The sequence below is a fragment of the Spermophilus citellus genome, assembly GCF_964194105.1.
Source record: "Spermophilus citellus genome assembly, chromosome: 16".
Lineage (NCBI taxonomy): Eukaryota > Metazoa > Chordata > Mammalia > Rodentia > Sciuridae > Spermophilus > Spermophilus citellus.
The window spans coordinates 10,046,104-10,118,192 of record NC_138196.1 but is presented as its reverse complement, the minus strand read 5'-3'; the positions used below and the strand labels follow the sequence as shown (position 1 = coordinate 10,118,192).

Here is a 72,089-nt window from a genome sequence, read left to right as displayed (position 1 = left end):
TGCCATTGAGAAATCTTGAACTTGATTTGGAATAGAGCCTCCTAAGTCTTGCCTGCCAACCTGTGCCTCATGCAGCTGTTCAACAGCACAGAAAGAACTAACATGGCGAAAAGGAAGGAGGAATTTTACAGCTTATTGTCTGCTGGTCATTCTTGATTCAGTCACAACTTTCAAGCATCACACGTGATGTTGTTTTGACCTGTTAGGTTCATGCCTTCTTTATCCGTGAATGTAATTATTATTATTTTAATTTAACATAGGAGACAAGGAAGACAAGGCATTTTACTGCAATGATTCAGTAGACATGTTGGGGTAAGGCCACATTTGTAGGACCATAAACTAGCTTCCTAGTGCCATTTGAACCACTGCCAATTCACTTATTGCTGCCATGTTCCTTAAGAACAAAGCTTCTCCTCTCTCCTTTGCCTGTCATCTTGCCAAAAGCATTATATGGCCACGGCCAGTGACAAGATGGGATGGGATAGAAGTGTACATTAATTGTATTCTGAAGCCTATCATAAATTCACTGTAGTGAATCTGGATGGGGAGATTAAACAGCATTTAAGAACATTTTCAAAAAAATTACTTGAGCATAAAATAATGGTTTTCATGGGACAGAAATAAGATGACATAGGATGACTGTGATTTATATGTGTTTCATACAGTGTGACTGTTTCTCAAGGGGAGGAGTGAAGTCTTCATTCCATGTAACTCAGGGTAACTCATATAACTCAGAGTAACAGAAACTTGTTCAATACCCTGCTCACAGTGCACATTTACTGCATAATACCATTATGTGGTGAACCATGTTATGAGCCAAACTGATACTTAACCAAATTGGGGATGCCCAGGAAATGTAGCCAATATCAGGGTTTGAAGAAAGCAGTGGCAAGTAAATAACAAAGAAGAGATTGAGAATGGGGGAGGAAATTATAAATATAGGAGCCAAGAGTTAAATGAATTGAGTAAACATGTAATTTTTTTCCAAACTGAAATACTTTTGACAGATAAGGGAAGTACTATAACCATCATGCCAGGCCAGCAGACATAAACTAGAACTGTCATCTCAATTTAGGATGTGTGGGCACCCTAAGCAAATATTTTTTAGCAAAGACTGAATGCTGCAAAGAAAATGTATCTATTAAAGACATAAAATAATGGCAAGGTCAGGAAAAAAGAACTGTATTCATTTTTAAGGTTGGCCCAACAAAGTACCACAAACTGGATGACTTCAACAACAGAAATTTATTTTCTACCAATTCTGGAGCATAGAAGTCTAAAATCAAGATTTCGGTAGGGTTGTTTTGTTCTGAGAGCTCTGTCCTTGAATTGCAGGTGACCATCTTCAACCTTCACACGTTCTTCTCAATACCTGTCAGTATCCCAATCTCCTTTTCTCATAAGAATACCAGCCATACTGGATTAGGGCCTGTGTTAGTTAGATTTTCATTGCTGTGACAAAATACCTGACCAGAACAGCTTAGAGGAGAAAAGATATTTTGGCCCACAATTTCAGAGGATTCAGTCCTTGGTCAACTGGGTTCCACAGCAGAAACATCAGGGTGGAAGGGCATGGAAGAGGAAAGCTGCTCAGCTCATGGTAACCAGGAAAGGGGATGAGAAAGACAAAGAAAAAGGAGGAGGAGGAGGAGGAAGGAAGGGGTCAGAGAAAGATAAACCTTCCAGGGTACACTCCCAGTGACCTATTTCCTCTAAGTAGGTCCCACCTCTAGGTCCCATTTCCCAGTAGTCCATTCAGTCATCAGTGGATTAATCCACTGATGAGGTAAGAGCCCTCATGATCCAATTGCTTCTCAAAAGCTCTGTCTGAGCACATGGGGAACATCACAGATCTGCCCCATCCCAGGGCCCCCCTATGGAGCTTATTTCATTTTTATTCCCTGTTTAAAGACCCTGTCTCCAAAAGCAGTTCTATGCTGGGATATCAACATAGAAATTTTGAGGTGATGCAATTCAGTGCATAACACATACTGATTCCTAAACAAAGACCAATGACTTATAAAGGCAATTCAAGCATTCAAAACAAATGAACCAAAAAGATCAAGGACTCCAAGATTCCAATGTTCTCAAATTCACCCGGTAGCAGTCATTGGAGGCTGTGGTCACTTGGTAGTGTAGCAGGTGAGGCAAAGCTTTACAATTAGAAGTGGAAGTGATGTCTAAAATGTTTAGCTGAGATGCTACAGGCACTGACGAAGCAGTAGGATATCAGCTTCTGAGCTCAAGCAGGATGTGTGAGTTTTCCTGCTGTGTCCAGGGCTAACTTCAGTTAAGGATAACTGGGGAGGCTTACTGGTAGGGTTAATCTCAGGGAAGACACTGGAGGAAGGAGGGCAGCAGAGGTAGCCTGAGACTGAAGGAAACAGTTATTTACTAACTGTATAGAAGTTTTAACAAAGAGTTCAGCTACACCTGTGAATACCAGCTGTGTGTTAGCCACTGTGACTAGAAAGGAGAATTGAGTTTTAACCACTTCTGAGATATCTAGCAATCTGATATATTGTCTAATAATGTCACCTCAACAGGTTTTAGTTTTTTAATCTGTGTAAAAGCTGCCTGCCCATGATGCTTGGGCAGTTGAAGGTTTAAGGTACTGACACTCCTCTTAGTAGTGTGTGCCAAAGTTCTCTGGCACAAAAGACCCACCTACCAAGGTCAAGATGGTATCAATTTCCTTTGGTTTTCTTTGCTTTCCCCTTCCTCTTCCTGACACTCGGAAATTATTGGAGAGGATAATGGAGGTCTCTCCCCTAATTAGAACCACTACTTTTAGCTTGACACAATAAGGTTATCTTTTGAAATTGACCAGGTGATGCTTTGAGAATAAAAATCCAGAAAGTTTTCCATGGATGAGGAAGAATGATCAGTCTTATTGGAGAGACAAGATCCTCTTGCTTGGACAAATAAAATCTCTTAGTAAGCAAGAAATTGTGCAAATTGTATCTGGCTTCGACTGTGTTCACTTCCTAGAGTTTTCCCATCTTGTGAGCTGAGCGTGATTTTTCAAGTCTAAAAATGCAACAAGTGGCAGGCAAAGCAGAGGCCACAGTAATAAAGCCTGACTGACTGTCCCAACTCTCCAGCTTGGCCTCAGCTCACCTAGAAATTATCTTCATCACTTCTAGTCATATCACCCAGAAAATGATGGTAGCCTGCTCCCCATTTCTACCATGATCCAAAATAACAAGGAGAGGGCACTAGAAAAAATGAGAAGAAAGCATTCCAGAAATGCCACAGCTCTTGAGTAAAACAGTGGATATTTGCTATTTTTACAATGTTTAAAATCAAAGCACAGAGGGCCATGTATGGTGGCACACACCTATAATCCCAGCTACTTGGGAGGCTGAAGCAGAAGGATCACAAATTTGATGCCAGTCTCAGCTATTTAGCAAGATCCTCTCTCAAAAATTTTAGAGAAATATTTTAAATACATAAAGGGCTGAGAATGCTCAGTGGCAGAGCACCCCTGGGTTCAATCTCCAGTACAAAAAAGAAAAAAAAAATCAAAGAATAAGTCTCTTCTCTGGAGACAGGAGCCTGAGCAGGAAGATGAACTAATGACTTTCAAAAGTTCAATCCATAATCCCAGTGACTTGGGAGGCTGAGGCAGGAGGATCCCAAGTTCAAAGCCAGACTCAACAGCTTAATGAGGTCTTCAGCAACTTAATGAGATTCTGTATTTTTAAAAAAAATTCAAAAGCCAGTGGATATAGCTCAGTGGTAAAGTGCCCCCAGGCCCAACCCCTAGTACCAAAAGAAAAGTTTAATACAGTTTTGTAAGATGAAAATGAAAATCTTAACAACAATAAAAGCCTAAAATTATTTATGAAGCTTCATGGGCAAAGAATGGGTATCAGTCTTTTAAAAAAGCAAAAGCTCCCATTCTCTTTCCTGTGTTTATTGTAAAAATACTTGCAGAGAAATTTGGGGGAAGACCGGAACAGGAGATCATTTTATGTAGTAAATAACTCCAACTATAAGCCTGACATATATCTCACACCGTCCTGAAAGAGAGACTGGGAAACACACAAAGAAAAAAAAAAGATTATGTTGTATTGGAGCTAAATCTCAGAAGAAAATATTGCAAGGAAGATCTTCATATTTTGTCTCCAATATGGGGGATGGAAAGAGGGGAAGTTAATGACCACCAACAGTAGATAGGAAAAGGTAACCCAATATGGTGACTCCAAGAAGATAGATGGGATGTGAAATCCCACAGTGCTCAGATTCACTTTAGAGTTTACAGGTGATGATTCCCTTTGATTCATGACTGCAGACCTTAAGGGCCAAAGAACCTAGTTAGCTAGAGATGGGATGCAAACAGAAAGAAAGTCATCTCCAGCTGGGAAAACAAAAGATGTTTGGGATGATGTTGATGAAAGCTTTTTTAAAGTGAGAGGTACAGAGAGAGTGTAAGAGGAAGGCAGCTGGAGCTTTTCCAGGTCAGCTAATGATGCATGGAGCTGCTGACACAGCAGTTCATCCAGCCAGTGCAAGAGGGAGCTGCCATGGGGACCTGCCCTTTCTCTTAGGTTTGGACCCAAAGAATCCAGGGCAGGGAAGGCTTCGCCACTTAGTTTATAAGACTTTTTTTTTTTTTTCTTGAGCTCTAATTTAAATGCTTACCATTGGGACATACTTAACTAAAACTCAGCTTAATTTTTCCCTGTTTGGACTTCATCCCCCTTAGCAAATATTTCGTTTCTAAGATCGGAAATCAACAGAGGAGAAAATGTTAGTCTGGGTTATAAAATGAAATGAAACGCCTCCACTTTTTCATCTTCTTTTGCTAAAATACCTGGCATTTTGCTCACGAGACTGAGAAAAAAACAAACCCAACCTGGATATAAATACTTACGCTCTTGGTGATTATCTACCCATCCCAGAGACCAAAGAAATGGTAGGTTTTGGTAATTGTGTTTGCCAAGTTGAGAGTTTGTGCCTGTGTGTTCTCAATGGTAAGATCATGTGAATGATGAAATATTGCATTTTAATTTCTCTTTTCTTTGGGGTGTTTCTCCAATCAAGGCAAGATGACATGAACTGCAAAGTCAACATTTGTGGTGATCTTTGAGTTTATAAGTTCAAATTGCAGGTTCCACATCATCTTCTTCCATTATCATGAAGGGCTCTCTAGCCCCTCTTCCCCTAATTTCAGTAGGGGTAACTCACTACCTCTGGAATTAGCTCATTTAATCTTCAACTTTAGTATGAGATAGACTCTAAGTTTGATAAAGGTTCCTTCCTAGTGGCAGCAGTGAGGCTGATGTGTTGCTGTCCGAAGCCTGTGCTCACTTAAATCCATGCTACAGAAGCTGCTCTTCTATTTATAACTCATATGGACAGCTAAGCTCTTCCAGGGCTATCAGGTCTCCTGGAGTAATAACTGATACATTAGGGTTTTGTCTTATTTGGGTGTGAAAGCTCTACCTCTAGTTCAATGGATTCAGTTTAGACCTTTGAAAGCATTTCCTCATGTGAAGGATTTTATGCATTAGCTCAGTTACTGTGGGGATGTACAGAGGGCAGAAAATGTCCTCCTCTGGATATGTCAACATTTTACCTGCTCTGTGCCTCTGTGAGGGTGCTGCAAAGAAGTACATTAGTTGCTCTTTCTTCCATTTGATCTGGGGCTTCCCAAACAGCAGCAAGGTGGTCTTAGAGGTTAGTTCATATCAGAGGTCAGCAAACTACAGTCCCTGAGTTAAATCTCTTCTACTGCCTCTTTTTATAAGGCCCTGTGAACTAAATATGGTCCTAAATTTGTTAATTAAAAAAAATACAATAGAACAGTATTTTGTGACATGTGAAAATTACATAAAATTCAAATTTCAATATCCATAAATAAAGTTTTCTTGGAAAATAACCATATTCATGAATATGTGTGTCATCTATGGATGATTTCACATTATCAGAGAAGAGTTGAGTAGTTGTAAGAAAGACCATATGGCCTTCAAAACCAAAAATGTGTTCTATCTTGCTTTGAATGGAAAACTTTGCTGACCTCTGATGTGTCTTCCCCAAGGCTTCCAGATCATAATGACTTAAATTCTAGAACAGTCTCTTTGTTTGCCTTGACAAACTAATTGTCCTAAATTCATTGTTTACAAGGCTCTTTATCTAGTGCCCAAAACATTCTAGATTCTTAATGAGGATTGAGATACTAGATCATATACTAGATTTTTGTGTGTTTGTGTGTGTGTGTGTGTGTGTGTGTGTGTGTGTATGTATGTATGTGTGTATGTGTGGTACTGAACTTTACCACTGAGCCACATCCTTGGCCCTTTTTATTTTTTATTTTTAGGCAGAGTCACACTAAGTTGCTTACAGCCTCAATAAATTGCTGAGACTGGCCTAGAACTTGTTTGCAATCCTCCTGCCTCAGCCTCCCCAGTCACTGGTATTACAGGTATGTATTATTGCACCTGGCCTCTAGATTCTTAATGAATGAATATAACCAATAATTTCATTATAGGAATAAGACTATAGAAGCTGCAATGGTGAAATGCCAATGGTACTTCTTCTTAGACACAGCATAGCACAGAGAAGTTTTGGTTAATAAATATGAACAGTTTGCATGAAAATACATGCAACTATCTCTGCATGAGACCTTAAATTCAGCAGCATGTGCACTGGTTCTAGACTGGCTTGTAATTACAAAGCAAAGTCTTCTACTGCAAATAATAGGAGCAGCCTCTATACCTTTTAAGTGCTATCTTCTTGATTATAAGCAGCCACTGACTAAAGACATAAAATTAGATAGGGAGATTTCTGAACCCCTGGGGCAAGAATTTGGTTAAAAACAACTTGGGAAGTGGTTTAATTCCTTAACTATCACCCACCCCTACACATAACATTCAAAGAAACATTTTTGTCACAGCATGGAAGAAAAGAACCCTTCCATGTTTCTTATTGGTTGGTTCCTCTTTTCCAAACACAATTGCGCCACTTAAAGTCAAAATGGAAGAACTGTGGGTAGGGAATATATTTCAGTTTCCTTTGTTCATTATCCTATTTCAAAATATCTGGTTCTGATTTTAGAGCACTTAAGAGCTTCAAAATCCTTTAGAAGATTGCAGACATAAGTTGGATCCATACCTGCTCATTAGAAAGCCCCAGGAACTGCTAACATGCACCATATATCAGGGAGAGCCATTCCTACACAGAAGCCAGGCAGGTTGGGAATGAAAATGGCAAGGAGAAACCTAGAGAACTTCTAGACAAAAAATTCAAGATGTATCTCATCCCCCAAATAGAATACAGTCTATAGTGTGGACACATTTTCAAGCATTCAGAATGAGAAAAATTATGCATTCAGGTTAAACTAGAGTAATGTCATGCACTCAATCACTCATTCATCATATCTGTGGAGTCTTCTTGGATTTTTGTGTTAGACTGAATCAGTGTCTCTTTCTTATTCTCATAGTTCTTCATGTTTGAGTCGCCTGGCTTTCTTCCCACCTGAGGGATACAGGTATGCATGATTTGCTTCTTAGTGGCATACTTCAGCCTTCAGAGGGTGTCCAAACCCTCAGACCCTGAAGAGAAAGAGTTTTGTTGGGATGTGTAGGTCAAGAATACAAATTGGACCAACGTGTCTAGAAGGGAGTGTTTCGTGTTAAGACCAATGAATTTCCCTGAAGTGCCTGGCGCCCCTTGTGAGCTGCCTCCCCTTTTGGGTTCTCCCTTATCCTTTGCTTCATTAGAAACCCTCATAATACCAGACTTTAAATTATACTACAGAGCTATAGGAACAAAAACAACATGGTATTGGCATCAGAACAGACCTGAAGATCAATAAAACAGAATAGAAGACACAGAGACACAACCACATCAATACAGTTAGCTCATACTAGACAAAGGTGCCATAAACATACACTGGAGAAAAGATAGCCTCTTCAACAAATAGTGCTGAGAAAACTGGAAATATGTGTGTGATAGAATGAAATTGAACCCTGTATTAGTCAGGGTTCTCTAGAGGACTAGAATCAACAGGAAGTATAATTATAGAAAGGGGATTTATCAGGTCAGATTACAGAAGCTGGATATCTGCACAATGTCTGAAGCCTGTGCTCAGATATTGCACAATGGCCATCTGCAGCCTGGAGGGCTGGAAGAACAAATAGCTGCACATTCCAAGAGGCTGAAGCCCCAGAACAAGAAGGATCAACAGTGATGCCCTAGTCTGAGACCAAAGGCTTCTGGAGAATCACTGGCAGAGTCCACTTTGGAAGACTGGAGAAGAGAGAGTCTGATATCCTCAAAGGATTCTTGGAAGCAATCAAGAACCTGTTCAAGAAGAATTCAGCTTGCATTTGCTTGTTCTTCCAACTTTTATTCCACCCAAGCCATCATCCTATTGGACAGTGCTGCCCATGTTTAGGGAGGGTCTCCATTTCAGTTGGCCATCTTACATGCCAAACATTCCTAGACACACCCTCATCCACACACCCTCTTAATCAATAGCATCTTTTAATCCAATCAAATTGACAATTCAAATTAATCATTACAAATGCCTATATCTTGCCATGCACAAAACTCAACTCTAAGTGGACTAAAGACCTAGGCATTAGACCAGAGACCCTGCACTCACTAGAAGAAAAAGTAGGCCCCACTCTCCAACATGTCAGCTTGGGAACCAAATTCCTCAACAAGACTCCTAAAGTGCAAGGAGTAGAATCAATAATCAATAAATGGAATGGAATCAACCTGAAAAGCTTCTTCACAGAAAAGAAAACAAACAAGAAATTGTATGGAAATTCTACAGATTGGGAGAAAATGTCCACCACCAGTACCTCAGATCAGGCATTTATTTCCAGGATTTATAAAGAACTCAAAAAACTTAACACCAAAAAAGTAGATAACCCAATTGATAAATGAGCAAATGAACTGAATAGACACTTAACAGAAGAAGAAATACAAATTATCAAAAAATATTTTTAAAAAATGTTCAACATCTTTAGCATTTAGAGAAATGCAAATCAGAACTACTGTAAGATTTCATCTCACTCCAGTTAGAATACAAGTAACAATAAATGTTGGTGAGGATATAGGAAGAAAGGTACTGACATATATTGTTGGTGGGACTGCAAATTGGTGCAACCAATCTTGAAATCAGTATGGATATTCCTTAGAAAACTTGGAATGGAATCACTGCTTGACCCAGTTGTTCCACTCCTTGATCTGTACCGGAAGGACTTACTACAGTGATGCAGCCATATCCATGTTTATAGCAGCTCAACTCACAATAGCCATCCTATGGAAACAACCTAGGTGTCCTTCAATGGATTAATGGACAAAGAAACTGTGTTGTATATACACAATGAACTATTACTCAACAATAAAGAAGAATAAAATTATGGCATTTGCCAGTAAATGGATGGAACTAGAGAATGCCATGCTAAGTGAAATAAACCAATCCCAACAATCTAAAGGCCAAATATTCTCTCTGATTTGTGAATGGTAGCCCAAAACAAGGGAGGTCATAGAGGGGAATAACAGAAATCCACTGGACTAGACAAAGGGAAATGAGGGAAGGGAATAGGGAGAGAAATAGGAAAGACAATAGAGTTAATTGGACATAACTTTCTTAGCCTTGTATCTGTATACACAACCAGGCTAACTCCACATTCTTTCCAACCACAAGAGTGGGAAACTAAATAGAATAAATTATACTTTATGTATGTATATTCTGCCAAAATACATTCTACTGCCATGTATAACTAAAAATAGAAAATATAATATTTTAAAATAAATAAATAAATACATAAACAGGATGAATGTTGAAAATAATACTGTATAAAAAGGAATGGATGTCATTGTTAAAAAGAAATGGATGTCAAATAATGGTAAATAAAGTTGATCAAACTAAATAGAAAAAAGAAAAGAAACCCTTTATAAAAATCACTTCCCTTTTTTCTTTCTCTTCCTGCCCAAGTAGTGGTAATCCAGGCAAAATAAGTGCTTACAACTCAAATGTGATCCAAATTGGCTAATTAGGAAAGCTCCAATTAGTCATATTCGACAAGAATCATACTGAAATAGCAGCATTCAGAGATTCAGCCCCCAAACATAAGGGATTAAGAAAGCCTTCACTTATCAGCTGAATTTCCAAAGCCTCCTGCCAACCCTTAAAGATGGAGGTTTCTTCCTCCTTGGAAAGAAAACTAAGTTGACATAATGAGGTAGCATCTAGGGGAGGATCAGGAATGGAGACAAGGAGAAAAGTGAGCCAGAGGGAGAATGAAGCAGCTGCATATAGAAGAAAAACATGGTAGCAGAAAGGAGATTCTTACAAGTGTTTCTGTGCATCCCTTTGAATGTTCATTGGGATATTAAGATTGGAAATCCCTATTATATACTCTTCAATTTCATGTCTGAGACACCACAGTGTTCTGAGGCTGCACTACATGAGTCTCCATGTTGATTTGAGCTACATAGATCATGTTCACTTCTCTGTTCCTCTTGTGCATTTCTTTTTAATCCCATGGAAGGAGCAGCTAAGAACTTCCAGGTCTGTGAGTCTTGCCTCGCTTATCATGGTGTATATCTGGCAGATCAAGCAAACATTGGGCATGAGGGATGAGAATCTGACTGCATGTCCACTTAGGGATATTATGCTGCATCTACAGATGGACCATTGGGGCAAATTCCAAGGTGGAAGCAAGACTTCTGCACTGGGAAAGAGACTGATGGAAATAATTTGGAATCAGGATGAATATTCATTTATTCTGAGGCCAGAACAACTTATCTTTTCATGAACAAAGTCCCAGACACTTTGGGGAGACTTGAAAAGATGGAGTCACTATTAATGGGTATCCTTCACCTGTAAGTCCAACTGGTTAGATGATTAGGTGACATCTCACAAAAATCATGAAGACTCTGGTCTTGGCACTAATAAGAGCTCAGGGCTAGATTCAGGGAAAGGTTTCTTGCAGGCTCTTTGTTTGGTGAATGGCATGGTATTCACTTTTTCAGCTTCTCTTTCTTTTTGTCTTGCTGTAGATCCAAGGTAGAAGTAAGAGGCAGAATCTGCTTTTACAGAGATATTTTCAGGAAGAGAGGCCTGCCCTACCATGGGTATAATAAATCTTACAAAGGCAACATAGTTTGGTTAATAGGGCTTAGATGCCAGTACTACCAGGGTTCAAATCTTAACAAAACCATGAACTGACATGGGCAAAATCCTTTAACCTCTGTAGAATATGTTGTGTATCCTTCATGGGGAGTTTGGAAGAATGAAATTAAATAAGATTCCATAAAGAACCAATCAAATACAAATCAATAGATGAGTGAAGGAATGCTTAGTATAGGAAGGAGAAATGGAGAGGGAAAAGGGGGAATCATGAACTGAAATTGATTTCCATGCATATATTAGTTTGGCAGGATGAACCCAACTACTATGAATAACCATTAAACTCTAATAAAAAATAAAAATATAATTAAATTAAATTAGTACCTGTAAAGCAATTAAAATAATTTCTGGCACATAACAAATAGTCACTAAACATGTCTGCCAAGATTGCACATGCCTCAAGAAATCAAAAAAAAAAGAAAGATAAAATTTGAAAGTTAAAACTACTTAAATATACTGTTTTTCTGGAAAATATATTTTAATTTTACAAATAAACTATTTTGCAGAAAAATATAGTTTTAAACATACATGTTAAAAATTAATCTAAATTTGTTTTGTAAGAAAATGTATTCTGATGATGTAAATATACCAACTATATTCTGAAATCCACCAAGAAATCATACTGTCAAATAATATTCTAGTTATATTTATTACAACAGAAGGCATATGAGCAAGAGTGAGGAAGAATTGCTCACAATATTGTGTTCAAGAAAATTTCTGATACTCTACTGATCCCTTCTGTGAAAAAAGGGCTCCCACAACTCTGAGCATGGAACCCTGATGTTCTTGGTTTAAATCATAAAAGAACAGAGTATGCGACAGCACTGGGCTAACTCCAGGGCAGTAGTGTCCCCAAACCAGGCATCAATGTTGTGATAGCTGTCTAAAAATCATGTGGAGAAATTGTTATCATCAGGATCCTTGGTTCCTCTTCAGAATTCTACCAGGAATGAGGCCCATATTTTATTACCGTGGGTGATTTCATGGCCACTATGGAGAGTCATTGTCCTGGGACAAAAAGATCAATATGATTTTCTCTTTTCAGGAAGAGTGACACCAGCATGCACCAAGGCTCCCATTATACCAGGGCAAAGGATGGAGATCTTAGAGAGGAGCAAAGAGAACGAAAACTTTGACCTCCACTAGGATGGCCCATTTGGGGGTAATCTTTTTATTCTTCTGGAAGTGTTTGCTGTTGAATTTCTTAATGGGGTTCTTTCCTCCTTATATCATGGGGGTGTGTTTAGAAGACCTCTGAACCACACAATGGATGACTCAGTGGAAATGGTGGACAAGTTTTCCTCTGCCTGCTGTTGGGTAAAGGTATCAAAGAATTCCCCCCTCTCACATTTGATACACCTCTGTTCATTGAAGTTACAAAGGTTTGTAAGCCAAAAATACTAGCTAGTAATAATAAGTAGGAATTATTTTCAGAGTATCTCCCCACCACACCTCATCCTCCTCCTCCTTTCCCTTCCTCTTTTCTCTCTTCTAGAAGATAAGACATTAACTCCGGCAGATGTGGGTCAGGATCAGCAATCTGGGATTTCAGGTAAGTCTTTCCACTAGAGTCACTTTAGCCCAATGTCTTATCCTATTCTATTCCACAAGCCAGGATCATTTTTCTTTTCATTGGTCTTGCCATATGACAAATGCTACTAACCATTTGTCAAATCTATACCATATGCACAATACTATGTAAGCCTGCAAAATAAATTACGTGATCCTTGTTTTTGGACTTACATTAGGAAAGCATAACATCTTAAACATTAAGAAAGTTACTACTGCCCTAAAAAGCACTTTGAACTAGTCATCTAATGGAAGTACCCCAAGGACATAGAACGCAAATTCATGTTGCTGAAATTCAGAGAACAGCCTCAGTTTCTGACTTTTGTCTTACTTTGTTGATCAGCTATTCCTCCATAGAATAAGCTCCTCAGAAGTCTTCCAATAAACTGGTTTTATTCTTTAAAGTTGTCCAGAATTGATTTTCATTGCTTGTAGCAATGCTTTCTAATGGATACTAATGAATTGAGGGTTACACTCTCATGGGGGGATTAAGAAAGAGAGAAACATGAGAGGCTACTTCATTTATCAAAATGCAAGGTCATAAGGGACCTGACTAGAAGTACATGGGAAGAAAAGAGAGACCAGAGGACATTTTGGAAGAACAAAAATTTGTGACAGGTTTTATATAAAGATGAAAGAAAAGGACATGGACCATATATTGATGATCAGCATATATGATTGGCTACATATAACACAGGTGTATAATGGGGCTACACCTTTAGGTTTATGTAAGTAGACTCTATGGTGTTTACACGATGACAAAATCACCAAACAACATGTTTCTCAGAACATATCCACACATTAAGTGTTGCTTGACTGTATAGAGCTTTATTTTGTTTTAATTATTGTGACTTTGTTAATGAGGGTTGACACTTTCCCATGTGTTTAATGCTTATATCCTACCCAGGCAAATTGTCTATTTATATTTCTTTCCTGTTATCTATTACCCTTTATCATATCATAAAAAGTCTTCCTAACATATGATATTTTTTCTTTTCTTTTTCTTTCCTTCCTTCCTTCCTTCCTTCCTTCCTTCCTTCCTTCCTTCTTTCTTTCTTTCTTTCTTTCTTTCTACCAGGGATTGAACTCATGGGCACTTAACCACTGAGCCACATCCCCAGCCCTTTTTTGTATTTTATTTAGAGACAGGGTCTCACTGAGTTGCTTAGGGCATTGCAAAGTTGCTGAGGCTGGCTTTGAACTCAAGATCCTCCTGCCTCAGCCTCTTGAGGTCCTGGGATTATAGGTGTGCACCACCATGCCCAGCATAGTTTTCCATTTTTTATAAGTCAAATATGTTAAATTCTCTTATTCTTTTAGTCCAAAATGACTGGAAACAAAGTAAATGTATTTTGTACTATTTTCTTTGTAATTAACCAGGAGTTTGTTTTGCACTATTAGAGGAGTTGAACTTAATTTAATATCCAGTTATTCCAATGGCATTTACTAAGTATTCCTACATCTCCACATATTATAAAGTAAAACTAGTAAAGAATTAACAAAATATCATCTTTCTAAATCTAGCTTCTGACACTAATGAGCTGTGTGCCCTTGGACAATTTCCTTTGCTTTGATAGACATCAGTTTATTTATCTCCAAAATGATTGGATTAGACTAAGGTCCCTTCCAGAATTAATATCTGATGATACAATGAAAAGAATTCTGCCCTTAAGTCAGTATGAGATAGGTACTCCATGACTCTGCTCTGGAACACGGCATTCCAGCTAACTTGGAAACGTCCTTGGCCACACAGCCATGCTGAAAACCTGAGATCCAGCATATTTACTTCATTTAGGAAAGCTTAGCAGGATATGCCGGGCTGACATGAACCGTGCCTAATGGGCCATAAATAACTTTTGACCACTTGACCTTGGTCATGTTGAAATGACCCCCATCAGTTCCCCTCAACTGTGGGATCACGTGGATGCCCACGCACCACTTCATAAATGAAAAGGGTATTTTCCCTAATTGGGCAAAGGAAGCATGGTAATGTGGAGCAGCAGCAAGTCATGTATTTCATGAATGCACAGTTGATTGGATGCCATAGTAAATCACCCACAAACCGGCCCCGTTAGTTTCTGCTTTCCACCTTCAAGACCCTGTAGAGCCACAGCTTTGACTTACCTGCCTGAGCCTCAATATAGCCCCACTTTTTACTCTCCACACTCACCCTCATTCAGCTTCTTCTTCCAGGCTGGTAGGATTCTCTGTCAGGTCTTGCTCTTACTTTCTAGCATGGACGAAGCATGTTAAAGTTGATGGATATCAGCAAATGGAAATCCCAACACTGCTCTCAGCCTTTGCCTGCCCCACATCAGGGAGGCAGCACACCAGATAAATGCCCAGCCCGGGTCTTAGCAGGCTTGCCTGAAGAACTGCCCCAAGACATGTCTTGTTTCCTGTCCCAGGTCCAAATTTCCCTGAAATAGGATCTCACTTTATTTTTATTTGAATCTCTCAGCATACCTAAAATAATACAATACATTCTTTTTTTTTTTTAAAGAGAGAATGAGAGAGGAGAGAGTGAGAGAGGAGAGAGAGAATTTTTAATATTTATTTTTTAGTTCTCGGCAGACACAACATCTTTGTTGGTATGTGGTGCTGAGGATCGAACCCGGGCCGCACGCATGCCAGGCAAGCGCGCTACCACTTGAGCCACATCCCCAGCCCCACAATACATTCAATAACAATTCAACAGAAAAATTCAACAAATGTTTATCAGTCACAAGACATTAAAAATTAATGTTTAATAAGAGGATTGTTTTTAAGCACATTGTCCATTCATTTACTTCTTTGATTAATCTTTGTTAAATGAATAAAAATGCTTATTCTTTATGGAGTCTGAATTCACTGATGCAGAGAATGTTAAAGGCAAGATGGAATACAGTGATCATCAAATCTAAGTGCACAGAGCCTTTTCCACTGGAACTTTGCTATGTAAAGGCAGAAAGACAGGTCTCATGGCTCTCCCACCATGATTTTTCGACTATTACATCTGATTCTTCCCAACACATGATAGGTATAATAGTCCTGTTGTGTGATTTTATCTTTTTTAAAAAGAAGACATTTCTTGGTATTGTTCACTGAAAAGTCTTGGAAGCAATAATAACTCAATAATAACTTTAGCACTCAACTGAATGGCCTGTCATGTCATTTATGACAAAGAAACTAGAAATCTTAAAAAAAATTAAAAGGTTTCTGACTTCTGGTTTGTGGTACTATTTTGTGCTGGAGAGCAAGAAAAACTATTGGACTAATGACATCGTGTCAAAAGGAAAACTTAAATGAATTCCTACTGACAAAAGAATCTGATAAGCAAAATGACTACAAAGAATTTTAACACACCAAATATATAAAATTCCATGATCTGATAATGCTACCTTACAAATGGCAAACAAGAAAACAAAAAATTTATGATTTGCTGTCAATCTTTATAAAGGAAAATAATCAAGAATTGGTTTAACCTTTCTGTATAAGCTGTATTTCAGAAGTTATCAAGTAGATGTCAAAATAATGTTCTTCTTTATAGAAAAATTTTAACCAATAAAGAAAGGATGAATAATGGAATTACAGAATTGCACTTGTACCATTGCTGATGAAATCATGGTTGCAGGCAATTATCCTCACTGGATGCAAAAACCATTAGGTGAAACTTGATAGTAAAAGGATCAGGCTAAGTTGACATCCATAAGAATTATATATGTCATAAGTGATGCAATATGAAGTATGCAACAAAACTTTCTTAAAAGTTAAAACTGAATCTAATAAAGCCTTTAAATCTAACTACCAATTTGGAGGAAATACAGGATATAGAAGAATCCAATTAAACAACACCAGGAGGAAGTAATGAGCCAAATCCAGGATGTAGGCGAGTCAATAGGAAAAATGACCTGGTTTCTCCAACAAATCAACATCTTGAAAGAAGAGTGAGATAGAAGCTGTCTAGAATAAGATAGATTTGAATGTAATATGGGAACTTTGAATTCTGACTCAAACTATTTAGTCGGGGGAGCTCTAAAGCAATTGCAAAAATTTGAATATGGAAAGTAGTATGTGATATTGAAGAATGGTTTTTTTGTTTTATTATGGCATGGTAGTGAGCAAAAAAAATAAGTTTATCAGCTTCTATAGCTATTCTTATAGACTTTACACCAATTCTTTGCTAGGGTGTTTTCTTGTATCCATCAGTAACTTTGCAGCATCATATTTTTGACCCTAGTAGTCTAGATGGTGTTTCTATTGATCTTATTTTAACTCCTCCTCTAAAAAAGCTACTGTTTAAAATAAAATTAGCTTCAACTTTATTATACTGGTTGAAAGAATACAGATTTGTTTCCCTTACATAAGAAGTTCAAAAGTCGGCAATTGATATCTGTGATTATTAAGATAATAACAGTACTGTCACCCTTGTTTTATGCTTTAAACTTTCCTAAATAATGGTAAAATAGTACTACAGTTACAGCCATCATGTCCACGTTCAAAGAATTACAAAGAGGGATATATACAACCAAATCTGAGTATTTACATTTAAAAAAAAAAAAAAACATTCCCAGGAATCTCCCCAGTAGATTTCCCATTATGTCTTATTGGCCAGATCTGGAGCGAGGCTGGGAATGTGGTTTGGGACTATCATGGCTGGCTTAGACCATCATTATCCAAGATCTGGAGAAGGGGAACAGATGGTTCTGATCAAAATTGGAATTTTCTTTCTAACCAAAAGGGAAGGAGTAGCTACTTATTTAAGTAACTAACACACCTACAGCAATCATCCAGACTAATCTTCCTAAAACGCCAACTTCATCAGTTCCTCTTACTGTTCAAAAGTCTTCAGTGGTCCTTCCTTAGAGCAACCTCCCTAAGAGGGATCTCTGGAATGCTGGTCTTGGAAGATATTCCTCTCACCAAGACTGAATTATTTAATTACTACCCCAGCTGAATGTCTAACATGCCAAGAACAGAAACTAAAGATGACTCCCAATCTAGTACCACCTCTGAGGAAGATAGTCAACCAGCTGGTGACAAGGTGATTACATCAGAACCCTTCCACCTTGGAAGGGGAAACAAATGTTTTATCCCAACACAGACAGACACATGTTCTGGGTGTGGGTTTGCCTTTCTTGCTGCACTGCCTCGACCAACACCACTCCCTGAGGCCTCATGGTGACTGATCTCTTGACATGGGATTCCTTATAATACTGCCTTAGAATGAGGCACCTATTTCATGACCAAGGAGGGGTGGTAGTGGGTATATGTCAAGGGAATCCACTCACTTCACCACATATGAAATCATCCAGAAGCAATCAGTATTGGAATGGCTTCCGCTGGAGATTTCCTTAAAATGATAGGGTGCTATCCTTAAAGATGTTGTATTTGTCTTAAATCATTACCACCATATGGTGCAGTGTTCCCAATATGAAGAAGAATACATATGTCTGAGAACCAAGCAAGGAAGCAAGGTGGCTGGGATAACCATCACTCCTAATGATGTGCTGGAGGAATTTTTGCTTCCCAGTTCACAACTTTAGGTTATGTGTGTCTTAAGTCCTGGACAACTTAAAGTTAAGGCTGTTATCTTGATTCCTTTGGGTTACTTATGCCAGTAGACAAGTAGGTGCAGAAAGGCATCACAACACCAACCTGATACCAACCTGAGTAATTAATCCCAAAATGGTAGGATTACTATAATCTCACAGAGGCAGTGAGAGGTATTTGAACACCTGTGATCTACTGAGTCACTCAACACTCAATACTCTATTCCAGGCTGTCACTATAAGTGGTCAAGTAGAACAAATGAAGCCTGATTAGGGGATGATGGAAAGTCTCAGACTCTACCCTTACCCCATGTGTGCTAATTAGCTTTTCATTGCTGTGATAAAACAACCTGACAAGAACATCTTAGAGTAGGAAAAGTTTACTTGGATCGTGGTTTCACAAAGTTTATTTTGGCTCATAGTTTTAGAGTTTCAGTCCATGGTGGGTAGATTCCATTGCTCTTGGCCCAAGGACATGACATCCAGGAAATAGAGAGCTTGTGTGCAAGGAGCCCGGGATAATATAATTCTCAAGGGTATGTTCTCGGCGACCTACTTTGTCCCACAATGCCCTACCAACCTACAGTTGTACCCATTATCAATTCAAATTACTAAATCCTTCAAATGAATGAATACACAGATTATGTTATAGCTCTTGTAATCTAATCATTTCTCCTCTGAACATTCTTTTGTTATTGCCCACATAAGCTTTCAGCGGACACATCATATCCAAACCATAACACCATACAAACCATTTAGATTAGCAGAAAGTCAATCCATGGCTACAGGGAATACAGAAGGGAAGGAGATAGGAGAATCAGCTATAACCTCAGGACACACTGAGGTTGCCACTAACCACCAATCCTCTGTTTACAAACTATACTATAAAATACTTTGGCCAGAATATGGAGGAAATTATGCCATGTTGGATGGACCAGTAAGTAGATCTAAGCAGGCCCTGGGAGAACAAGTTAGATGCTGTTAGAGTCCCATCTGACCCTCTTCACCAGGCTGATGTCCCCATCCCCAGCTGCTATGTATGCAGGCTGCTAGCTGCTCATAGTTGTCTCCTTCTCCAGTGTTTACACACACACTCTCCCTAGAGGCTGAGGGATCACAGCTAAGGCCAAGGATTGATGGGTACAACGATAAGGCTTGGCTCCTTTGTCTCAAGGTGGGACAACGCTGTAGTGACATTTGTGTTCCAGAGCTCTTCTGGAACCGGGCTGAAACTGGATTCCAGTTGAACCCACTTTTCTGCTGGCTTCCTGAACCTGCTAACCTCACTCTCTGTACCCTGAGAACACATCCTCCAAAACACATCTTCTCAAGAGTCCTCATTTTAGGCTTCTAGGAAAACTAATCTAGGATACTATCTCTTTGGATTAACTTTTATCCCTCAAAAACATAATTATAGCAAATTATATTCCATACTTATATAATTGTTTCAAAATTAACACTAATATTATGTGTAACTAAAGTGAACTAATTTTTAAAATTAAAAAAACTATATGCTAAAATCCTAGTTCCTGAATCCTGTGAACCTGACCTTATTAGAAGTGTGTCTTTGTAGATGTAATCAAGTTAAGATGAGGTCATATTGGATTAGGATATATCCTGATCCAACAATTTGTATCCCTACAAGAGGAGAGACACAGAAATAGACACGCACACAGAGAGAAGACCATTGTGCCACCAAGGGGCCACCAAGGATTATCAGCAACCACAGAAACTAGGACAGGACAAGGAAGGATTCTTACCAAGATCCTTCCAAGAAAGCATGACATTGGTGACACCTTGATTTTTAATTTCTAACTCCCAATGTTTTATTTATTTATTTATTTATTTATTTATTTATTTATTTATTGGTTGTTCAAAACATTACATAGCTCTTGACATATCATATTTCATACTTTAGATTCAAGTGGGTTATGAACTCCCATTTTTACCCTGTATACAGATTGCAGAATCATATCAGTTACACATCCACATTTTTACATAATGCCATATTAGTAACTGTTGTTAACCTTTCCAATTGGTGGTATTTGGGGTGTGGTAGCTACAGGAGCAAAACACGCTGTAATTGAAAAATCAAATTGAATTTCAGTTCCCATTAGTCCTGCCCTACAGACACCATGGTCCCCTCTACAGCAGCCAAGCACAACTTCTACCCTGCACTGTTGAGTGTTACCTAGGAGTATATTTGTGGGTACTGGACTATATGATCCCAGAGAGCAAAGACCAGGGATGATACACTAAACTCAAAGTTAGGAGTCCTCTTGAGTTAGAATTATCTTTGTGATAGGAAACTCTAAAGCATTTTACTATAGATACCTATTTTTCCTATTCCTGTAAGAGATGGGAAAAAATAAAGTTGTGAATCACTAAGCACAGTTTTTCCTGTCTAAACAGAAAATTTATTTCCTTTATGAGTTGGACCACTTTGGGGAACACTTTGGCTGGCAGGAGTAGGAAGATTAGAGCAGTGATTAGGTAGGGGTGTAGGCTAAGTACAATTATGGACTGGTAAAAATACTGATAGATGCACAGAATATTTTTAAACATTATCATTGTTAGACTCCTTGCATAAAAAGACCCCGTGACTACTTGGTCATCTGAAGTCATGTCATATTCATGACCCCTGCTCTTAAATTCCTCTGGAAGCTGGAGCACATCTAAAACAATTTCAGGTGAGTGAGGAAATGTTATTTATAGACTTAACTGGAAAGCATAAAAATACTGGTCTCAATTTCAAGCTTCAATCTTAGCATTCAAGAACATTTTTTAAATTAAGTAAATATTCATGTTCTAATCTGCTCATTCCTTGCCAGCGTTCTCAATTCCTATCAGGAAAGTTTCCTTTGAGAAAAAGTGTCCCACAGAATGCTAGTGATCTATCAGGACCATATTTCTGGGATCATTCTCTTCTGCTCATTCTGCTCTGGACAATCAGGGAAGGGAGCCAACAAGGAGAGCACACTGATCAACAGAGCAGGGGATTAATAATATCAATGAAATAATCTCATTCATGAGCACTATGTTGGAAATTGCAGCTTTACCACATATTCTTCAAAATAATTTATGGGACTGAACTTTTGGGATAGAATTTACTACTCAGTGTAGATAACCACAAATGGTTTAAAGTTGGCATGTTATCCACATCCACTTAAACAAACAAACAAAAGTCCTAAGAAGTCAAACCTAGTGTTTCTGTTCTTCTAACTCCCCAAAGGAAAGACAGAGACGTTTCAACTATAAATCACTTGGATAACTTTAAACAGAGTAAGATGAGTGTTGTCAGAGTTGATGTGGAATAATACAGGTCCTAGGCAGGGGAAAGGCAAGATTATTTTGGGCATATCCAATTATATACACACGTGTGTGTGTGTGTGTGTGTGTGTGTGTGTGTGTGTGTGTGTGTATGTCAGAATTAAAAACAAGAAATCCCTTTCTGGTGGTTTGGGGAGATTTCTTTTTTCCCCCATGAGGATTTCTTGTTTCCTTCCTTTTTCCTAAAACACACCCAAATGTTAGCAGAATGAGGGCACTGTTCTTCTGCCCTAAATGTCTTATATTCAGAATATTCAAATGTAAAATCAGATCAAAAAAGTGCTCCAGTTTTGGAAGGCAAAGAACATGAGAACATTTAGAGTATCCAGTATCGTTCTACAAAAACCTTTTCTTTCCTCATGAGGGCCTTTTGATACTCTCCCCTGGAAAACCAATACACATTATGGTACAACTCGGTAAATGTGTGCATACTGTTCTGTGAGAAGCTGGCAGAAAAAGTAAAGGGAAGAAATAATGCTGGTAGTTTTAAGAGGAAGCATTAAGGTCACTGCAGGCACAATTTTTCCTTTTGTCAAATCTCAGTACTCAGTATTTTTCTGAGATTGAGTTTCATTTGTACTTTCATACTAGAGGAGAAAACTCCATATTACTTCTCTCAGCTCACCTGCCTGTGACAATCTCAAGATCTTAATAGCCAGACCACCAAATGAGAAATAGTCTGGCAGATCAAGTTTTTGAAGCTATCAGTCTTCAAACCTGGCTTGCTAGGAATATTTTCCAAAGCCTGTCTAGTATCATTATTTTATTCATTCTTTTATATATAATAAAAAATAATCTACATTTCAGGGAAATGACTTTGTTTATTTGTTTGAATTAATTTATTGATTTAATTATCATTCATTTCTTCAATTGTCACAAGTCAGGAATTATGCTGAGTGATGAAAATGTACAGATGAAAAATACATGTTCCTTCAAAGAGCTTTTAGGGATGTAGATGAGCAGCCAGTAAGATAGAATGTGCATCCAGTTCAAAATAGGCCAAAACCGCTCCACCCAAGTGGAAACAAACAGCTCAGAACCACTGGGACAGTTATCTCTGATCTCAGATAAGAAGAGAAAACAAATCCCCACTCAACTGGGAATTTATTTTTTCTGTGCAACTTTCTAAATCCTTGAAAGACAAGTTCTTCATTTTCTTCCTTGTTCTCCTTCCAAGAGCAGGTAACCTTGAGTTTACTTTGCCTAAAACTACTCTCCATAGTATGATGGTCTTTTCACTGGTTTTACATAACTCTCAATGTTTTTCTTACTATTTCAACGTTGAATGCAGATTTTTGTGAGTACTGAATGGGGAAATGATTGTAAAGCACCTAGCAAGGAGTACAACTAATGAGCAGTGGCCATTTTTATGATCATTTGTGTACATGCCCTACTCATACTAGGGCTGGACATGCCCACTTCCTGTGAAGTTTAGCCATTCATTTGCAGCGTGTCAAGAATTGGACAAAATTCTAAAGCAGTAACAGTGAAGTCTAAAAGAACCCTGTCCTAATCTTGCAAAAAGGACAAGTGTATACACAGATTGCTACAGTGCTATGGTTACATGTAATACTAGAAATAAAGGCAGTGGTTTGGAAATATACAGGATAAGAAAACTGTAACATGCAGTCACCAAACAGGAATCAACCGTAAGTCAGAATTCCAAAAAGACAACTATACACAATTTTGCCCTTCCTAGGCACCAAAAACTCAATAGAAATCCAATTAGCGTAAGCATACTTATCAACCATGAACTATAACAGGTGCATGATAATTATCACAACTTCCTGAATGTATCAGTCAGGGTTGGGTCAAAAAGACAGAAATCACTCTAGATATTTCTAGCAGAAAGCTCTTTAATTCAGAGAATCAGGAGTTTAGAAAAACACTGGTAGTACTAGCAAAAGAAAGGTCAGAGAAGACCACTGGAGGTCTCAGGGGTGCTGGCAGCTGTAACACAGTCACCAAATAGTATAAACACCAAGAAACTATTGGCAATGATTACAATAACATGCTGAGTATTTGCTAAGAAATGTCTGTGGAGCTGCCATAAAATTTCACATGTATAAAAGCCTATGCATTCATCTACAGCTGCTGAAAGAACAATAATATGACTTTTGCTCCTGTCCAGCCCTCCAGATCTCATGCAAGTGGCTATATTACCCTTGCCTTTATTTTCTGATACTTTGGTAATTTGAGGTCTTGCTGACTCAAGAGGGGCTGTCCCTCCCAGGGTTAGCTAATTCCTCTAGATGACAAACACATTACCTGTGATCAGGCCTTTCAACTGCAACCAAACCAATACAGAGGCTGAACCCCAACGATCTCCTTTATTGGCTGCTCCTGCTCTGGGCCACTATCCACCTGCCATTATCACTCCAGGCCCAGAACCAGACAACCAAGGACAGCTCCTACCTCCAGAGCCATTGAGATTGTTCAAACCAGTCAGTCCTGAACCTGCTTGTCGGGCCTCACCAGTTCCTTCCCATGGAAACCAGAATAAAGGCTTTTGTTCACTTTTTCACCCACTTTCTCTGCTCCTTGACCATCCCTGCAGTCTACCACCACCCTCTGCTATCATGGTATGGCATACTCCCTCCTCTTGGGATCTAAAATAACACCATCTTTTTAACGGCAATCACTTCCTGATCTCTTGGCCTCACCATACCTGAATAATGTTAAAAATCAACATCTTCATTCAGTGCCTCTCATTGAAGAAACAATCTAGAATTTGTTAGCAGAGATTTCGAGAATCCCTCCCCCAAGCATCCAACTACTGTATTAGAGGGCACAACATGGAAAGAGAAAAATAAGAGACAGTCCAGACGGTGAACTCGAACAGGTAATGACCCTTTTAGTATATGGCTACAGGAATAGTTCTAGTCTGTTCTGGATTATTCCACTTGAGTAGAATTGACTAGATTTTCCTTTATGCTGTTATTGATTTTTAAAAACTTTTCCAACTTTTATTAGTCATGGTTCAAAGTCAGCCTTTGCTTGTTGGTGATCACCATCAAAGGATTTTTGGCCTCCTTTGTGTCCTGGACACGGTTTGCTGAACATTTCACTTGCTCAACAAAATGCCTGTGCGGTGATTCAGCCCTTTTATGATCATTATAGACCTTTTCTTCTCTGGCTTCACTGAAGCGATGAAGGAGAGGTTTAGAAATCCTTTCGGCAGGAAAAGGCACTTCCTGAATAGAGTATGAGGTGAAAATGGATCTCTGGCAATGACAACTGATACTTCCTGTGCAATATCTTTAACCTTTCCCTATCCCAGGGCTTCTGTGTTTAATCACCTCCTGTGGCCTGGAGAGCCCCAACCCTGGCAAGGAAAGCTCAACAGCTGGAGAGGTTGTAGCCTCAAACACAGGTGAGACTCTAATCTATGGAGAACTGTGATTTGGGAAGGATATTTTAAAACCTCTTAGGGGAGAGATCTGCCTTGTAGTTTGGGTTTCAGTTCCAAGTCGATCCCCTCCTCATGGGCACCGTAGCAACCTCTGTACAACACTCACAAGCATCCTGTTTGGAAGAAGCCTGGAACTTTTTTTATTCATTTACTTAAGAAATATGTGTTGCTTCTTCTTCCTCTTTCTCTTCTGTTACTTTTCAGAACAATTTAGTCAAGAATACATTTCTCATGGGCTAACAAGGTAGGTATCCTTACCAGGGTCGAGGAAGTTTGGAGACCAAGAGCAAGTGGCAGAGTCTGACTCGGGAGGAGGGTGCTGGGCTGGAGGTGGGGGTGTCAGAGCCCATTTGGACTGAGGAGAGCATCAGCAAAGGAAGACAGGCTGCGCAGGTGTTAGCCACAGAGTGCTAAGGAAGGCACCCCATGAGAACTGGCCTGGCATACTGGGTGGGAGCCTGCAGGGGTGAGGAGAACACTCACAGGGAGATGTGGCCTGCTGTCAAGGGGCAAAGGAGGGCCTCTGTATGGCAGGTGGTGGGCTCCCAATAAGAATCCAAACCCAAATCAGGAAAGGCAGACAGGCATCAGGAAAGCAAAGGCAGTGATGAGCAAGATCAGTTATGTGAGGAAAACTGATCTGATCAGAAAATACAAGAAAGGTAACAGGCGCCAGAGTTGTCACATACAGAGTTACACATACAGAGAGGAGACTAGAATGAACTTTGTGCCTTTGAGTTAGAATCAGAGGTCTCGGTGAGAATTTATGCTCTTGTGTGTGCATGTGTGTGTGTGTGTGTGTGTGTGTACACTCTCAATGTCTGTCCCACTTATTGATTCTTGGTTTTATTTATTGTGTTTTGGGGGTCTTGTAATGTAAGTTATGCTAATACCTATATGATGTAGCTTTGACCCTATGTTTTCTTCTAGCAGTTGCAAGGCTTTTGTCTAACTCCTAAGTCTTTGGTCCATTTCACTTTGAGTTTTGTGCAAAGTGAGAGAGAGTTCTGTGGATTTTGACAAGTATATTGTTATGTAGATACAATTGTTGTATCACAGAATAATTTCAACATCCTAAAAAATCCCATGCTTCATCCTTCTCCCTGTGCCCCTGAACTTCTGGTAACCACTGACCTCTTTATCATCTCTGTAGTTTTTCCCTTCCCCAATGCCATATAATTGGAATCACATAGTCTTTTCAGACTGGGTTCTTTACTTAGCAAAATGCATGTAAGATTCTTCTATGTCTCGGTATGGTTCATTATCTCGCTCCCACTTATTGAATTAGAATCCCTTTCTGGATCTGTAAGACAGGTTTTTATTTATTAACCCATTGAAGGATATTTTCTTTCACTTTGGTTTTTAGAGATTGTGAATTAAATTGTTATAAACATTTTCATGAAGATAAATTATATGAAGATAAATTTGCATGTAAGTCAGTTGGGTGAATACATAGGAGTACAGTTGCTGACTCAGACCAAGTTTTTCTTTGTAAGAAAGTGCAGAGTGTCTTAAAAGCTGTGTATCATTTTGCATCCCTACAAGCAACAAATGGTAATTTCTGTTGCTGCACATCTTTGCTCAAACTTAGTATTATTGGCCTGGAAGTTTTCTGATAGGTGTGTGGTAGAATGCTATTGTTCTTTTTACTTGCATTTCCCTAATGACAAATGGTTTTGAGCATCTTTACATAGCTTATTTGTTATCTTTATGTTTTCTTTCCAGAGGTATTTGTTCATTGCTTACTTTTTACTTGGGTTTCTTATTTGTAAAGTGTTTGTATATTTATCTGGATGCTTGAGATTTATTAAGGAACAAAATAAATAATATATCTGCCTATATGAGAATTTTATTCTAATGGAGAGAGCAGGAAAATGCAATAAATGGTGCAAATAAATAAATGAGTCAAAAGGGGACACAACAAAAGTAGAAAATAATAAAAGGGAGTGAGGATCAGTACAAGTGGTAAAATAAGCATCTGAGGCCATAGAGGGCTATTGGAAGGTAGGTATTTAAGCAAAGACATGAGGGAGATGAGTGGGGCCCAGGGATGCTGGAGAAAAAAGAGCTCCATAAGCAGAGGATACTTGGACAGAGACCCTAAGGCAGGAACATGCCTAGAGCTTTAAAAAGTGGAAGGGCTGGGGTAGCTGTACAGCCAGGAGCTAAAAAGGAGGAAGAGAGGGGGGCAAATAGGTCTACAGATAGCAGATCAAGCCTTGGCCAAGGTAAGGATTCTGCTTCATATCTGAATAAAATCATGAGGCATGGCAGAGTTTGGGGCAGAGCAGTGATGTAACACACCTTGCATTTTAAAGAACTCACTTATTGCAGACAGAATGTGGAGATTTGTTAGAAGACTATCACAATTATCTGGGTGGGAGTACCAGTGCTCTAGGCCAGGAGCACAAGTGGGGATGGTAAGAAGCAATCAAATTCTGGATGATTCCTACAATCTGGAAATGAGATTCAAAAGAAAGACAAGAGTCAGGATTCCAAAATCTTAGGCTTGAGTGATTAGGGAGATGGACTTGCTGTCACCTGAGGTGGAGACAGATCTATGGAAAGAAGGACTTGGGAGGAGAGTTGTAGTTATATTTTTCATTGCTGTGACCAAAACACCCAATCAGAACAACTTAGAGGTAGAAAAAATTTATTTGGGGCTCGTGGTTTCAGAGGTCTCAGTCCATAGATGGCTGACTTCATTGCTATAGGCCCAAGATGAGGGAGAACATTATGGGGGAAAGGCCCAGTGGAAGAAAGCTATTGAGCTCACAGCAGCAAGGAAGCAGAGAGGTTGGGGAGAAGGGCCTCAGGGAAAATGCACTCTACCAGCCCACCAGCCACACTCCACCTGCCTACTGTTATCATCTAGTAAGTCCATCTGAACTAGGATGAACTGATTGGATTATAGCTCTCACAATCCCATCATTTCCCTTCTGAATATTCCTATATTAACATGAGCTTTTGAGGGATACCTCATATCTAAACTATAATAAGGAAGATCAGGGGTGTTGGTTGCAGGCATTATTTTGCAATTCCTACTGGACATTCAAGGCAGTTTTGGGGCAAGAATTCAGAGTCTGGGAGAGACATTTTGGATTAGAGATATAGAATTACCCATCATTGGTATATTTATAACATTTAAAGCCATTGAGGCTAATGAATCACCAAGGGAGTAAGTAAAGACAGGGAACAGGATCAAAGACTGAGCTGTGTTACATCATTGGTGACTTTGATAAGAAAGGGTCTGGGCAATGACTGAGGGAAAACTTAGATGGAAGTAGGTTTTAAATAAAATGGAAGGAAAGAAATAAGAGACTGAATATAGAAAGAAATGAGCTGGTAAGGGAAGTGGAATTTTATTTTTAAAGAAAAGGTTTATGTTATCTGTTGAGATAGGGGAAATACTAGAAGTCTTGAGTGCTGATGGGAGTAATCCAGTAAAGAGGGAAAAATAATTGATAGTTCTAGAGAAAAGGGAAGAATTGCTAGAGTGCTGCTCACCAGGATTAGTCAGGGTGGGATTGAGTGTGTAATCAGAGGAATGAGCTCTGTACAGGGACACAGAATGCAAATCTACAGTAGCAGGCAGGAAGGCAGAATATGTAAACTATGCATGCAGATCCTGATGGGTAGCAAGATGATGGGGTAGGATTCTGAGAAGTTTTCTCATGACTGATCCTTTTTTTCCCCAGCAAAATCAGAGGCAAGGCCATCATTTGTAGATCTGTATTTGAATCATAGTGCCTACTGTCATTCCAACTATAACTTTGAGACTGGAAAGTCAAGAAAGCCTTTCCACAGAAGATGTTATTTGGCTGAATTGTGGGGATGGGGGTAAGGGTGACAGGGTGCAGAAATCCCATCTGTAACTGCCTGAAAGACTTAGAACAATGAGAAGTATTTTCCTGCAACTAGAGCATAGAGGGTGTGTTTAGACAAAGATTAGAGGACAGGCTAGAATGGCATTTAGGAACAGATAGTAGAGGGCTAACAGATAACTGTAATAGGAGAGTAATAGGAGAATAATAAAATTTTCACTTTACAAAGATAAATTGTTAGCCTTCACAAATTGAATTCCAGTGAAGAGAGAGATGCAATTCAGGAAAATAGGTTAAGGACACATTGCAAGATTGCAGTGAAGGGCAGCATCACTATCCTGAGTCAGTGGAGGAGGACAGAGTCAAGATCAGGACCTGAGAACCTGACTTCCCCATGGCAGCAGCGGCTCTCCCTCATGTATGTCCCCTTGTAGCCACAACACAAGGGGTTCCCTTGCTTTCCAAGTTGACTCTCCTTGCTTCTCCCATTACATTCCTAGTTGATGGAGGAAGTTGGCATTCCTGTCTTCCAAGAATAACTTAGGAAGGAGGAGATGAACTACACTCAGTTTACATTATTTTCATTGATATCATCTAATGATAAAATTCACATATTTATTCAGTTCCTGTTATTAGCATGACACTATCCTCAAAGACTCATTCTGTAGTAGGAGAGACAGACATATCTCCCACACCATAGAATATAACTGTAATAAAAAACAGATTGTCTTAAGCGCTATAATAAAAGAATTACAAGTCAAATGTAGTGGGACAACAGATTTATTTTAACTGGGGGCATGTACGGAGACTTTACAGAGAAAGTGGCATTTGTACTGGACTTTGAAAGATGGTAGGACTTTGACACATGGAGAGATGGGTGTTATATAGGAGTAAGAGAGTGCATCCCTGTTTGAGAAACCACGATTAATTTGGTGTAACTGAAGCAGACAAAAGCTTCAAGAGAGCTGTAAGGAAGACTAGAAAGGCATTTGGAGCTGAGCACAGGGGACGTGAGATCCAAGATGAGGACTGTGTTTTTTATTCCATGCAGTAGTAGACAATTGGAAGGTATTTGAGCAGAACATTGTTTGATCAGCTCTCTGCTTTAGAAAAATGAGTTTTCTTTTCTGATGGGGTGGAGAGATGGGAGGCTGGGCGACCAGGCAAGGAACTTTGGAAGCAATTTCTGGGCTTTTTTTTTTGACACTGAGGAATAAATTGAAAGGGCAAGTCCATGGTCAAGAGGCTGGCAGTATAGCACAGCAGAAAAGAGCAAGGGCTCGGAAACCCCATAGCCTTGTCCAAATCCTTATTCTGCCACTGGTAACTGATCTTGGGCAAGTTACTTAACCTCTTTGTGCCTCAAGAGGTAGTAAGTAGAACTACAGGCTGCTGTCAGGAGTTTTAAGTGTACTACATAAAAATCACTTAGGATGGAATCCAAGCTGATTTGTAAATACACTGGAATTTTGCAAGTTAGTGCATGTCATGTTGGTAGCCAGAAATAAGCCATGATGAGAATATTTATACCGTGGAAATTAATTAACACTACAATCAGAAAGTTGGAGAGGAAATGGGGATAGGGAGGAAAGGGGGTGGGGGAGATATGGGATATATATATATATATATATATATATATATATATATATATAGAGAGAGAGAGAGAGAGAGAGAGAGAGAGAGAGAGAGGGAGAGAGGGAGAGAGAGAGAGAGAGAGAGAGAGAGAGAGGCATATTTAGTATCTCAAGCAACTTTAAACTCTTTGAATGGCAAACATTTGATGAAAAAAAAAAGAGTCTGAAAAATTAGGTTTGACAATATGTTTTGAAGTGTCTTATTTCACTTCCATGGGACTTGATATATATGGAAACTGGAAAAGTAGAATTTGAAGTGACTTTGAGGGGTTAGGTAAAATGGGTTAACTCAAGCAGCAAGTACTAGAAATACAATAATACATAAATACATAAATACATAATGCAATAATACATAAATATATAAATACAATTCTTGTTAGATTAATCCCAGGACTGCTTAATACATAAAATACCATAGTTTAGTTGGAAGTGAGGTTCAAGGAAAGAATATCTGGTTAGAAACCAGACTACTTGAGTTTAAGTCCTTCTTGCACTACTTATTAGCTTGGACAATTCACTTATCTATGCCTGAGTTTTGCATTTAAAAATGGGGTAATAATGGCACCTCTCTTGCAGGCTTGTTGTAAATATCCAATGGATTAGAATATAAATTATTATGTACTCCATATAGGACAGAGACACCACAGCACAAATACTATAGCAGTGTTAACTATTATTATTTTCCAAATATGAACCATGTAAATTTCAGCTAGTCATTTTGTTTCTTTGAGGTTTAGTTTTCTAATCCATAAAATGGAAAATAATATTAACAACTGACTCTTCTACCTTCAAAGATTGTGGTAAGGAGTGAATGAAATATATTGAATATGAAAGTGCTTTGGGAAACATATAGCACTATGAGAAAAAAAAATGTATAGTACAGAAGGCAATCTTGGAATGAGATAACTATGTTGGAGCAAACCCCACAAAGTGATTGTGAACATAAAAGAAAAATTACAACAGGCTGTGCAAATCACAAATCCCTCTATCAAGCACCTGTTGGTATGCAAGTGTGCTTAGTTTGGAAAGGAGTCTGGCCACCTTTGGCTGCAAACCTGTAAACAGATAGCAGTTTCTGTAAACAGCCTTGACACACAGTAAAGAGCTCCTCTGCTTGGTTTTATCTGAAAGTGGAAGAGCTGCCCCACTGTGAGCCATGATATCATGTCATGAACTCTAGGAAAGCTTCTGGACTCCCCCATTCCCTCTGCCCAACTCACTTATTTTGGCTGAAAATGTCTGACCTCGGTACATAATTGCATCCTTCATTCCTAGGGAAGCTAACACTATAAGCCATCATCAGCTGTTTAAACCTCAGAGTGAGTGAAAAATTGGAGAAGAGCCTTTGTTCAGATATGGGTAGGTGGGAGTGAACACTCTCTACAGCTCTGCTTGGACTGCTTTGCTGGTGTGGCCTCTCTGTGTTTTATGATAGTTAAACCTCACTTGACCCCACTAAACTTCTTTCCCCCTGTATTTGCCTTTTAAATCTCTCTCTCTCTCTCTCTCTCTCTCTCTCTCTCTCTCTCTCTCTCTCTCTCTCTTACATCATTTTATTTGGTTCTTCTCATTCTCTCTGGCCATTCCTCCTTCATTCCATTTATCGATACCCCTCCTTTTGAATGTTGCTATTACTCTTTCTGAATTAAATGTTTTAATGAATGCGTTGTAGTTACCATGATAGTGGGGTTCATTTTGACATAATCGTACATGCATGGAGTATAATTTCCTCCATTTCAGTTCACAGTACTTCCTCACTCCCTCCTTTCCGCTACTCTATTGTCTACCTTCTATTTATTTATTTACTTTTAAATTGGTGTTTTATAGATATAAATAAATGTGAAATTTACTGTTGTATATTCATACATAGCATAATTTGGTCATTTTTGTTCCACATTTCCTCTCTTTTCCCAACCTTCCTTCCTCCTCTTCTACCCTCTGCCTTTACTCTGCTGATCTTCCTTCTATTTTCATTTTTTTCCCTTTGCTCTAGATCAAACATATGAGGGAAAACATATGAGGGAAATCATTGACTTTCTGAATCTGGTCTACTTCAGTTAGCATGATGTTCTCCTGTTCCATCCGTTGCAAATATCATAATTTCATTCTTCTTTATGGCTGAATAAAACTCCATTGGGTATATATAGCACATTTTCTTGATCCATTCATCTGCTGGTAGGCACCTGGGCTGTTTCTATAACTTGGTTATTGTGAATTGTGCTGCTATATTCACTGATGTGCCTGTATCTCTATAGTATGCTGATTTTAATTCTTTTGGATAAATACTGAGAAGTGAGTTAATTGGGTCTTATGGTAGGCACATTCCTAGTTTTTCTGAGGGATTTCCAGATTGCTTCCCAGAGTGGTTTTATTAATTTGCAGTCCTATCAACAATGTGTGAGTGTACTTTTCCCCCACATCCTCTCCAGCATTTATTACTATTTGTACTCTGGTAACAGCCATTCTGACTAGAGTGAGATGAAATCTTACTGTCATTTTCATTTGCATTTTCCTGACTAGTAGGGGTATTGAATATATTTTCATATATTTTTGGCCATTTGTATTTCTTCTTTTGAGAAATGTCTGTTCATTTTATTTTTTGTCTATTTATTGATTGGGTTACTTGTTTTCCTGGTGTTGCATTTTTTGATTACTTTTATATTTTCAATATTAATGCCCTATCTGAGGAGCAGATGGTAAAGATCTTCTCCCATTCTATAAGGCTCTCTTTTCATGATATTGTTTCTTTTGCTGCGCAGAAATTTTTAATTTGTTGCCATCCCACCTATTTATTCTTGGTTTTATTTCTTGAGCTTTAGGGTCTTATTAAGGAAGTGGGTGCCTGCCACAATATGTTGGAGTGTCAAGCCTATATTTTCTCCTAGAAGTTGCAGAGTTTCTGGTCTAATTCTAAGGTCTTTGATCTACTTTCAGTTGACTTTTGGGCAGGGTGAAAGAGAGGGACCTAGTTTCATTCTTTTACCTATGGATATCCAGTTTTTCCAGCACCATTTGTTAAAAGGTTATCTTTTCTCCAGCATATGTTCTTGACACCTTTGTTGAGTATCAGACTACTGTGTCCACGTGGGGTTTGTCTCTGTGTTTTCTGTTCTGTTCCACTGGTTGTCATGACTGTTTTGATGCCAGTGTCAGGCTGCTTTTATTATTAGAGCTTTGTAGTATAATTTGAAATCAGATATTGTGATTCCTCCAGCATCACTCTTCTTGCTCAAGACTGCTTTGGTTATTCTGAGTATTTTATTCATCCAAATTAATTTTAGCATTGCTTTTTTAGTTTTGTGAAGAGTGTCATTGCTATTTTGATGGGGACTGCATTAAAATAGAATCTGTATAACACTTTTGTTGGTATAACCATTTTGACAATGTTAATTCTGCCTATCAGAGAACATAGGACATCTTTCAGTCTTCTATGGTCTTCTTTAATATTTCTTGACATACTACTCAGTTCATTCTACAATCTCTTTTGGATGCTATCAGCTATATATTGTTTCCCTAATATTTAAACTAGTTCAATTCTCTCCTATGAAACCCTCCATTATTGTGGAAAGCTTGAAAGCACTTTGAAGTCAAATATCTAAAATAAAACTAAATTTTTCCTTTCTATCCACAACCTTCTCTCCCAATTGTATTCCTAATGTTATCAACCATAGTTGAGGTCTCTATCACCTACCTGGTAATCTAGATGATCTAGGTGAGGAAACTTCATGTCCTGGAGGGTGTATTTCCTTTCATCTCCCGCATTTAAAAAAGCACCAAGTTGAGATTATAAATTAGTGCAGCCACTATGGAAATCAGTATGGAGGTTCCTCAAAAGGCTAGGCATGGGATCACCATATAACAGAGCTATACCACTCCTTGGTATTTATCCTAAAGAAATAAAAGTCAGCATACTATACAGTGATACATTCATACCCATGTTTATAAGAGCACAATTCACAATAGCCAAACTATGGAGCCAGGGTAGCTATTCATCAATTTTGCATGAATGGATAAAGAAAATGTGATATATATACGTAATGGAGTTTTATTGGCCATAAAGAAATATGAAATTATGGCATTTGCAGGAAAAGAGATGGAACTGCAGACCATTACGTTAAGCAAAATAAGCCAAAATCAGAAGGTCAGGGGTCATATATTTTCTATCACATGTGGAAGCTAGAGAGGAAAGAGTAAAAGAAAAGTGGGAGGTGATCACATGAAAAGCAAAGGGAGATCATTAGAATAGGGAAGGGAACCAGGGGTAGGAGGAGGAAGTGCTGGAAGTGATATTGGCCAGATTATATTGTTATATTGTTTGCAGGTACAAATAGGTAACAACAAATCCCACCATTACGTTCAAATAAAATGCACCAATAATTTTTTTTAAATTCCACCAAGTTGCATTTGTCTTCCTGCCTGTGTTTCAACGATGCCAGGAAATAATCCAATGCCTATTTGGATTCTCTCGAGATGCTGGAATAAAGCATCAGTTTATGAACATGGTCTAATGAATGACCAGGATTTGGCTTTCACCTGGTGAAGGAACATTTTATTTTCTAAAAATCATTACAGCTGGGCATGGTGGTAAACACCTTTAATCCCAGCAGCACCAGAGACTGAGGCAGAAGGATCACAAGTTCAAAAGCCAGCCTCAGCAACTTAGCAACTTACCTAGACCGTGTCTCAAAATGAAAAGCTGGGAATGTGGCTCAATAGTTAAGCACCCCTGATTTCAATCCCCAGTACCAAAAATAAAAGTAAACAGAGTCATTGCAAAGTTAAGAAGGCAAAGTATAATGATCTAAATTATGAATTTTAAAACAATCAGTGCTTTTTCAAATGTTCAGTCCCCATACTAGAACAAAACACTATGGACAATAATTTCTTGAGAAAATGACTTCTGTAAACAGATGCATATAAACCAGGCTGAGTTATTAAGGGGGAAATGAGTTTAATAATATAGTATTAATCAGATTGTATATCATCTAGGAAAGGTGTACTATAAAAATGTTTTGAATATTAATTGACCTCTGGTAACTTTAGTGTTGTAAATATTTGTATTATAGTGAGGTAGACAGTTTAAAAGAAAACTCTCCATTAGACAGACTTAAAATTTTGTAATAATATTTAGGAAAATGATAACTTTATGAAAGAATGAAATATCTGATTAATGCTTAACTTTGTACAACTTGAATATAAACTTTAAAATATTAGAAATTATAACATTTGAGTGCATATAACGTTTTGTACATTAAGATGAATTGCATGCTGTCCATTTCCTCTTTGCACTTTCAGTCACCTTAAATAAACAAATATATACAGCCTTATCAGAACAACAGTGCATCCAAAGCAAATGTGCATTTTAAATTATTTCTCCTGGCCAAGTCCTTTTTTTTATTTTCTTAGCATTTTATATTAGCATTTATTATCATTCTCATCCATTCTTGGACAGTTTGTAGTTCTCTGAACCAAATAAGCAACAGGTTTAAATGGGGAGAGAGCAAACCACTTAGGATAACCCGAAACGTTCTTTAATAGTTGGTACAAGTTCCCCCATTTAAACCATTTCATGGTCAAAGATGAGGAGCTCACTCTTCAAAGGGCCTTCTCAGGGGCAGTATTTGAAAATAGTACTGGGCAGGCTGGGGGAAAGTTCATGGTTTTGACTACCTGGGAATGGGTATTTCAGTTTCTCTGTGTGCTCTCTCCTGCTTCCTTCCGGAAGATGAATTCCACCCCGCCTCACTCCTTTACAGCCTGTTCCCTAATCTCCCACCCCAAGCTCAATATAACACTTGGCTCTTTTCACAGTTTCTCATTACTAAGTTTTAAAAACATTGCCTGACTGGTAATTACAATCTAAAACAATTCTTTTGGGGGAGCCCTGGGCGATTGCTGGCTGGTAATCTTTCAGGAATGTCAGAGAGAGGGGAGGGAACATAGATGTTAAGAAACTTCAGAGACAGGGGGTCTCGTCCCCTTTCATCCTTTCCTTCCCTGCTCCAGGCCTGGCCCTTTATCCCATCCTCCTGTGGGGCCAACCATCTCCCCTCCCCATGTAGCCCTTGTACTTCTTGGGCTCTTTCTCCCTCCTCTGTACTTCTTACATTAATAATACAGTTCTCCACCCCTACCTACTTTTTTTTTTAATTAGGAAATCACCTTCCCCTTAGAAGGAAATGTTTGAATTTTGGTAAATTCTGTTTTAAAGAAATCAATTAGAAACAGACATCACTAAGAGCTTTTGGGTGGGCTACCTCCAGCCTGGGCTAATGGACCTTGGTGTCAGCCCTGTCAGAGGGAAGGCCTTGTGGTTTCTCATTATCCTTCAGGGGGTTCCATATGGACTAATTCTTGTCATTCCATCCATACCAGCTCCCTTTTCCCCCCACCAGAAAAAGCAACAGTAAAGACATCCAGTGACCTGAGCTCTCAGGAGTGAGATGGAGGTACCCCATGCCCAGTGCTGGAAGAGGCCAGGGCAGAACTGGTAAATTCATGGGAATATACAAGGGAGTGAAGAAGTCGCCTGGGTCAACCACTCTCAAAGCTCCACTCAAGGCAGAACCCTTTCTGACTTTACTATTCCATTTGCCAATTCCCTAGGACCTTCTGCTTGGGAGGTCACAAGGCATGGGCTGTGACATGGCTGGAAAGACCCCCACCTTCTTTACAAAAGTAGAAACAACCAAACCAAGATATGTTCAAAGGTGGGTGATTCTTCCTTCCAGTTTCCCTTTTTAAACTATTATTCTTTTCAATCCATGGAGCAATTGAGAAATGGGTATGCATCTCCCCTCCCCCTACCTCCTATCAAAATCTGGGAGACACACAAGGAAATCCAAAGCCACAATAATAAAGAGAAACAACAACAATAACACAAATAAACTCCTTGGCTTGTTTTTCCAGGGTGGCCAGGCAAGGTGTGAAAATCCATATCTCCCTCTGGGCTGGCAGGTGGAAGTTTCTGGGAAGGCTGTGCTCCCTGCCTCCTCTCTTGCACCCCGCTCTCGCTCTCGCGTCCAGGCTGTCCCCCACCACACCCAGCAGCCTCCTCCAAGGCCAGCTTCCTCCTCCTGCTCTCTGCAGTCAGGCCTCCCCTGCGTCCCAGGCCAAGGTGGCAGGAAAGGAACCGCTACCTGCAGCCGCAGGACTCCACTACCATGTCCTCATACTGCTTGTAGACCACATTATTGCCCGCGTCGATGTACAGAATGCTGATGGGAGTCAATTTGGTGGGCACGCAGCAGCTGGGTGGGGTGGAGCCGGGATCCATGGAGTTCATCAGAGTCTGGATGATGGCGTGGTTGGTGGGCTCCAGGTGCGAGCGCAGCGGGAAATAGCACACACCCTCGCAAAGATAAGCCTCGTACTCTAGGGGCGCGATAATCCAGTCGTCCCAGCCCAGCTCCTTGAAGTTCACGTGGTGCAAGGGCTTCTTACTGCAGCGTAGCCTCGACTTCTTGCCGTGCCGTTTGCCGAGACGGCTGGCGAAGGCCGTGCGCCGCCGCCGCCGACCGGGCGAGGGCAGCCAAGGCCCGGCATCCGGGGCGCCCGACGGCGGTGGCCACGAGCCCTCCGCGCCGGCGCTGGGACCCGCAGCCTCAGGGGAGCCCAGCTGTTCGCGCATCTCAGCGAACAGGTTTTTGCGCTGGGATCTGGTGAACACCACGAGCAGGGCGCGCTCCTGTGGGGACCGCACCCTACGGCCGAAGCCCAGACTCCGCAGGTCCGGGGGCGGCGGTTGCTGGGGTCCCCGAGGGTGCGCCTCTACCTCCCCGATGTCTGGCTCGACCCACGCGGTCCGCAGCTCCAAGCACAGCTGCTTCCAAGGCTGGTGGCGCAGGCCCTGCCACACGTCGAAGACCTCCCAGCCGGCCGGGGGCGCCCCCTGCGGGTCTAGGGTCCTCGAGTCCAACAGCAGGGGCGACAGGCAAGGGAAGAGCTGCACGTGGAGTGGCCCTGAGGGAGGCCCCCAGGGCGCTGCGGGCGCCTGGCGATAGAGCCGCAGCTCTGCGCCCACCAGCTCTTCTTTGTCTGAGAGCGTGGACACATCAAACAAATACTTCTGTCTCCGGAGAGGAGTGTGCGAGAGATCGTCTGCGAGATAAAAAATAATTACAGTCAGTTTCACTTAAGGGGGAGATCAGCCCGGTGCTCCCTGGCCGTCCCCAGGAGGAAGAGGGCGGGGAGAGAGCAGTCCAGCTAAACTGACCCGGGCGGCTCCCCGGTTTCCCGCCCCAACCGTGCACGGCGTGGGAAGGGGACACACCAGGACAAGCCCCCTCCTCCTAGTCAGCTTTGGGCTCCCAGGGCAGAAGTCGGTGGCTGCTGGCAATCTGGCTGAGGCAGCGGCTTCCCGGGTTTTCTCCCCAAGAGGCTGCGTAACCACTAATGTGCCCTTTGTGGTCGCAAGTCTGGGCTGTGCTTCCTCCCCAGTCCTCCTCTCCCACCGCTGTTCTCCTTGTCATTCATATCTCAAATGTCACCTCCTCCTAGAAGCCATCCCAGACCACCTTAATCTAAAGTAGTTTCTTTTGGTCACTATCCCAGGGATTGGTTTATTACCTTACGTTTAGCATTATGTACAATTACCCAGTTTATATTTATTTCTTTACTGGTCTGTCTTTCCCAATACCCCTCCTCATTCGGCCAGGCCAAAGGAGTTGCAACCCTCACTTGCATCTTGCTCCACACATCACCTAGACCCCTGGATGACCTAGAGTACACGCTGGTCAGTAGTGTGAAACTTTACAGGGAAAGGTTCTCAAACTGGTTGCTCAATTAGAATCTTCTGGAGAATTTTAAAAGTACCAGTGCTCCACCTTGCTCCAGCTAATTGAACCCCTTATCTAAGGGTAGGTCCTGGGAGTGTGGTTCTTGAATGTTTGTTGACAGCTTTTCTTTTCTTTTTAATTTCCAAGGTGATTTAAAGATGCAGTCCTAACTGCAGAGCCCCCCCCCCCAAATTCAGGGTCACATTGCTGCCATCGGGCAGTTTTGCTGAGGCATTTAGGCCCAAAACATTGCAGACAGAAGGAAGAGCTGCTATGTGATTTCCTTTCTTCTCTTTCTTTCATTTCTTCCTTCCTTCCTTCCTTACCAACAAATAAAAGTAGTGAGGCTTTCAAATATATGGCTGGAGTGGGAGGGAGTAAATCAACATGCCCACCAGACATTCATTGAGAAGTACCTGCAGTCAATGAGAAATAGATACACATGGAAGAAGAAAACCTTAACCATGTACAATTACACACACACACACACACACACACACACACACACACACACATCCACACAGAGTGATATCCCCCCCCTTCCTTTCCTTACACCCAATATAAAATTTCCTTGGTTTGCAGCTAGACCTGAAGACAATTTGTTGTTGTTGTTGTTGTTGTTGTTGTTGCAAGTGAGAAAAAGAAATTTGGGACATATAGAGGGCAGCAGGCTTTAAAAATCCAAGGCAAATTCTTCTGAACCAAGACAAAATTGGACTCCTTTTTGACACATTGGTGCATGAAGCCAACCCACTTCAATGTGCAAAGCGGAAAGCTAACCAGATTTTCCTGGGCCGCCTTCCCATAAAATATTTACAACCCAGCAAATACAAAAATCCCCAAAGCCCCTAGCTTTCCCCAGAAGCTAGTAAAGTTTGGGTCGATTTCAATAGTAAAAGTGTCACTGGGTCCTGATCCGACCCTCACTGCCTGTCCAGATGTAGCCCAGGGCCATGGGCTCTGGAGCCTCAGCCACACCCAGTCAGCACTCTGGGCTGACTGCAGGACCCAATGCCCCTCTCTAACACACATGCCCTGACCTGAGACAGAGCTGCGGGAAGGGTAAGAGAGGTGAAAAGGGAAAAGCTGCTAGAGGCAGTTGATTTATGGAAGCCAAGACCTTCAAACCAGCCAGGGTCACATTAACATCAGGGGGAATTCAGCATACTTTCTTCTTAAGAGAAACCTGTGACTGACTATGCTTAGCCATTGCCCAGATTTCTGGACCTATTGCCATAGACTTCACTTCCATACCTCCCCCCTAAACCCACCAGTGAGGGCTGTGATGACAGGGACAACCCTCAGGCATTTGCTGTACAAGTTAAATGTTGTGAGGACTGCCATGATTCTAATTGTTACTTTATTAACTTCAGTTTTATAAGGTATTATGTTGTATAAGGTATTTGTATTGTTCTCATACTACAGATGGGAAAACCAAGTCTTTAAGAAATTAATTATCCAAAGTCAGGATATGGTGATACTGAGATCCATTTTTCAGTCTATTTAGTTCCAGAGTTGGAATTTTTAGTCCCTAAGCCCCAGTGCCTCATCACTGTAGTCCAGATATTGGAATCTAGAAGCAGCCAATAGTGGCCAGAGTTTTAGGGAAGGAGAACACAATCCAAACGATATTTGCATTACATGATAGGAACAAAACCTGACTTCCCTTAGGAAGTCATTTCCATCTCTGTTTATAAAACTCTTGAGATAGTCTGTCACTAACTGGAGAGCATTAGTCAGAGATAATTTCTCTCCCGTGCAACATGGACAGATCAGCTTGCATTTATTATCATTTTTTTAAAAGTGTGGGCTGATAAATGGTTAGTGCGTGGTCGAATCAAAACTGAGGCAAGCATCTGTAGCAAAAGGCACTTACTGATTCTACAACCTTGGGATTTCTAATAATCTTTCTAGCAAGACCAGCCCACATTTACCCTTTCAAAGACACTGAGAGGAATGCAAATGCAGCCTTCCACTTCCATCCTGTTCCTGTCTCTTCCCATTCCAGTAGCATCCCACACTTCCAGGGACCTCACCTACATGCATGTGGACCCTTAGCCCACAGATCTCTGCATCCCAGCTCAACAGACACACATACACAACAGTAGTATGGTTCTCTCTTCGGAGGATAGACCTGCTAAAGAAGCCCTCCAGGTATTGGAAGTGGTCTCAGGGATATTTGTGCAAGCATTTTGTGGCCCAAGTATCTAGAGATTGGTCTAGAATATTGGCTTTCAAAGCTGCTAATCCTGCAATGGTCCCTACATCTACAACACAATCACAGAGAAACATTAGAAATGCTTATTATCTCAGGCCCCAGAGGTTTGAGGTGCATTTCTAATGAGCCCTAAGGAGGTGCTGATTCTGCAGGTCCAGGGAATCACACTTTGAGAGCCACTAGTGTAGGAGGGTATGTCTCCTAGGCTTCTTAGATTCCCTGCTCTATAGGACACCACATAGGGAGGGGTATCATTGAAGGAAGGGAAAAAAAACAAGGTCCTCTAAAGCGCTGAGCCAAAAGCAGGGTCTTAAGCTGGTATCACCAGACCTAGTCACTATCTCTCTCAGCTCTTTCCTGGACCCCACAACCACCTTCATATTTTTAAAATCCTTTCAACCATATCATCTCTCACTAGGTCTCTAGAACCTCTAACCCCTAAACAGAGGGTCCCTGAAGGTGGCTACTCTACACAGATCCCCTACAGACCACATTCCCCACCTGCCTGAACCTGCTCTGGAGCCATGCATCACAGAAATAGTCCAGAGGAGGCCTTGCCCTGGGGAGTGTATGTATCACCATGCTCTGTAACCTGTAGACACTTTACCTGCAGACCCGGCTTCACAAGGCTGGCCCAGGACCATGGGTCACCTGTGTGCAGGAACCTGGCCCTTCCCACTGCCTTGCAAAAACTACCTCTCCCACTAAGTCCTATGTAAATGAGGAGTAATGTCATAAAATGACTCCCTTCCCTTAACTAGACTGCACTTTCCTTTTCAAACTCTGTGGCACTTACATCCTGGAAATGAATCCTAAGCTTTAGGCCTTTAAATTGAAAATGATCAGTAATACATCCTGGGCGTTTTGTATTTTGCTTTTAATTCGAATTGTTACAACAAAGCTCATACCCTCAGTTAACTCAGTGTTTGTTGAGTATTAGACATAGTGACCTTTCAAGTTATAGTTGCTGGATTTATTTATCCTCTCTCCCTGGGAGGTGAGTAGAGACAGGAGGAAGAGAGAAAGAAAAGAAGGAAGAAACAAATCACTGGCATATTTGAATAAAATCCTTCATAACATGGAAAGCATGTTAGTAAAAGGCTAAGAGCTCCTCACAGATACAGTTCTGGTGTGCATTTAATTTAAAAAAATAATAATTAAATAAACAAAATAGGAGAGAGAGTTTGTTCAAAGGGTACAATGTTTCCAATAGGCAAAATGAATGTAAGTTAAAAATACAAAATTTGGCAGGGCATGGTGGCACAGGTTGTAATCCCAGTAACTCTGGGAGGCTGAGACAGGATGATCATAGCAAGTTCAAGGCCAGCCTCAGCAGGTCTTAGCCCCAAACAACTTACAGAGACCCTGTCCCAAAATAAAAATAAATAAAAGGGTGGGGATGTAGTTCAGTGGTAAATCTCCCCTGAGTTCAATCCCCAGTACCAAAAAGGGGGGGGGGTTATAAAGGATTAAAGAAGAAAACATGTGAGGGAACAAAAAAGGAACTAATTATCTACAAGGTAGATACCAATGTGCCTATGTTAACTGAAGAAATTGGCTTAGAAAGGTTAGAGCACCTGTCCATGGTCACAGCATGTGGCTGGAGGAAGCTAGAGAAGCAAACATCAGAGTAGAAAGGAAGATGCCTATGGTGCCACCACCAGATTCCCAGAAACCCAGCCCCAGGGCAGCCCAAAGGAGACTGCACAGCACTGCTGAGGTGGCCGCGCCCAGGTGCCTACTGTAGAAGACTGCTCCCTGAGCCAGTCAGTAGTGGGTTTCCAAAAACCTGAAACTTCCTTTGGTTGGAGACTTGGGGACACAAAGGCAGGCACTGCATTTCCCCCAAGACATCACTGGGATATGTCTGCAGCTACTGACCAGATGACTGGACAGACCCAGCAGACCTAATCAGCCATACAGTCACACCTCCCACCCACATACCCTGAGGCATAGACCCTGTGACTAGGCAACAGCTCAGCCTGAGTGTTCTGGGCTTTCCCACCGGACACACCTAAACCAGGATGGGGGGTTGAGAATAATCACTCATCTTTGCAAAGGAAACCTCAGAGGTCTTAGCTGCTAAGCCTTTCCCCACTCCCTCATTTTAGAGACAGCAGCATCACTGAGCATCATAATAGACACGTGCTGGGAGCTTTTTAGGGCATTTTTTACTGAGTCCTTCTTGCAAGCATCAGAGATAGTTCTTGTTTTATATATATATATATATATATATATATATATATATATATATATATATATATATATATATAGTCATATTTATTTATATGCAATGCTAACAATCAAACCCAGAGCCTTACACATACTAGGCAAGCACTCTACCACTGAGATACAACCCCAGCCCCTAGAGATCAATCTTACCGCTATACTCATTGGTAGATGAGGAAACTGAAGCTCTTAGAGGTATCTCAACTCACCCAGTGTCTCCCAACTAGTAAGGGACAGTTAGGGGAAGTGCTGAAGTTCCCAATTTCAAACCTGGAACCCTAGTCCTGAGGTCACATCTTTTTACATGGGTCCTGATTGGGCAGTAGAACAGAAGAAAGGGGAAACAGGATGTGTTCATCCTAGATGTAATCAACACTGGGTGGGCTGGGTTTCCCTAGCCTCCTCCCTTTTCTTTAGCAGAAGGAAGACTTTCAAGCTCAGAATTCACTGCCAGGTTTGGAGTCATTTCTCCCCTAGGTATCTCAACTTCAGCACTGCCCTGAGATATTATCAGGTTGGAAAACAAGCCAATGTATGAGATTAGTGAAAATGAACCACCAGTCCCTACCCCTGGAAAGTCAAGACCTCTCAGAGTACTGGGTGCTTCAACTATTTACTGTACACCTGGGATTCCATTATTTCCTAGGTATCCCATGAGGATGGACATAGTCCTGAGTCAGGCCCTATTAAGATCTCAGCCTTGTGAAATAATGGCCATTTCCTAAGCATCCTCACCAAATTGGAGAATTTGGGAGCAATCCATACAGTTCACCCTTTCCAGAGTGTTCTTGCTTGACCCCAGTACTCTTGCTTGACTTACTAGCCTACTAATTGTAATAGCAAATACCCATATAGCACTATGTGCTGGGCATGATCTAAATTCTTTTAATCTTCAAAATCACCTATAATCTGGCTGTGGCACACAGAATATACCAACTGAAATTTCATGCCATACACCATAAAATTGTACAATTGTTGTGTCAATTAAAGTAAAAAAAATATTTTTCAAAAACTTGCCTCTGAAAAAAAGTATTACTATAAACAAAAACATAGGAATCTAAAGAGTAAACTAGCCCAAGATAGTAAGTGGTAGAGCTGGCAGCTTAGCTCCAGTATCTGCCTCTGCTCTCCATGTCCCAGCCCTTGATGTCTGTGCCTCAGTGTTTTAGCTCTTACATGCTTCCCATGCCTGGAAGGAGGAAGGGCTTCTCCCCTGGTCTGCAGAATCACTCATTTGCTAATCAGCAGAACTGAAGAAATTTCACAGTAAGACTTTTGAAAAAGAACTTACAAGGAAAGAATTTTCTCATTTACAAAATGGTAATTATAATTACAGCTCACGGGGCCACTGGACAGGGCAAAGGAGATAAGTGTGAGTAATTTCTGGAGAAGTTATACACGTGTTAGTTACTACTGACAATGTGAAATGAGCATAGGAATTGACTAAGTGACAAAAATTTCAATCCTGATCTGTGACCTAGTGACTTGGTGACATTGGTTAGACTAGGTTACATAATCTATCCCAGACTCATATGTCTCCTCTGTAAAGTGGGAGAACCACTGCTCCCTTGCAGGATCATTGCAAAGGTCAGAGTCAAGGCACCCAGGGGTCACAGTTCATGGAACACCCCCAGAAATGCAGCCAAAATTACTATAACTACCAAACATCGTGGTAGGAAGAGGTGGAACTGTCCTTTTCTTGGTATCCTTTAGGAGATGTGATTCAGTTCTCTCCACAAGATATCCAGAAGTGAATGGATGTAAGGCACTGCTGGGCGTCATGGACAAAGAAAGCAGCAGGTGCTTCCTGTTCCTGCTCTTCCTGCTCAGAGGAGGTCCAGTGAAGGTCAAGGCTCATCTGGACTGCAGCCTTGCTCCTATTATACTGATTCTTCTCAATCCTGTCATGACATTTCTGACACTGCTGTCCCTTCCACAATGCCAGGTGACCAAGGACCTCTACCCTATCTCATCAAGGATTGGGTCTTTCTGCAAGTTTTCTCCTGGGGTGTGGGGAACGAGGCTGGCCCATGTACTAACTCACAAGACTAGAGGGCAGGGGCAGGGGCAGCCCCAGGTGGCCCTGGACTTCCTCTCTCTTCTCTTGGCAACTTTTCTGGTGCCTGGTCTACAATCTTTCCTGGGTAGGGAAAGAATATTCCTCATCCTCACTTGACAAAGGCCACTGACATGTTGGGGCAGCACGTGTAGAAATGAATGACCCTTTGGCTGCAGCACACTGTGGTGAGATTGGAACCTGCTGCCTGTCAGCTAGGGAGATTGTCTTGGTGGGTCTGTACTCCTTCACTGCCACACACTCACTGGCCCAGCTTTTCTCCAGGTCTCTGGCTTTCCTCGGTGCCTTCCCCAAATACTTGGCCTGCATTCCATTCCTCAGCTTCTTCTCTCTTTCCAAAGACCATAAAGGCTCAAGGCGTGTCCTCTTCCACTGAATTTCTGCTTTTCCCATCCTCTAGCCCTGGCCTGGTAGATCTGCACCCTACACACCATGAGCCTGGGCTTTGTAGACCCCGTGGGCTAAGCGGTTCTGGTAGTCTGGGTCCCATGGAGAAATTCCATCAAGGTAGGATCATCATGAGGCAAACATGTGAAACTTGGGTGGAAAGAAGGGAAAGAGCACCTTGGCTCCCAAACAAAAGAAAACACAACTGCACGCGTTCGCTGCGGAGCCCTAGCAAGCTTTCCAAGGAGGCAACTCCAACCCCACTGGCACTGATTTTTGGCGGACGTCAAGGGCCAGGGACAGACCTTTTCCCTGAGCACAGAATACAACCAGCAGAAGTCACCTTTTGTCGCTAGTTGTATGAACTTTGCCGGTGAAAATTTTCTGGGCTCTCGCTCTCTTGGTGGGCGGTGGCGGAAGAACCAGAGAAGAAGAGCCAAGATCGAAGACACTGCCCCAGGCATCTGTCGTCTCATCGCGGTCAAACCCTGGGCTCCGGACTATTGCGGCTCAAATATTCGTTTGATAACACAGCAAATCAAAATCAATCAGAAGCTCGTCCCCCAACCCTCCCTCACACCTTGCTGCCTCATGCAAGCAGCCTGCTCTGTCCAGGAGTTTCCGCAGGTCGCCGCCCCTGGATAAGGTGCTGGGCCCGACCAAGGTGATTTGCTAGGGTGAACTTCCTTGAAGGGTCCACAAGTAGCCAAGGGGAGCAACACCGGCACTGTAAGAACGGCTCTGGGGGCGGAGGTTTTCTCAGTCCAATAGCCGCCTTCGGAGCTGGAACACGACCCGGTCGCTTGGTTTGCAGGCTTCAGATGAAAAGTAAAAGATGCCCTCCCCAACCAGCACTGAGGTTGCAGATAGAGGGAGGGGTTCACACTGGCTTGCAGTCGTGGGCAGACTGTTGGGCTTTCAGCGCTTTGTGGTTCTGCGCAGGAGAAACTGCAGTGATGTGTTCTTTAAGGTGCTGAACTGGGTCCAGACTCAGAAGAAAGGAATCGTGGCAAGCCCGCGTGAGAGGTGGATCTTGGTCTGACTTTCGAAACAACGAAACAAAGCGGCAAAATGAGATTCTTGCTGTTAACTGTAGGCGGTAGCCTCGAATTTTTTTCAATTTCTCTCCGGAGGGAGCTTCCAAGCGGCGGTCGTCGCGGAAGTCGGGAAGAGGCTCTTTGCCTGGAAGCCAGGTTTGCAACGCAGGCGCACCGATTTCCCTAGACTCCTATGCTATTTAGGGATGACCCCACCCCACCCCGAAGCCAACCCTCTGCTCTTCTGCTCAAACTCAGCACCAACTTGTGCCAGAGGCTAGCCCCTCTCGTCACTTGCACGCCCATTATCTGGTCCTTAAACCAGGCCCCGCCCCCAGGCTCCCGGGCCACTGGCTGAGCAGCGCGCGCTCCTCCAGAAATGGTCGCAGCCCGCAAGCGGCGGGTCTGCTCCAAGATCCTGCAGCTCTTCACTCCAAATGTACCTATCCGTCGGCCTCCAGCAGTGCGTGCCAATAGACAGTCCTAGGACGGCAACCTTGGCACCGTTCGACCCACAAGGACCTGCTTAATTCCAATGAACAGGAGATACTATTTAACAGACTTTAAGCTTAAAAATAAACAGGACGTGGGGAGAGAGTGGGAGAATGCCACGCAGTGGGTGAAATGGATACACATCCCAGCTTCCCACACCCCAAGGGTTCGGTTCAATTCTGTCCTCTCATCTAAAGAAATCATTGTCGGATCCAGATTACTCAATACTCGAAGGATTATCGAACTAATTAATGCCTTTCACTTTAGCTGAAAACCACCAGGAGTTATTGTTGATTTGCCCTGGGTAGTTCGAAGCATTCAGCAGTCCTGGCAGGAAGCAAAAGTTCGGCTTCTACCCTATTTCTAACATACTCCCTGCCCCCAACCTCTCCATTCCGTTCCCTCCCCACCACCTCATCCAGGAAGATGCACCACCATTGGGGAGGTATGCTGGTATCCCCAGGACTCCTGCTAGGAAAAACAGGAGTTTTTTATATACGTGGGCCTCCATCAATGCAGCACCCCGTATTCCCAGAGGATCCAGGCGTTATGCGTGCTCTGTGATCAGAAAGGAGAGTTTTCATGTCCGGAATCTGTTGGGGGTGGGGGGCGAGGGGGGTAGTTGTCACAAGGCCTGCCGTAGGATGTGGCTTGGGTGGATTTTAATTATTTTCTCTCAATGTACAGAAATGTTGATCCCCTCCCCCACCAGCAACTCCACTGCACAAACACCTAGAGGCCTGACAGCCTCCACAGTTGAGGAAAACACACAATGTCCTCCTCAGATTAGCCTCTCTGGCTCACCAAGAATGCCGGTGCAACCTGCCTTCTCCCTGCAGAAGACACTAGGTGTTTTTAGCTTCTTGATTGTCCTTGTAAGGAGTCTCTTATGGCCTTATGGATGGGGATGACAATAACTGATACAAATAAGGCCATGGGCAAGGAATTGGTTTGTGGCCTTTAAGGTAGAATCATTCTATCTAGAAGAACAGAACAAACTTCTAGTTTAAGGCTTCCTCCCCTTTCCCCCTAGGGCTTTCCCCAGAACCCTGTGGTTCACCGGCGGGAGGAGCATCTTGAACCTGGACTTCCTTACAGACTCCGCACTGGTGATCCTGCCCGCGCGCTCTCACACGCACACACTTGAACACTTAGCAAGACTTTCCCAAGGTTGTTCCCTCTTTCCGGGGAAACAAAGCCTAGATTGGAACCTTCTGCCGGCTTCCTCACTTAGCCGTCTGGTCTGAATTAGTGTTTTTATAAGGGACTCAAACAAATCGAATACAAGGTCACCAAATAATTAACAGTTGCGAATTCCCTCCGTCCCCATTAAAATACTTCCTTGCTTATATTTCATTTTCCGTTTGCCAACGACAACAGGGTCCCGACAAAAGCGCTTCGGCATTGATTGCACCATTCTGCGGCCCAGGTCCACCCAGAAACCCGCTGTTTTGCATAAACACGATGTACTAGACGAACTTCAGTCGTGGAGGGAACTATGTGTCTTTGAATGTCCTGGGGCAGAAGGCCTATCCTCAGCATTGTCCTGCCCTACCCCCTGATAATCACGATCCACGGGGTGACTGGAAAAGTCAACATGCAATTAGCAGCAGAATCTCCGGAGAGTCGTTTCTAGGTGTCAATTTCCTCAAGGATGTTCCGACTTCGTTTTGGTTTTTATCTATTCCTCACTGGCTCCTTTTTAAGACCATTGTTGTAAAAACAACAACAAAAATTTAAATTAAAGAGTATTCTCATTTCAAAGCCATCTGGAAATCTAACTCAGCAATACTTTTTATATTCATTTTGTTTCCTTCATCCTTGAGAGTTTTTTTTTCTTATATGGTGCTTATATAAGCTTGCAATTCTAAGTCAGTCTCTCTCTCTCTCTCTCTCTCTCTCTCTCTCTCTCTCTCTCTCTTCCTCCATCCCTCAGCCCAGTTGAATTCTTTCATAGAAGTTCTAATTGTCTGTTTTTCCCAGGCCCCAGGATTGGGAGCCTGGGGCTCCAGTACTAATGTCGTTTTTAATGAGTGATTTCATGAGCTAACTGTAATTTTGCTATATCCAATTGATCCATTCTGATCCTTTGCCTGCACTGATACACATACAGGCACATGCTTTCTCATCTTTATGAATCCAAACTCACGTTTAAAGCACAATAAAGGCATTTTAAAAAGATCAGGGATCTAATGAGTTTTGTGCCTCTGTTAAAATAAATATAAGAAGAAGCCAGGTACAACACAAATTCAGACCTTTAAATTTAATGTTGCATGAGAACTCCTAACTAGTTTTTTAAAGAGTAGAGTGGAATATTAGGCCACAAAGAAAATCTCATTTTTTTAACTTCTTCTTGCCACCATCCTTAAAAAATCCTCTTTCCCCTTACCTACCCGTATAGTGCCCTGTTTTGTATTCAGAGTTTAGTACCTTATATGAATTTTCTCCTCTTACTAGCTAGCTGAGTGACCTTGATCAACTTACTTAACATCTCTGCCTTAATTCACCTGTAAAACAGGGAAGTAACAGGTGAGAATTAAATGTAATAATTCATACAATAGATTTTAGCAGAGTACTTGCCCCACAGCAACAGTTCAGTAAATCTTGATCGTCATTATTATCCTTAGATGTTTAAAGAGCAAACCAAAAGGAAGAACTTTTTTTTTAAACCTTGCAATAAGGTCTCTTCATGGAGGTTGAAAGAGGTAGCAGCAGCAGGTGGAATAGTATAGTGACATCTCAGTTGAGCTAGAGCACTTTTCACTCATTGAGGACAGAGTTAATCTCTTCCATTCTCAACCTCAGGCTTCAGGTATAACTTAGGTTCCCAGGTTAGGAAGGCTTTTGACAAATACTGTGAGTCACTCATGCCTCTTAAACCGGCTTTGGGGCTCCTTCCCTTTCCTTTGCTCCTCCCCTTGGGGGACCCTTGCTCCTCAGAGCCAAGCCTGCCACACTCTTCAGCGATTTAAACACCCCTGAGGCAACACAACTGACCCAGTACTAGGCTGGCCCCTGCTCTTTCCTCCTTGCCCTGCCATCCTTAGGTTGGGGGAGGGGTTGTTGCAGGGTTTGGCGCGTTTAAGAACCCCCGCGTGAGACCGGCGGAAGTCCTCGCCAGGAGCCAGGGATTCGCGGCTAGCGGGTCCCTTCCATTACGGGAGACTAGACACCGTTTGATATGTTATGACATGCACCCTCAATTAGATCGCTGAGTTGAAACACTCCAATCAGGGGCCCGATGCTAAGCAAGCCCCGGAAGGTCCAGCCCGAGGTCACCGCCGGTGACACATCAAATCAAAATCAGTGAGAGGGAAAGTGAGGCTTTTCCTTTATCAAGCTAGGGCTGCAGCTAGCAATGTACCCCCTCCTCTGCGCTCCCCTCCCGCCCGCAGCTCCGCACTCCTTCTCGAGGCATGCGACAATCCGCACCGCCTTCCTAGACAACTAGCTGTGGTTCTTCACGTTTTCTGGGAACTGGGGAGTGGAGGGGACTCAGTATTTGAAGTTGCGGTTTCAGGAATCAGGCTGCATCTCCCACCCAGGGCAGACCTCTTGCAGCCCCAGCTCTTGATGGTTTTCTGGGGTTGAGGCTGGACGGACGTCTGGGGTTCTGTCCGACTGGCCTAGAGACCTTGGCTCGGGAACAGAAGCCCCCCCAACCCAGGAGCGAAACCAATCCTTTCCTCTACCTCCTGCGCCCGGTGGCTCACAGAGTGGTGCCCCAGGGTCTGGGATCGGGGAGGCTGCAGGGCAAGATACGGTGAAGAGAGTTCGTATCTACAAGGGACACCTCTTCCCCCTTGCCTGAATTCAGAAGGTCTCCATAGGCAGGGTCCCTTGGTCTAATGCCAAACTCACAGGACACAGCCAGCCAGTCAGGGGTGCGTGCTTGGGGGGGAGGAGCAAAGATTCTTGCCACTTCCCGGGAAAAGAAAAAGAGCGCCCAACTGCCGGCCAGCCTAGGCCTCCAGGATTTCTTCCCTTAGGGAAGGCCTCTTTAGTTTTCTTTTAGCTTTCTTAGCCTCTCCTTTGGCAAGGTAGAAAAAGCGGAAAGTTAGAGGACTTGGAGTTAGGGTGTCAGGGGGATGCAGACAAGCAGTACCTGGGCAGGGGACCTAGTTGCAGCACTAAGAAGAAGCCACATGCCTTTGCAAAAGTGACTTTTGTAAACCTAAAATCGTCATAAAATACATGGCGTTAATTTGCCGTCAGGACCTTTCAGCAGCTCATAATCCCGCTGACCTTGGTCTACAGCCGAGCACGCGGCGTGGGCAGGACCTCCGTGAGCAAGGAACGCAACTGCAAGGTAGAAGTTAAGGGCTCAAGACGCTGTAGAACCAGGACTGAGAGCCGTTAGCTCGCTTTGAAAAGCTTTAAGAATGCGTGAGCACTCAAGCAGCCATAGCTGAGGTAGTTGAGCAGGCTATTCTGCAGAAAGCCCAGGGCTCTCTGGGTTCCTGGGCAGTCCCACTTTCACTCACCTGGAAGTGGAACCCTTAGCGAAATTAAGTCTGGGGAATGGATAGCTATAGCTGCCTAAATCTCTTCTCATTTCTTGCTTCTCCTTGCCCTTCTCTTTCCCCTTCCTTTCCTTACGCCCTTGGTGGAGTCCAACTCAGGGGAGGACGAGGAGGAGATGGAATCTTGCTGGAAACCGGGCAAATCCCACAGGAAACTGATGAGGAAAATGGCCCAGAGCAGGACCCTGGGAGTATCCATGGCGAGAAAGTGGCCGTGTTTCCCCAAGAGGCGGCGGCAACGGCGCTGGGCGCGAAGGGTACGGAGTGGCTGGACAGCGGCTGGGGCCCGGCTCCTCGGGCAGATTCCGAGTGCGAAGAGCCGGGTCCCAGGCACACAAACCCCGGGCCTGCCACGCCCCCTCCCGCCCCTCGCCGGGAGGGGAGGGGAGACCCGGCAGTGCAGGGGAGGGGAGGGTGGGAGGAGAGGCTGGGTGGTGCGGGCAGGAGGTGTGGGGGAGAGGGGCCGCGGTGTGCCGGTGTAGCAGGAAGACGCAGCGCCCCCGCGGGACGCGTGCGGGATGGCCGGGAGGAGGTCGCAGAGCTGGTCCTAGGCAATGGCTTGGGGAGGGCGGGCCGCCGTCCCGCGGTTGGGGAGCATGGGCCTGCCCTCAGCCACAGTGTACCTCTAGCACTCTCTGAGGAGCGGTCGCCCCGCAGCGCCTCGCGGGCTCTAGGTCCTCGCCAGTCGCTGCACTGAGCGGCCCGGAACCAGGAAGGCGACAGAGGCGGCGGCGCCCCCGAGAGACAGCTGGGATCTGGCGCCCCTACCGCTGGCTGCTGCGCTGGCTCCGGGCGGTGGTACCTTCTCTCCTTGGCTGCCCTCAGGGACCAGCCCAGAGCCTGAGAAGCCTCGCGGTGGGCCCGACGCAGGGCCCAGCACCGGACAGTCCCATTCTCTCCGTGGGGTACCGCTCTCCACAAAGACAGGCGTCTATTCCCAACCCTCGAGGTCAGGCAAAGGCCACGAGTCTTTAGAGTTTGGATCAATGCTAAGAGCTGCTGCGCTCCCCTGCAGGCCCCAGCCTCTCCTGTCGCAGTCCCCAACTTCTCCTGACGCTGGCTTTAGCCGCTGAGTTTCTCCGTCGCCGGCTCCCGGGCTCCAGTTGCCTCCTGCGGCCTGCCCCCCACCTCAAGTGCAACCCCATTTTCCTTCTCTTCTGTCCTTCTGGTCTTCAAGACTTCCTCTTTCCCCAAGTTCCTTCTGCATTCCAATCTTTCTTTCCCCAGCCTGCTTTTCTTCTCGCACTGCCCTCCCATCTCTCTCTGCTTCCCACCCTCTGTCTTCCCGGCTTCCCCACTCCCCTTCCAGCGGACCCCTCCCTTTTCAGCTCTATCCCAATCTGTTTCTCTTCAGCCCAGCCTCGCCCCATCACGAGTTTCCTTTATCTGTCCCCAGATTCCCCATGCCTGTCTTTCCCGCCCACTGCCTCGCTCCTTCCTGGGCCTGAACGCAGGAAGGCTGGCGGCGGAGTGCTGCTCCTGGCTCCCACAGTGCTCTGTGCCCTGGACTGCTATAGAAGTTTCCTTGCACGGTTATTGGGTACTCAAGCACAGATCATAATATGTTCCCCTTTAATCGTACCAATACTCTGAGATGGGCGTGACTGTTTTCACTTTCCAGAATGAGAAAAATCAGACTGAAAGAGGTTAAGTGACTTTTCCAGGGTCACTCAGCCAGGACAGAACCCTGGGCTTGGCCCCTCAGCTCAGTGTCTTCTCCCTCCAGCAATCATACCTACTCCAACATCACCATTTCATTTCTTGCTTTTTTCTTCTTGTTGTTCTTGTGGCATTTCAGGTAGTATCCTTCTCCCTCACACTGTTTTATTTATTTATTTATTTATTGAGGTATTTCCTCTCTCTACTCTCCTCCCTCTCACTTTCTTTCCCTTTCTATTTTTTGTTATTTCATCTCCTCTTTGTTCCTTACTAGAACTTTTTGCCTGACAGCCTGCAGGGGGAGAGAGCTTTGCTTCTCTTCTGGTTCTACACTGTTAATTTCCTTAAAGTTTGGGCCATGTCTTCCATCCTGGATGGCCACTGTCCTCCCCAGGAAATGGCAAACACCCACAGAAGACATGTGCATCAATCATGATTCTGAGACCCTTACATTTAATCTTCACAAAAATCCTGATAGGTGTTGTATTATCCCTGCATTGCAGGCAAGGAAACTGAGGCCCAGTCTCACTGCTCCAGAGTCTGAACTCTTAACCACTGGGCTATGGAGCTTCACTGCCCTCCTTTTGATCTCCTGGATACTTCTGGCTCTATCTCAACCCTACCTCTGTCCCTAGTTTCATGATTGTCAAGTTCTTACACTTGAAAGTGCTTTACTATAGCCTTTTCTTTTTTCTTATCTCTTTTCTAAGTTAATAACACAAAAGGAAATGGAACAGAAAAAAAATTAGTTTAAGGATTTTTTTCCACTACAACGGAAAAAAATGATTTTGCCTTTATAGGTCCCCTTCCACACTTCATTTTTGGTGCATACATCCTTTTCATATTATTGCTACAAGGATAGATGCCATGTCGGATTCTTCCTTTGTTCCTTTTACTACCAAACCCATTGCCTTCAACATTTCTCTGTGCTTTCTGCCCCTCCTACTGGCCTACAAATGCCTCTTCTGAAAAACCACACAAACTCTTCATTTCTCATTTTCTCTTCTGCCTACCTGCTATCTCTGGGACGCACACGGTCTTGTTTGGCCTGCTCAGCATCTTGTTCTGCACATCCGCCTCTCAAGTGTCATCCAGGAGAGGCTTCCTCCTTGTGATCTGTCTCTATCCCTTCCCTCAGGGAAATGAACACTTGTGGTTTCTGTTATCATAACTTTAATTTCTATCAATGTGGTGTCTGGTTAATGATGATTCATGGGTTTGGACCCTCCAACCAATAAGTATATTTCCTGCCCACAAGGGCAACCCTGCGTGTTTTCTCTACATTTTGCCCACAGCAATTATTATCTGCTACAAGATATCAGTAAACAGGAAACAATTAATGAGCCTATTCGCTGAGACTCAGGATTTCTCAGTGTACTAGATAGAGTCATGGGGAACAACAAATGACCCAAGGGCCAGGATCACAAAGGGTCTGTGATACTTCAGGATTACCCTGGGACAGGTGTTACTCTCCCTTGCTAGCAGCCTCAGTTGCATGTAAGGAAAGTTCTCTTTGCCTGAAAACACTGCAATGATCATTTTACAGGTGAGGAGACGGAAGCAGACATATCAGTGGAACCCCTTCTAAGGTCACAAGCTAGTCAGAAATATAACCAGGACTAGGAGCCAAGACTTTCTGACTCTTAATCCAATGTTTCCTCTATATTTAAAAGAAAAAAATCACATTCAAATACATGACAATGACTCAGTAATGTATAAAACCTGATCATTTCCTCTCTTGTGGGTATTTTTCAAATAGGAATCCTCCAATGTTAAGACTATACTAAGGCCTTTGATCTAAGTGACTCGTGTGTGTGTGTGTGTGTGTGTGTGTGTGTGTGTGTGCACGTGCGCGCGCGCTGTAAAAAATACACAAAGAGCAAACAGCAAGTCAAAATCTGCTTTTAGATCTTCATGCCATATTCTGAGTCTTTGAAATATTGCTATAGTTATTTCATTAGCAGTTTCTTCTATGAAGAACATTTTAAAAGGATGAAAATTTCTTGAGATGAACTCAGAAGGTCTGACCTGGGCACCTGGGGCAGCTTGACTGAAGCCATATATCCTGGAGTCTCCCTCCCAAATGGAAGGGAGCTGTGAGTTTGGTGTCTCCTGCCCCCTAGTGGATGCTAAAGGAGTTGCATATGGAGAAACAAAACAGTACAGAGCATGGGAAAGTTTATAGGTATTTTCAAAGTTGAGAGAGGGATAGTGACATCAATTAATATAATTTTAAGAAGTTATGAGGTCACACAAGAGGCAACTAAACATCCAGAAAGGAGCGATCTGTCTTCTCAGAGTTATGGGACAGTAAACAAATAGAATTGTTCTGTTATTGTCTTAAGCTTGTGCCATTATTGTTTTTAAGTGATCATTTTATATTCACCCAGGAAGAGAAGATTCTCTTAAGTAAATAAAAGAGGTTTTCTTTGTATTTTACTATTTATTTTTACGTTAAAGTGTCACTTTAAAGGCAACTTTTATAAAAGTGACTGAAGGTATTGGACTTTCAGTCAAAGCCCTGCATACTGGTGAAATGTTTTTGACATTTTGATAAAATTTCATTTGTAGGAACGTTCTTTTGAAATAGAAAAAAAATTATGTTAGCTCAGAATACTGAGCAGTGTTCTTCAAAGAGTAGTCAAGGTGGAGTCCTGAGCAATAGGAGGTAGGTGAGGACTATGTTCACTTTAGGGGAGTAGAGGAAGGTAGGTGGGGAAAGAAAAAAAAAGATACCTAGGAAGGGTACGTCTAAAATAAAGTGTCTCTTTCACAACTTACGCTGGAGGTACCAGTCTCATTCATTCTCTGTGCTTTACCCAACTAATACTGCATCTGATTGTTTCATTTCTTTGGTTCATTTGAGTGCTTCTTTAACAGAAAGATTTATAGAGAAGTTATATGAAAAAGAATGAAGAGGTGTGCTAGAGGCTATAATAAGTACTCATAGCCTCTCTGAGCCTTGGTTCCCCCAGCCCCTGGATCAGCTGAATGAGGTCTCAGCTGAACAAGGAATCAGAGATTCATTTGGTCCTATGAAGGTCCCCAATCTGATAGCCCTGAGATTGTCAGGGAATTAGAATTCTAGTTCTGGATATTGCAAGGAGAATGCAGTGCCCCTGGAGGACTCAAATGGACCTATTACTGCTCTCTTTTACACTACAGGGCAAGTAGATGTCCAACCATGTTGTAGTTTGCCAACACCAGCTGTTCTCAACTGTGACCCTTGGACCAGTAGCATTAGCGTCACTGGAAACTTGTTAGAAATGCAAATTCATAGGCCTCACTCCAGATCAACTGCATCAGAACTTCTGGGGCTGGGGCCCAGCAATCTGTATTTTAACAAGCCCTCGGGGGATTCTGATGCAAGCTAAGTTTGTGAGCCACTGGTTTACACTATGACACAGAGGTAAGCTACCTGCCAAGAACTTCAAGAAATGCTTTGATTTTAAAGGGAAGGCTGTAAAGTATGCAATTTCATTTTCAAATGAATGATTCTCTTTCCTAATGAGCAAATAATTTTCATTCTCCATGCAAACCAGGTGTATTCAATTGCCTACAGCCATACTAAACCAAATGTGGTTAATCCAGCCTGCTGTCTAACTAAATGGGGTGGAGACTGCTTAGAATCCGAAAAGTACACAAAGCAGATCAGAATAAAGTAGACTGTGGGGATCTTTTTATAGACTATAGATAATAAATGAAGGGTTTGGGATTATCTCTGTGTCAATTTTGGCTACTCAATATTCTAACTTTAATATGGTACCCCATAAATATGTATAATTTATGTTTTGTGCATCAGTTAAAAAAATAAACTTAAAACATCTCCTTAGTTTTATTGCCCCAGATTGAGTGAAATTACATCCCTCTAAGTTCTTCATGCAAATTATGTACAACATATAAAAAAGCTCACAGGTTCTAGTAAATATGATGATTGTTAGACAAATACTTGGATTTTTTAATATAAAAATACTCTATTAATTTTAGACATTTTCAATCTTTATGCTTTTGTTCTGAAATTGCATTTAAATTTTTTCATCTAATTAGGCTTTCATATTCTCTGAAGAATTTCTTTTTGGTACGTCACTTCTCTAAAAGGGCTGTTTGTTTGACACAGCAAGATTTTACTGTATTTCATTGTGAATTTGTGGCAACACTTCTCTTCTGTAATGATTCAACATGTTTTATGTCTGTCCAAATATTCTAGATTAAAAACACATTGCAGTTTTCTAATAGGTATTGGGATACTTAAATGGGGCAGGCTAAGTTTGTTCTCAAATGAGCACCTACGATGCTTATATGAGAGTAAAAATGATTAAACTCTAGGAGTGATATGATCCCTGCCAAATCTTGCATAGAAAATTATGATTATATAGGAAATTGTCTTTCCTGTTTAGTATCATATTTGGTTTGAAAAATTACTACCAACTTTGTAAACATTAAAATAGAAGCAATAAAGATGTGAAATTTCACACAAGGGATCTACAATGTTTGGGTAATTATAAGCATATGGCTTCTTTACATGCGATTTCTATTAAAAGTGTATTTACTAGGGCCCTGGGAAACCACAGGTTCTCAAATTCAGGGTTTATTTACATGTGCTGAGAATGTCACATTTATTATCAATTTATCACAATCTGTATGTTGCTTTAGAACTTTAGCATTCACTAAGTTGATCACAGAAACTGTTTATTGCTCTCTTGTCTATTTGTTAATATACTAGGTTTTGCTTGTGAAAGAATTCACAAAGAGCAATTAGCTACTCACTTAAAAGTATCTATGCTTTCCCTATAAATTTAATATTTTCCCATGTATTTTATGTTAATATCTAGGGCAGAAGCCTGCCTTGACTAGTTTCAATATATCCTAGTCCAACAGAAATGTTTGAAGTAACAATTTAAATTTAAATTTTTAAATTAAAAAAATTTTTAGTTGTATATGTACATAATATCTTTATTTTATTTATGTATTTTTATGTGGTGCTGAGGATCGAACCTAGTGCCTCACACATGCTACACAAGCGCTCTACCACTGAGCTATAACTCTAGTCCCAAAGCCATGCGCTTTTGAAAACAGCACTTTGATGCATCTGTTCCTAAAATCACTAAGAATCAATCAATTGTGTTGCCTATTCATTTAGAATTCATTCAATGAACACTTGAAATTCTGAGAAATGGTTGAAATCCCATTTTGAAAGAAATAAATATGGGACATAAGAATTGGAAAAGACAGTGTAAACCCTACTTCTCCTCAAAAAACCTTCTCCCCATGACTTCGCCTCTCAAGTGCTGAGATTATGAAACATCACAGTTACAAGCTCTAATAAATTGGTCTTTAAAACTAAGTACAAAGATGGGAACTAGGATGGTGGTTGCCAAGGGCTGGGAGGATGGGAGGAGGGAATTAGTGCCTAATAGGTACAAAGCTCCAACTTGGAGATGGACTTTGTAATTTGTTATTCAATAACATGGATTACTGAAGCCCACTGAACCGTCCACTTTAAAAATGGTCACAGTGGTCAATTGTATACTTATAGTGTATTTAACCACAATTAAAAGGTAACAAAGGTTAAATAAAACAATTCAACAGATGTCAATTTGCAAAATAATATGCTTAAAGGCAGTACTTTGTTTAGGTCGCCTGGTTGACCATTTTGACTTCAGGCTCAGTACACCCCATTAACAAGAATGTGTGTGGTTTTATATCTACACAAATGTCAAGGGAAAACATTTATTAGTCCTATAAGTGTTAAAACCCAACTCTTCTTTACCTCTCTAACCATATCATGTGAAAGCCTCTCAATTCCTCATCTTATTTTTTTTCCTCTTAGATAAGACCATCAGTAAAATCAGAATTTGCTACATTAATTTCATTTTATTGAAGAATTAATATGCAAAGGAAATATCTAAGTGCTGTACGAAACGTTGAGTCTATAAGTTGATTCTATAAGTTTCTAGTGTGCCTGTTCTGTGTTTAACAATCCTCCAAGGAGGAGAAAATTCTGAAACATTAAAAATTTATTTTTCCTCTTTGCTTTCTCTTTCTAGAGTTACCATTTTCTATGTCTCTTTCTCCCAGCTGTCAATTAATGCATAATATCCACTTAGGAGTAAATTAACCCCAGGCCTCAGGTCCCAGAAGGATATGTATTTTAATAAAACATTCTTAAATAGCAAAAAGTATTCAGGTTAAAAAAAATCATGAATCTTGAATGGTGGCAACCCAGACACATTAATGGCTGCCTGTGTCCATGTGGCTACTGAGTTTTCTTAAGTTCCTGCTACTTTTTCTCATGTATACATTGCAATCATAGCTGGCTTGGGCCAGTCGTGGTAAGAGACTTACTCAAGCTGTAATAAATTGGTCTTTAAAACTTAAAGTACACAGATTGCAAGTAGGTTAGTGGTTGCCAGGGACAGAGAGGAAGGGAGGAGGGAATTAGTGCTTAATGCATACAAAGTTCCAATTTGGGAAGATGAAAAAGCTCTGGAGAGGGATAGTCTAGATCCCAGGCGCCCTGATCATGTACAAGTTCAGGGATCTTTCTAAAACACTAGCAAATAGATATTTATATGTTTTATGTTGGTTTAGGTGCACCCCACTGGGTCAGGCACACATGACACAGCTATCAATCTTTGTCTTCTGTATCAATATCCATTCTGAAATGGACTGACCTTCACTTTCTCTTGTCCTCCTGCAGGGCAAAAACAGGTATCATGATCCCTCAGGAGTAGGTTGCTTACTGGAAAACCATTGTGACCTCCCTACCGGTTTTCCCTTTTCCCTGATGAAAAATCCTGGCTGGTTCAAGCATTTCAACAGGACCCTGTTTGGCCAAAGTGCAGCCCTTCTATTAAGATAGGTCAGGAGAGACATCGGATGCAGCCATGTGATTCCTTAGTCTGGTCCTCGTCTGGAATTTTCCAGTTCTGAACCCTGACACTTCTCCCTGGAGAAGTCACCGAGGCAGAATGCAGTATATTTCCAATCACTCAGGAGCACTAACATTGGCATTGCACAAACAGTGGTTAATCCACCCACCAGCAAATTTAATGAGACTGGCCAGGCGAAGAAGATGCCAAGAGTCCACTGATGAAGCAATGATGATGCTTGGAGTCTGCCTCTTGTTCTCTCCAGCCCTGGGCTGCCCAACTCTCTCATCCCAGCCCCTCCATCATCTGCTCTGCTCAGGGTGGCTCTTTGCTCTGCCTCCTGGTCTTTTCCTTTTCCTCTCTCTCTCTACTCCCACCCCACCTCTTCTCCCTCGCCTGCCCTTTTTCTCTTCCTCAATCCATCTTTTTCTATAGGAATAGAACTCACTAGCATTTGGGACAGAAGCACATTTTAAAACTTCACATTCATCTTGGTCCTAATTTTAGACACCAAGTGAATTGAACTTGATATTTTCATCGAAAACCAAACAAACAAACAAAACATAACCCACTTAAAATTAATCTGCTTTTCCTTTTATTTCAATGTGGCCTTTGAAAGATTTATTTCCCCACCATGGCCCTGAAAGCGGGTGGGAAAAACCAATCTCTCCCATAAGGACTTTATTTGGTATTTTTTTAAAAAAATATGACATCAAATAAAGACTGATTCCTTCCCTGTATTGGTGCGTTTTTATGGGAGGTGGAACCAACACCACAATTCCCTCGCTGTGCTTTCTGAAGGTTCATGTGGCTGTCATGGATTCTGTTTGACCCTCTCTTAGAAGTTGATGCATATTTTAGCAATATCAGACAGTACCTAACCTGCCAAGAATATCACTTTAGGAGTGTAATACAATAACACCTGAAACTATAACTTTAATGCTACAAGTCCCTCCAGTAAAGGTTTTGGCTTCTCCTGGCACTCCACGCTTACAGAGCCCACTCCTAACTTCACCTCCTGCTGCTCCTGAGCAGACACCTGGCAATTGAACCACACAGTACTGCAGATCGCATCAACTACTTCCTGAAAATGCATGTACCTCATCTAGAAGATGGTTGGCCTGCCTACCTCCTCTCACCCCTCTGTATAGAACTATAATAGACACAGCAACTGATGGATACATGTGGATCTGAGGGATAATGGAGAAAAACCTCCTTGCATGGTTTTCTCAGCTTTCCTGCTGTATGTGTTCTCTGACCACCTTCACACTGCACACACCTCTTCCTAGAGGAAGAAAGCCCAGGAGATCACCCTGTTTAATTGACCCAAACAGGCAGTGCAGGATCATAGGACAGGCTGTCTAGGCCCAAATCCTGGCTCCACCATTGCAGCTCAACCACTGGGCATGTTACAGAACCTTCCCTGGCCCAATCTTCTTCAGCTATGATGTGGAGGACAGCATACCATCTAAATGAAAGAATGCATGTAAAACACTCAGAATAGCGACTGGCTACAGACACATCCTAACTGCTAATGCTCTGAGTGAGAGAAGTGAGTCTTATTGCTGGGCCCGGCAAGGTCTCACAATCAGTGGCAGAGCTGGGACAACAGCTGGGATGAGAAATCAGGCCTCCTGACTCCTAACCAACCAGATAGGAGAGGGGTGGATGCTCCTTCTCAAGTTCATAGTGATTTTTTCAAGGATGACTAAACAGACCAGGAGAAAGACAGATCTTAGAGTAGAGCCTCAAGCAGATTAACAGATGTGCTCTTTCCTTATTTTCTTTTTTTGTAATTTTTTAAAAAATTTTGCTGTACTGAGTATTGAACCCTGGGGGAGCTACATCCCTAACCCTTTTTATTTTGAGACAGGTTTTTGCTAAGTTGCCCAGGCTGCCCCAGCCTCCCTAGTTGCTGGGATTACAGGTGTGCACCACCATACCCAGCTGATGCTCTCTTCTAATCACTACCCAGGCATCAAAATTAAAAACAAATTGAGTTTCAATACTGTGGCCCAATGAAAATGCCTTAGATTGTGGTGTTTTACACACTGTGGGTTGTCAAGAGGGGTTAATGACATTAGAGTAATAAGGGATGACCTGAAGTTTTCAAAGAGAAAGAAATAAAGGAAGGGAAGGGATGGGAGAAGTAATGGAGTGAAGAAAAGGAAAAGGAAAGAAAACATTAGAATGTTTTGTGCATAGTACAAATATACTCTTGGAAAACTGTGTGTGTGTATGTGTGTGTGTGTGTGTGTGTGTGTGTGTGTGTGTGTCTGGGTATGTTGTGGGATGCTCTATGAAATTCTTATAACAGAAGTGGTTAATTTTTGTTTTTTAAAAAAGCACTTCTTTAGAACGATTCTTGCACATTTCATTTTATTTATTAGTATTAGAGGTGGTAATAGTAGTACCAGGTGTTAAATCCAGAGGCGCTTAAGCACTGAGCCACATCTCCAGTCACTTACATAACAAGAAAATAAGAAATTGGGGAGGAACAACAGTCTTCTTGATTTTTTTGGAATAAATGTTTATATCAGCAAAGGCCTTTCTATCTATTCATTCTCTGCCCAGATACTCACGTATCTCAACCACTCTGGCGATTTCAGGAGAATTGGGAATTTGGGAGTGACAGGAAGGGGCTGTTCATTGCTACCACCTTCTGGAAAACCATCCCACCCACCAGCCAGGCCCTCAGCCCTCACCATAGCTTTCAAAATTTCCCCCAGGAAGGGTTGCAGCAACCACATGATTGATGGCTGAAAAAAATATTAGCGGCATCAGCTTAAATGAAAGAGGGATTAAAGACTAGAGTCAGTATCTCTGCAGACAGAATTCACCCAAGGAAGCCTGTTAAACAAGCTGATGTTTCCTTAAAAGTTGTCTGCAAAATGTGCAAACTGACAAAATGTTTACAGAATCTCTTGTACTCCACCAGATGGGTTTACCTTTAGCAAATCACCCTGATGACTATAATTACTACAGTCCTGTGGTTATCTTTCCTACATGGCTGGAGATGAAAGAAAACCAATAACTGAGGCCAATTAATTCAAGCTGCCATTCTCCCCCATAAAGAACTGGAAGGGATCTTCATGGCAACTGTTCAACGTGGGCTTTTTTCTTTTTTTTTTTTTTTGAGACTCTGTTAGAATTCAAGTACATAGATGGCAAACTCAACCTGGTTATTCCTTATCCTCTTCCACTACATCACTGTTTTTGAAATTTGTTGATCTGGAAGAACTCAGTCCAGACCAGTTAGCCTCCAAGTATGTTAGTATGTATTAGAACCAAGGAATTGAACATGTATAAAGAAATTAATGAATTAAACCTATGGGAAGTCCTAAGTGAATGCCAGAGATGAGTGACGCTCAATGGCCAACTATCTGCGTGCGAGGGAATCTTAACCACTGTCATCTTTCTTTAATATTTAACCTCAGAATGTCTGGAGTCTCCATCTCACATGGGGGACATCAGCCTCCATCTTATCCCTGGTATTTCTGCGGATTCTTGGAGGAGTGAGATTCTTCTTATTCTAATGTCCTGTTTTCCCTCTTTCTGCCCTATATCTGCCTTATTTTTGCAATCTGCTTGGAATGCAGTTACCATGTTTCTGACCTCTGGTTCCCTGCAGTACATAAGGCTGTCCTTATGTACTTCAATTCAATTGAAGGTGTCAGGAAAGTAGATGGCCATTTGTCCCAGCAGATGAATCAAGAGCAACATTAGGAGTCTTTGTCCTTATAGGGTCTTCATTTGGGACACATTTGCAACCTCTTCAATGGTCACTCTACTCTACATCTTGTCTCTTATTCCTTACTCCACCCTGACCCCTTTCTGCTACTTAAAAAAAAATCTCAAAATCCTGCTTCTTTATTATATAAATCAAAATAACTCTCTGCTTCTCCCCTACAAAAGACATAAAGCCCAGTACAAGGCCTTGCAAAACAACAGAATCAAACACATAGCCAGCATCAACTAATTGTTTTTATAAGCCTGCAAAAATATTGAAGTCAGGAGTTTGCTTTTCCTGTGAATTTGGTTAAATTCCTACCCTGATATAAAATATTCAGCCCAATCTTTAAAAGTTTAAAAAAAAAGATAGTCTATTTTTAAATTTTTTAAAATTATTTTTTGGTAGACGTAGAAGGACAGAATGCCTTTATTTTATTTGTTTATTTTTATGTGGTGCTAAGGATTGAACCCAGTGCCTCACACATTCTAGGCAAGTGTTCTGCCCCTGAGCTACAGCCCCAGCATTTCCCTTCTTTTCACCATTATGGATATTTACTAAAATTTCTTAACTCAGAAATGGATTTTTAAAATATGTGACATTTAGGGTTTGTACAAACTAAGCATGTTGAAAGAATTTTCTGATCAAGGAAATATGTGCTCAGACCTCCAGGACTCTTCAGCACAGAATTTCTTACTGTTGTTAATGATATTTGGTAGCCAGCCCAGTGCACCTGCCAGGGCCTTGCCTGCCCAGCCACACCTGTGGGATAAAGTCAAATGTCAATCTCATGGTTAACATCATCATGGCTGGAGGAAAACCCCTTAAACCGACAGCTTAGATGTGTTGGTACATTTTAACATGTAGTTGGCCTAATTCCTTCAAGGTAAAAAATGAGAACCAGATAGGAAAATATATATATATGACATCTATGGCAGAGATGCCCTAGGCTCTCTACATCCACTCTTTTTCTTTCTTTCTTTTTTTTTTTTTTTTGGTTCTAGAGATTAAACTCAGGTTCACTCAACCACTCAACCACTGAGAAACATCTCCAGCCCTAATTTGTATTTTATTTAGAAACAGGGTCTCACTGAGTTGCTTAATGCCTCACTTTTGCTGAGTCTGGCTTTGAATCCTCAATCCTCCTGCCTCAGCATCCTGAGCCATTGGGATTATAGGTGTGCACCATGAGGCCCAACTCTGGATCTATTCTTGAATTGTCCCAACTAGATATTTTAGGGAGAGGATTAGTAGAGTTGGTTCAAAGGCTAGTCTTTCTCTAATTACATGTGGTCCATTAGGAGACAATCTAACAATAATTGTGTTAGTATAACATGGCATTAAAAGTCCCTAGAGGTAATATGTTAGATTTCATACTGAAAATCTTATTCCTGAAAAATAATTGCTTTCCAAGTTCATACTCCAAATTTTAGGTGGTCTATACTTCTCTTTTTATTATTAAATGAGATGTATTCCTTATTATGTGCTATCTTCAATACAGTATACATCTTATTTTATTATTAGTTTTCAAATTTTTACTCAATCCAATATTTCTGGAATGAACTGCCCCATCAGCCTAAATCCAAGTAAAGTCTCATCTCTCTCTCCCCCCTCCCCTTTCTCTCTCATACTGGGGATTGAACCTAAGGGAGCTCCACCACTGAACTAGATACATTGGGTCATTTTTATGTTTATTGTGAGACAGGGCCTCACAAAGTGGCCCAGGCTGGCCTTGAACTTGCAAACCTCCTGCTTCAGTCTCCCAAGTAGCTGAGATTTTCATGTGTTACCATGTCTGGCTCATCTTTTTCTTAAGTAATCAAGTAATCAGGGCTGGGTGTGTATCTTAGACTACTTATATAGCATGAATTAGGACCTGGGTTCAATCCCCAGAGCTGCAAAATTAAGTAAGTGAGTAAATAAGTAAATAAAAAATCACATAATCAATTGACTTCCCAAATGACAGGCTATCCAATGTTACCCTTCTGTCTGATTTCCTTCTTGTCTGCTCTTACCTCCTTTGTACCTCCAACTGAATGGTTAAAAGCCTCAGAGATTCATTGAATCCCAGGGAGCCATCTTTGCCTCACCCTTCCATATTTCACTCTCATCCAAGGATGCTGAACATTTGCTTCTGTGTTTAAACTCACACATTCATCTCAACATTGCCTCTTCTAACAGGGTGTCGGGGTCAAAAGTGACTCCAAGATCCAAATATACATTGACCAGTATAAACTGTCCTCCTTTCTTCACAAGAATTCTCTTCAAAGGCCTTTGGGGTCCTTTCCACCAGTGGCTCTCAGCTGAGACATTCTCAGTCTATCAGAAAAGAAAGACTGTAGGTTTTGATTTCTTTTCCTCCTAGGAAAGTTCTTTACCTGTGTGCATTATCTCCTGTCCTCATCCCAAATTTCAGCTTAGCTTATTAAGCAGTGTTGGAAAGAACAAACACTCTTTGTTTGACTAAAGTTCTATTTTACCCACCACCCAGGGCCAGTGGGTGTCTAGTTGAATTTACCTCTCTAAGGATCCTAAAGATTATCTAAGTGACTCTTCCCTGCAAAAGAAATATGCTCCTAGGCGACAGATATCAAGATAAAAGTTCTCTTACTCCATAAAACACAGTCATCACAAAATGTCAAAATTAAATTCTCTCTTAGTACACTGCATTAAAAAGAAACCATATATTTGTAAATGTATTCCCCATTAAAGTCTTTATTTTTGTTCTCCTCTTTCTTCCTGGGGGATGAACTAAAGCTCACATTAGAGCTTTGGGGAGAAATTCTTTTAAAAAATCAAGCTTGGTTTCAAATATAAATGTAACTGAGATAACAATGCATATGACTAAAACTTAAAGCTTTGGAAGTTTTGTCAATTTCCTCCCCAGTCTTTCCTCCAGCAGTAGTCCTGATATATTTTTTTTATTGGTTGTTCACAACATTACAAAGCTCTTGACATATCATATTTCATACATTAGATTGAAGTGGGTTATGAACTCCCAATTTTACCCCAAATGCAGATTGCAGAATCACATCGGTTACACATCCACAATTTTACATAATGTCCTATTGGTCATTGTTGTATTCTGCTACCTTTCCTATCCCCTACTATCCCCCCTCCCCTCCCTCACATCTTCTCTCTCTACCCCATCTACTGTAATTCATTTCTCTCCTTGTTTATTTTCCCATTCCCCTCACAACCTCTTATATGTAATTTTGTATAGCAATGAGGGTCTCCCTTCATTTTCATGCAATTTCCCTTTTCTCTCTCTTTCCCTCCCATCTAATGTCTCTGTTTAAAGTTAATCTTTTCTTCCTGCTATTCCTCCCTACTCTGTTCATAGTTGCTCTCATTATATCAAAGAAGACATTTGGTATTTGTTTTTTAGGGATTGGCTAGCTTTACTAAGCATCATCTGCTCTAGTGCCATCCATTTCCCTGCAAATTCCATGATTTTGTCATTTTTTTAGTGCTGCATAATATTCCATGGTGTATAAATGCCACATTTTTTTTATCCATTTATCTATTGAAGGGCATCTGGGTTGGTTCCACAGTCTAGCTATTGTGAATTGTGCTGCTATGAACATCAATGTGGCAGTATCCCTGTAGCATGCTCTTTTAAGGTCTTCAGGGAATAGTCTGAGAAGGGCAATAGCAGGGTCAAATGGTGGTTCCATTCCCAGCTTTCCCAGGAATCTCCATACTGCTTTCCAAATTGGCCGCACCAATTTGCAGTCCCACCAGCAATGTACAAGTGTACCCTTTTCTCCACATCCTCGCCAGCACTTGTTGTTGTTTGACTTCATAGTGGCTGCCAATCTTACTGGAGTGAGATGGTATCTTAGGGTGGTTTTGATTTGCATTTCTCTGACTGCTAGAGATGGTGAGCATTTTTTCATGTACTTGTTGATTGATTGTATGTCCTCCTCTGAGAAGTGTCTGTTCAGGTCCTTGGCCCATTTGTTGATTGGGTTATTTGTTATCTAAAATCAACACCCATAAATCAAAGGCATTTCTGTGTATCAGCGACAAAACTTCTGAAACGGATATGAGGAAAAACACTCCATTCACAATATCCTCAAAAAAAAAAATACTTGGGAATCAACCTAACAAAAGAGGTGAAAGATTTATACAATGAAAACTATAGAACCCTAAAGAGAGAAGTAGAAGAAGATCTTAGAAGATGGAAAAATATACCCTGTTCATGGATAGGCAGAACTAACATTATCAAAATGGCGATATTACCAAAAGTTCTCTATAGGTTTAATGCAATGCCAATCAAAATCCCAATGGCATTTCTTGTAGAAATAGAGAAAGCAATCATGAAATTCATATGGAAAAATAAAAGACCCAGAATAGCAAAAGCAATTCTAAGCAGGAAGTGTGAATCAGGCGGTATAGCGATACCAGATTTCAAACTATATTACAGAGCAATAGTGACAAAAACAGCATGGTACTGGTACCAAAACAGGCGGGTGGACCAATGGTATAGAATAGAGGACACAGAGCCTAATCCACAAAGTTACAACTATCTTATATTTGATAAAGGGGCTAAAAGCATGCAATGGAGGAAGGATAGCATCTTCAACAAATGGTGTTGGGAAAACTGGAAATCCATATGCAACAAAATGAAACTGAATCCCTTTCTCTCACCATGCACAAAAGTTAACTCAAAATGGATCAAGGAGCTTGATATCAAATCAGAGACTCTGCGTCTGATAGAAGAAAAAGTTGGCTATCATCTACATATTGTGGGTTCGGGCTCCAAATTCCTTAATAGGACACCCATAGCACAAAAGTTAATAACAAGAATCAACAAATGGGACTTACTTAAACTAAAAAGTTTTTTCTCAGCAAGAGAAACAATAAGAGAGGTAAATAGGGAGCCTACATCCTGGGAACAAATTTTTACTCCTCACACTTCAGATAGAGCCCTAATATCCAGAGTATACAAAGAACTCAAAAAATTAGACAATAGTCCTGATATTTTTATTGGCCCAATATTCTTTATTCCATCTGCTGGCAAACAGATCATCTTCCCCTCCCCCTCCCTCCTGTCCCTCCTCCTCCCTCCCGTCCCTCCCCCTCCCTCCCCTTCTCTCCCTCTTCTCCTTCTCCTCCTCTTCCTCTACTTCCTCTTCTCTTCCTCCTTCTTCCTTTTAATAGTGTAGCACTGAGGGGAAATCCATCTTCTTCCACTCCTACCCACCTCCCATTCAGAGGAACATGGGACCCAGATGGGGTTCTCCATCTTCCCTCCAGCCTCTGGAATTTGTCTAGAGTTGAAAAAAGACAGGTTCTGAGCCTATCAGCACCATTTGCCAAAATTTTTCTAAACAGAGTTGGGGAAAGTGACTTCCTTTCCTCTCTTTGACTCAGTTGACAAGATTTCAGCAAAGAGCTGCCAGGACCTTGGTTGCCACCTTCAGAGAAAGCTGGCACTCCACAGGACAGAACAGAGGCCAGCTCCCACAGAGGCTCAGGTGAGAGAAGGCAAATACTGTGGGGGGGACTCCCTATTTCTTTCAGTTTGTGTCCCTCTTGGCCTAAGCTAGTATTAGTTGGGTTTTATGACCTATGACCAAAAGACTCTTGATCAATACAAAAGCTGCTTCCAGTTTCTGAGGTCCCCAGCTTTACTCCCAAGGCTGGCCTGGTCACATCGTTATTTTTTATTCTGTAAATCAAACCCAAGTTATTCCAATAAATTCTGATTTCTGTTAAAGTTTGTCCCAGGTAGATTTCTGACAACTGATATTGGACTTTTTTAGACTCAGCTATTCTTTTTTTTTATTTTCAATAAGTTTATTTTACTAATCCTACATTTGCCTTTTAGCAAATCCCCAAAAACAATTTATGACTACTATTACAGAAAAAATTAGAATTACTCCTCTGCTAGACATCTTTTTGTTTTAAGTCAGTTTTTTTTTTGATACTGTGACTAAGGGACCTGACCAGAACAACAGTAGAGGAGTTAAAGTTTATTTGAGGGCTCACAGCTTCAGAGGTCTTAGTGCATAGAAGGCCATAGACTCAGCTATTCTTTCCTCCATTTCTTCACAGACCAGTAGCCCTTAGGGACAACAATAACAACAATAACAAATGTTTCGGTTGGAAGTCACAGTTTTTAGGAAAAATAGAGAAAGGAGACATAAGACCCATTTGGGTCCATGAATATGGTCAAGGAGAGAGAAAGGAACCCCTGTCTTTCAGGCCAAGTGGAAGAAAGCTGATGTGCATACCACATGTGCAGGAAGGGTTTCTATCTGTCCTAAGAGCTCAGGATCTCACCTTTCCTGATACCTGGAGGTCAGTAATAAGTGTGTGGTGAATGAATGAGTGTGTGATTAGGTACAGAATTGACAGAGTGCCTTTAATCTTCTATACTGACTTCTTCCTCTTCTTGTGTTCTAGTGATTCTGTTTATGCTCCATTCTTTATTCTCTCGTACAGCAATTCCTTTTTATATGTAGTTATCTCTCACAAGAACATGAACATAACTGGGCAAAGGACCACATCTAATTCATCTCCCAATGGGGCACTTATAGGACAAAGTGGCAAGATAGCCAGTGTTTTATAAGAAATTAATTATGGTTTTTGATGTAACAAAAATTCCTCTCTCTCTCTCTCTCTCCTTCTTTCTTCTTTTAATCCACAATTCAGTCTCTGTTCATCCATCAACTTGGGGTTTTATTTCAGGACATCACACCGGTTAGGTTCTTACACTGATTGGAGCGGTGGCCAAGCGTCCAGAAACAAGCCAGCGGCGCCCTCTAGCGGCCAGATGGCAACATGACCGTCTTAGTCGCGGACGGTCCGCGCGGGAGCAGCGGAGGTGGGTGAGTGAACAGAGCCTCCCTGAGGGCAGCAGCCTGCCGGATCATGGAGAGCCAAGTTCTATCCTTGTTTAGGCTGAGATCACCCAGGACTGCTGTCCTGGAAATTCAGCCTGGTAGTCAGTCAAGCATCATCGCGGGAATGTGCTGGCTGTGAAGAGTTTGGCCAAACCAGCCTTCTTTTATGTTTTAAATCCTGGAATGTCACCTGCTTCCTTCCCCTAGGGAGAATCCCCGCTGTCCCACATTCTGCGTATCCCTCGTATCCAGGCTAAGATGAGATCGAAAAGGATTTTCACTGCACGCACAGCACCCTGGGGTGTAAGGTGACAAATAACAGAGAAACATGGGAGGGTGGGGAAAGGCGCCCAGGTGTTTGGGGGCCTCTGTGCGAGTGCATGCTGGGGAATCCATTGTACAGCTGGCCTCCTCCGCCAGAAGTGAGCCAGCCCATCACTAGGCACCTAAAATGCTTGCCCCTTCGCGGACAGAGGAAGTGTGGCCTTAGATTGGGTGCAGGTATCTGGAGAGTGGATACCTGCACCTGCCGGAGGCAACCACAGAGGAGTGCGCCCTGGAGAAGGCTCCTCCTTTCTCTATTTTTCCTAAAAACTGTGACTTCCAGCTTTGTTAGTCCAAAGACTAAAAAGGGAGCCACACAAAGTAACTTAGACTGAACTTCTCTCCAGTGTTGGTGAACCAGACCTGGAGCTGGTTTTCAATTCAAACGAGAGGCTTCTTTCGCCCTGTGGCATGGTTATGTATATGTGCTGACTTACTCCTGCCCCGCTTCATCT

General features: G+C 41.7%; 1 protein-coding gene across 1 annotated transcript; it reads right to left on the bottom strand.

The window, feature by feature from the left end:
- Positions 1–37,590: 37,590 nt before the first annotated feature.
- Positions 37,591–52,394, bottom strand: LOC308635079 (growth/differentiation factor 6-like; the record flags this gene model as incomplete). Its single annotated transcript, XM_081269334.1, has 4 exons — positions 37,591–38,555; positions 47,038–47,325; positions 50,677–50,821; positions 52,272–52,394. 4 exons carry the CDS (start codon positions 52,392–52,394, stop codon positions 37,591–37,593), a joined length of 1,521 nt encoding a protein of 506 aa, XP_081125460.1.
- Positions 52,395–72,089: the final 19,695 nt, after the last annotated feature.